The sequence below is a fragment of the Phaseolus vulgaris genome, chromosome 3 (assembly GCF_051622355.1).
Source record: "Phaseolus vulgaris cultivar YP4 chromosome 3, ASM5162235v1, whole genome shotgun sequence".
In the NCBI taxonomy this organism is placed as follows: Eukaryota; Viridiplantae; Streptophyta; class Magnoliopsida; order Fabales; family Fabaceae; genus Phaseolus; species Phaseolus vulgaris.
This window is the reverse complement of record NC_143500.1, coordinates 37,857,705-37,929,793: the sequence shown is the minus strand read 5'-3', so window position 1 is coordinate 37,929,793 and position 72,089 is coordinate 37,857,705. Positions and strand designations below refer to the sequence as shown.

Below are 72,089 nucleotides of genomic sequence, written 5' to 3'. Positions count from 1 at the left end.
TCAACACATTTCAATCACCGTTGCAGATAATAGAACTGATGGAAGGAAATATATGAAAGATAAGAAACTATTTTTCTACGTGTCATACGTGTACTGTTAAGTCTTAGCAAAAAAAAAAAATAGGAAGTATAAGTATTATTTTGTCATTCTAATGTTGTATTTCCTGCTTTTGAAAAAGTTCATCAGTCAAATCAAACTTAATGTGATCATGTTATTATTCTTATTTTATGTTAAATAACATTAAAATATTTTATATTTTATATTTCAATTCATTTTAAAAATTAGTTCTTAGTTCTTATATAAATAGTGATAATAATATTATTATATTATTATACTTGACCTTTTTTCATTTAAAAAAATAACACACATTTTATGTCTCTTTTGAAAGTTACATTTATTTAATGGTATTTGACATTTATAAATTTTGAATTAACTTTTATTAAACTAAAATAAGTATGATAGTCCAAACAGTGAAAAAATTATAAAATAACAAATTGAAATAAAGAATACAAAATAACATTCCATAATAACATTTAACATAAAAATTACATAACTTTAACATGTATGTAAACGAAACTTCATAACTAAACTAAAATGTAGGTAAACAAAACTTCATAAATAAACTAAAGTAAAAAAGATTATATATCTCCACAGAGTTATATTTATCCACTATTTAAATAAATGTTCCCAAAAAATAATTGAATTATATTGATCTCCTAGTGGGCATGTATGTCTAGTATATCATATGAAGATTTAATATATCTTGTAATACTTCCTGCAATATAATTTTATAATATCAATGTAAAATCAATAATATTAACTTAAAAGTAAAACTAAATACATTAAATTGAATTAATAAAAATGTATGTTTCTTTTCAGAGAGGTGATTTCGGTGAATGACACATTAAATTACACCACGACTTTTCTCATCAAAGGTAAAAAAAAAAAATATAATATATGATAATATAAAAATATTATTATGAATTTTTGTGTTCTAAAATAAAATAAAACTCATAAATATAAATATAAAAAACAATATGAATCAAACGTTCTCTACCAATGTTACAGTATAAAAACAATCAAAACAAATATAAAAATTTACAGTAAATATCAATTATAAAATAAAACAAATAAAATATAAATTGTTATGGTTTACGGAAAAACAAAACATTACATTACCTCAAAGTCTAACAAACATAAATCTTTTATATTTTAATTCATTTTCAAAGATAATATTCTTATATAAATAGTGTTAATAATATTATTATATTATTATATTGGAATTTTTTTTATTTAAAAAAATAACACACATTTTATGTTTTTTATAAAGTTCTTACATATTTATTTTATGATATTTTACATTTATAAATTTTAAATTACTTTTTATTAAATTAAACAAATTATAATAGCTCATACAATGCAAAACTTATAAAGTAACAGATAGAAATAAAAAATACAAAATAATATTTCATAATAACATCTAACATGAAATTACATATTTTTACCATGTAGGTAAACAAAACTTTAAAACTAAACTAAACTGAACCTACTTAATTTTGTCCAGTGGAGATAACAACAATTACAAAATGTCTCATGTACTATTTAATTAAATGTTCTAAAAAAACAATAGATTAAAATAACTCATCATTTTAAAGATCTACCGTATATTTTTCTCATTATGTATTGTATACTTAGATTAAATATCTATATTATAATTAAATTAGACACTATTCCAACTTTACATTATTCAGACAATGTTAGAAATGAATTTAAATTTCTATATTATTAATATGCTTAAATTAAATTAAACACATAACATAACATGTAAGGAAACAAAACAAAACTTGTAATATTAAAATAAGCAAAACAAATACATATTAAATTTTGAATAATTAGGAATTTTATTAATTTTCTATTTTTATTTAAGAATAACATTATAAATTTTTGGATTTTTATTTTATTTCAGATTTTGAATAATTTAGAAATTTATTTTATTTTATATTTTCATTTAAGTAGAACATTAAATTATTTAATTTAGTATTTATTTTAGATTATTATTTAAGTAGAAATGTTAAAAAATTATGAATTTATATTTATTTAAGATTTTGAAAATTTTATAAATTTTATTTATTTAATATTTTTAAATTAAAAATAAAGTAATTTAAGATTTTTATTTATTTAAAATTTTGAAAAACTTATAAATTTTATTTATTATACGATTGTGACAGTATTTGCTAACAAATTATTATTTTATTATTACTATTATTAATATTTTATTATTATTTTTATTGTTATTTTTTATTTTACATTGCACTGTAATTAATTTACCTATACCTATACTTATATCTTTATTTTACAATTTTTTCTGAATACCGATACACATATATACACATATACATAAACATTACATATACCAATACACATCATAACCATAAAAATTGTCATTTCAATCAATTTCATTCAAATGTGGATTCTAACCTACTTATTTAATATTTCATATTTAATTTAATATTTAATCTAATTGATTTTAATTATTTAATATTTATATTTAAATCCATCTTTATATCTTGATATTTATTTATTTTATATCTTTATCTTTATATTTAATATTCATTTAATTTAAAATTTATTTGTTTATTTTATTTATTATTAGATGATTGTGCAAATTTCTTTTATTTATTATACGATTGTGATAAGATAGTATGTAGTAAGAGATTATTATTTTTATTATTACTATTATTAATATTTTACTATTATTATTATTACTATTATTATTATTCTACATAAAAGAAATAAAAGAAAGATTTTACATAAAAAATAGTTGACATAATAATCATTCACAAATATTTGACATTTATAAATTTTGAATTATTTTTTATTAAATTAAACAAATTATAATAATTCATACAATACAACAATTATAAAGTATCATATTGAAATAAAAAATACAAAATAACATTTCATAATAACATTTAACATGAAATTACATAACTTTAGGTAAACAAAACTTCATAACTAAATCAAAGTAAACAGAATTAATTTTCTTTAGTGAAGATTACAATAATTTCAAAATGTCTCATGTATTATTTAATTAAATGTTTCCAAAAAATAATAGAATTATATTCGTTTCTTAGCAGGCAAGTATGTTCAGTACATTATATGAGAGTTTAATATATCTCGTAGTACTTCCTGCAATATAATCTTATAATGTTAGTGTAAATAAATAATATTAATGTAAAAGTAAAATTAAATACATTAAATTAAATTGAATGAAAAAAAATGTAGGTTTCTTTTTTTATGAACCTTATTTCAGATTTTTATTTAACTAAAACATTAAATCATTTAGATTTTATATTTATTTTTCATTTTTATTTAAGTAGGGAATAAAATAAATTAGGATTTTTATTTGCTTAAAATTTGGAAAACTTAGAAATTTAATTAATTTATATTTTTAGTTAATAATAACATTAAATAATTTAGGATATGTATTTAGTTAAAATTTGAATAATGTAGAAATTTGATTGATTTTTGTATTTTTATTTAAGAATTACATTATAATTTTTTTGATTTTTTTTATTTCATATTTTGAATAATTTAGAAATTTAATTTATTTCATATTTTTATTTAAGTAAAATTTAGATTTGGTATTTATTTTAGATTATTATTTAAGTAGGAATGTTAAAAAATTATGGATTTATATTTATTTAAGATTTTGAAAATTTTATAAATTTTATTTATTTAATATTTTTTAAATTAAAAATAAATTAATTTAAGATTTTTATTTATTTAAAATTTTGAAAAACCTTTAAATTTTATATATTTAAAATTTTATTTATTATACGATTGTGACAGTATGTGCTAACAGATTAATATTTTATTATCACTATTATTAATATTTTATTATTATTATTTTTTATTTTACACTGCACTCTAATTAATTTACCTATACCTATATTATAGCTTTATTTTACAAATTTTTTTAATACCAATACACATATACATAAACATTACACATACCAATACACATCATAACCTTAACAATGGTCATTTCAATAATTTCAATTTCAATGTCAATTCATACCCTGCTTATTTAATATTTCATATTTAATTTAATATTTAATCTAATTGATTTTAATTATTTAATTATTTAATATTTATATTTAAATTTATCTATATATCTTGATATTTATTTATTTCTTTTATATCTTTATCTTTATATTTAATATTTATTTAATTTCAAATTTATTTGTTTATTTTATTTATTATTATATGATTGTGCAAATTTCTTTTATTTATTATACGATTGTGATAAGATAGTATGTAGTAAGAGATTATTATTTTTATTATTATCATTATTAATATTTTATTATTATTATTATTACTATTATTATTATTTTACATTAAAGAAATAAAAGAAAGAGTTTATGTAAAAAATAGTTGACATAATAATCATTCACAAATATTTGACATTTATAATTTTTGAATTATTTTTTATTAAATTAAGCAAATTATAATAGTCCATATAATACAACTATTATAAAATAACATATTGAAATAAAAAATATAAAATAATATTTCATAATAACATTTAACATGAAATTACATGTAGGTAAACAAAACTTCATAAGTAAACCAAAGTAAATCGAATTAATTTTCTCCAGTGAAGATTACAATAATTTCCAAATGTTCCATGTACTATTTAATTAAATGTTCCCAAAAACTAATAGAATTATATTCATCTCTTAGCAAGCAAGTATGTCCAGTACATTATATGAGAGTTTAATATATCTCGTAGTACTTCCTGCAATATAATCTTATAATCTTAGTGTAAAATAAATAATATTAATGAAAAAATAAAATTAAATACATTAAATTAAATTGAATGAATAAAAATGTAGGTTTCTTTTTGTATGAACCTTATTTCAAATTTTTATTTAAGTAAAACATTAAATCATTTAGATTTTATATTTATTTTACATTTTTATTTAAGTAGGGAATAAAATAAATTAGGATTTTTATTTGTTTAAAAAATTGAAAAACTTAGAAATTTAATTAATTTTTATTTTTAGTTAATAATGACATCAAATAATTTAAGATATGTATTTAGTTTTTTTTTTTTTTTTTTTTTTTTATAAAGTTTTCGTGTTAGGCATCACTATGCAAATTGACATCTCAGCTAAGCTGACTATTGTTTTATATTTTGAATGATTCATTTCTAATTCCAATATAATCTATAATTATGTGTAATGATGATTTCTGATTTTTACTCTTTTATGTCATATCACTCCATTTTAATTTAATGTATTAATATTTTAAATTTTAATATATGTGTATTTGTAATTTATTTATTTAATATTTTTTAAATTAAAAATAAAGTAATTTAAGATTTTTTATTTATTTAAAATTTTGAAAAACTTAAAAGTTTTATTTATTTAAAATTTTATTTATTATACGATTGTGCTAGTATGTGTAAGAAGATTATTATTTTTAATATTACTATTATTAATATTTATTATTATTATTATTATTATTACTATTGTTATTTTTTTATTATTTTATCTTTACCTATACGTATAACTTTATTTTACAATTTTTTCTAAATACCAATACACATAATACACATAAACATTACTTATATCAATACACATCATAATCAGTGTCATTTCAATCAATTCCAATTCAAATATCCATTCATACCCTGCTTATTTAATATTTAATCTAATTTATTTTAATTATTTAATTGATTTAATTATTTAATATTTATATTTAAATTTATTTTTATATCTTGATATTTAATATTTATTTATTTATTTTAAAATTTATTTTTTTCTTTTATTTATTATTGTTTTATTTATTGTGCAAAAAGATCTTAGAAAATCCTCCGCTATAAAAAAAATAAAAAGATTGCAAATGTTTACTATTGTAATTAAATTTGTTTCAATGCACAAAACCTAAACGCATACATAAAAAATTATATTATCAGTACTTTCAGAAAGAAGACAAATGACGAAGTAATTACCTTACCCAACTATAAGAATCAAAAATTAATTATTACATTATTTTAACGTAAACATTAAATTATAATTTCATATTATTATAAGTATAATTTCTGTACATGTATTTTAAAAATATAGATTATTAACAAGTGTATTTCTATTTTTTTTATTACTATCATATATGTGTATTTTTATTTGTATTTTTTAAAGTCTAAATCCTAAACTAAAATACATAATACACAAATTAATTTTATCATTTCTTTAGTTCTATTCAAAAATTGATTTTTTTTAGTGTGTTTACATGGAGCTGAAAAAAACACAATAAAGAAGTACAGGAAAATCCCAATTAGTAAACTATTCATAAGTTGACAAATCTAAATGATTGAAAACTTCATTTATTTAATGGTATTTGATATTTATAAATTTTCAATTAACTTTTATAAACTAAAATAACTTTTATTTGTGTAAAACATTAAATCATTTAATTTTTGTATTTATTTAAGAATTTGAATGAAATGCTAAATAATAGTAATCTTGAACATTTTATATGAATCAGAAAGGTAATTAATGTTGTTAAAATTTTAAAATTTGAAATTCTGAAAAATTAAATATTTTGAACATTTGTAATAATAATAATAATCTTGGAATTGGAAATAGTGTGTAGCGGAAGAAGTCAGAAAAAAAAGATATGAATCAGAAAGGTAATTAATGTTGTTGAAATTTTAAAATTTGAAAATTTGAAAAATTAAATATTTGAAGATTATTAGTAATAATAATAATATTGGAATTATAAGTGTGCAGAAAAAGTCAGAAGATATGAATCAAAAGGTAATTAATGATCTTGGAATTGTAAAATTTAAAAATATGAAAAATTAAATATTTGAAGATTAATAATAATAATAATCTGGAAATTGGAAATAATATCTGCTAATATGCTTAAATTAAATAAACTTGAAAAATTTAAATTAAGTAGAAAATTTTATTTACAATTTTTTTTTAAAATTATTATTTAAGTAGAAAATAAAATAATTTAGGATTCGTATTTGTTTAGAATTTTGAAAAACTTAGAAATCTTATTAATTTTAGATTTTTATCCAAGAGAAATTAAATAATTTAGAATATGGATATATTTAGAATTTTGAAATTTATTTAATATACATTTTTATTTAAAAATGACATTAAATAATTTAAATTTTTTATTAATTTTCAATTTTTATTTAAGAATGACATTAAATTTTTGGGACTTATATTTATTTAGGATTTTAAAAACTTATAAATTTTATTTAGCTTAGATTTTATTTAAGTAGAAAATAAAATAATTTAAAATTTTATATTTATTTCATATTTTTAACTTTAATTACCATTAATATTTTATTTTATTGATTAATTTGCCAATATTATAATTTATAATGTGTTCATAAAATCAAATGGAAAGAAAATCAAAGATATTAATGATTTGGCAGTCTTTACTCTATTCCATGATATCTGTTTATACATTCCTATAAAATCAAATTAACTTCCCGTGTTATGGTTTGAAAATCTTGATTTATGATTTAAATTTAAATTATGGTTTAAGTGAATATTTGTTGTACTGTATTAACAAAAACATACTATCGAGTAGTTACTAAAAATTGTATGAAGAAAACAACATTGTATACATGGTAAAAATCAGTATAATTCACTATAATTCAGTACAAATTATGTGGAACTGGACACAACAAATTAGGTAAACTACAATTTAAAATTTAAATTAAAAAATATAATTATATTACATATTACATTGAAATTACATGAGATTTATCTTATACAACATATCAATTATACATGAATAAATAAATAAATCAAAAAATTCTTAAAAAAAACTTAATCTCATTCCTACATCAGCTTACCTGCGAATTGAAATAATATGTGTATCTATGTGGAAATAGGATTATGGAATTAGGTACCAACTACTGAATTAAAATAATAAAATATAACTACATAAAAAATAATAAATTATTAAATGTTGAATACATGATTTTCACATAAAATTATGCCAAATACTCCATTAAATCAACTATAATGATAAAGAGCTCAACAAAAATAATATAATACATATTATTATTCAAATTAGAACCTGAATTCTTGAACTCAATAGAAAAATATAATAATACACCTTACTATTCAAATTCTCTAACAGAAAAATGTATACAAATATTATTAATGCAATAAATATCTTGTTAAAATTTACTCTAGTGGCAAAAAATATATATAAATGCATAAAAAACAAACATAAATGAAAAAAAATATCACAAAAATGATATATATTACTAATTACTATTTACTAATTACTAACATTACTAATTACCGATATATATATATATATATATTACTAATTAAATTTAATTACTAATTAAATTAAATATATTAATATTATTGAGATATTAAAATATATGAAATATTTAAATATATTAAATATTTAAATATATTAAATATTTAAATATGTTAACTTAAAATATATTAACAAAATAAATTACAAATACACATATATTAAAATTTAAAATATTAATACATTAAATTAAAATGGAGTGATATGACATAAAAGAGTAAGAATCAGAAATCATCATTACACATAATTATAGATTATATTGGAATTAGAAATTAATCATTCAAAATATAAAACAATAATAACATGTTATAATGACATTCAGAATATATAATGGAGTGATATGACATAAAAGAGTAAGGATCAGAAATCATCATTACACATAATTATAGATTATATTGGAATTAGAAATGAACCATTAAAAATATAAAACAATAATAACATGTTATAATGACATTCATAATATATAATGGAGTGATATGACATAAAAGAGTAAGAATCAGAAATCATCATTAATTATAGATTATATTGGAATTAGAAATGAACCATTGAAAATATAAAACATTAATAACATGTTATAAGGACATTCAGATCATATAATGTAAAAAGGTAATTATGCTGCTCATATTAAATAATAATAACAATAATAGTTAAATAATATAAATGGGTGGAAACAAAAATACATTTTTTAAAGTTGGATCAAATGCAAAAATTAGATGAAGAAAAAAAAAATGACAAAGTCAACAATAAACCCTAAATGAGATGAACAGAATGCATCAAAAAAACTTTGAACAAACAGAAAATCTTGAACAGAAAACACTACAAAACTCCATCAGAAACTTCGATTAAAAAAAACCTAGAAAAGTCAAAAACTTTGAACAGAAAACGAAGAATGTAAAAAAGAATGGAGGAAAGAAACTAGAGAAAACAAACCAAAGCATCTGCCAAAAAGATAAAAGACAATACAAAACTCCATCAGAAACTTTGAACAAAAAAGTCTGAAAATTTGAACATAAAATGAAGAATGTCAAAAATAGTGGAGAAAACAAACCATAAAACAGATAAAGAGTATCGTTCAAAAAGATAATAGACAAAAAATATCAAAACACAACATAAATGTGAGAAGGAGAAAACAAACCAATAAACAGCATCCGCCAAAAAGATAAAAGACAATACAAAACTCCATCAAAAACTTCGATCTGAAAAACCTAGAAAAGTCTGAAACTTTGAACAGAAAAGCCTGAAACTTTGAACAGAAAAGCCTGAAACTTTAAACAGAAAACAAAGAATGTCAAAAATAGTGGAGAAAACAAACCATAAAACACATAAAGAGTATCGTTCGAAAAGATAATAGACAAAAAATATCAAAACACAACAGAAATGTGAGAAGGAGAAAACAAACCAATAAACAGCATCCGCCAAAAAAGATAAAAGACTATACAAAACTCCATCAGAAACTTCGATCGGAAAAACCTAAAAAAGCCAGTAACTTTGAACAGAAAAGCTTGAAACTTTGAACAGAAAACGAAGAATGTCAAAAATAGTGGAGAAAACAAACCATAAAACACAGAAAGAGTATCGTCCAAAAAGATAATAGACAAAAAATATCAAAACACAACAGAAATGTGAGAAAGAGAAAACAAACCAATAAACAACATCCGCCAAAAAAGATAAAAGACTATACAAAACTCCATTAGAAACTTCGATCGGAAAAACCTAGAAAAGCCAGTAACTTTGACCAGAAAAACCTGAAACTTTTAACAGAAAACGAAGAATGTCAAAAATAATGAAGAAAACAAACCATAAAATAGATGAAGAGTATCGTTCGAAAAGATAATAGACAAAAAATATCAAAGCACAACAAAAATGTGAGAAGGAGATGAACAAAGGATAGAATAGATTACCTGAATCATGGACAATGAAAAGAAGAAAAACGAAGAAATAAAAAATGGCTCGAACATAGCTCGAACATAAATAAAAAATGGAGATTAAGGATGAGCTAAAATGTTGAACATAAAACAATACAAAACTCCATCAGAAACTTCGATCAGGAAAACCTAGAAAAGCCAGAAACTTTAAAACCTGAAACTTTGAACAAAGAACAAAGAATGTTAAAAAAATTTTAGAAAAAAAACCATAAAACAGATCAAGAGTATCGGTCGAAAAGATAAAAGCAAGCAACTTTAATAAGAAAATCTCAAAAAATGCAAAAACGTAACAAACAAAGTACAAAAAATATAAAAAATGCACCAGAAATGTGAGATTGAGATGAACAAAGATATAAAAGATTACCTGCTCCATGGATAATGAAAAGAAGAAAACTGAACAAAAATGAAAAATTGATCTATACAACAAATATATATAGTAAAAAAACAATCGTCATTTCCATTTCAAATTTCAAAAGAAGGCGCCATTTCTACAGATGTCTAAGGGTGATTTTAGGCAAAAATGCTTTCCAATACAGCATCTCTGTAGTTGCCGAAATGGTGAAAAAGAGTACAGGAAAAAATGAGAGAAGGGGGCAAAAGATTGAGATGTGATTAGGGTTTGAGAAAAAAAACAGGATGAGAGAGGAAAAGGGTTTTAAAGAAAGAGGACTGAGAAAGCAAAATGAGAGAGAATGGGGAAATTAAACGGGATGAGAGAGAAAAAAAAGTGAGTTTGAAAATGTGCTACGTGACACGTTCTGGTTGGCCCGGATGTGTTGTGTTGATTGGTGGAAGTTTTTCTACTTTTGGTATTAAATGTTTTTGATTTTTTTTTCTAAATTTTGTGGAGAGGACACGTGTTTAAACTTACCCTGAGAGTTCTCTCCATTTGTATTATGTATAGATAGATTAGTTTTGGGTATATTTTAAAAGAGGTTGATCCTACTACATGAAGAGATAGACTTAACTAGTATTAGATTAATATATCTTCCTCTCTTAACCCACCAATGTGTCTTTTAAGAATAAAATCATGACGGAACTCCAAGCTCGAAAGCGGAAAATACCTCAAATGCGAAAAATACCTGGAATCCGGTGATTGACCCTGATGATTTTATCTCAATGGACTTGAGGTCAAAATAATGACCTCGAATGTGAGGATAAAATGAGGTTCCAAAGACGAACCCTCATTCCCTTAGCCTTCAACAAGTAGGGAGAATTCGTTTCCCTTAGATCTCGACTAAAGAGTTTGTTCTGGTATGCCCAATATTGGTATTTCTCAAACTTGCATTCTAAAAAAAACATAATTACAATTTTATAAATTAATCAATTTTATGTTTTATTTAATTTAATATAAAAATTATATTTTATTACTTTTCTATAAACTCTTTTATAATTTTTAAATAAAATATTTGAGTCTTGTTTATCTTTTAATAATTTTTTTTATAAATTTGAAAACTTTAAATTATTGTATTTGGAATCAAATAATTTATAAACTTTTATGTTGATTTGATTATAATTAGCTTAATATTAAAGATTATTACCTTCTTTTATTAATGGAATATATTTGATAATTCAGGGTTTAAGGGTTTAAAAGTTCAATAAATTACATATTAATGAGAAAAAAAAAAGATATTGCATGTGTAAAATGGATCAGGAAGATGGGTTGGTCTACAATTCAAATACCATTGTTATACAATTTAAACTATTTATAGGGCTTAAGAATCAAAGTTTGGATATTTTCTAAATATATGTGTTAATTTTTATTTTAAACATCCTCTGTTTATTTTATATAAAACAAATCATAAAAATATTTATTCTAAAAAGTTATCTATTTATAAGATTGAATAGTCCAAAAATAAAATTTGTCAATTTATTTTATGTAGTATTGTAATGATTCGTTTCTTATAGTCCCTTGATTGGTTATTCACTGTATTGATTCACAACCTTCCAAAGCATTAGGAGGTGTGCAAGGGTTTCTGTATGAGTTAATCTCTTGGCTAATTTATATCTGTTAGATTAGATCAAACCCTCCGAACACTAAGATTATGAGGTGTAATTGCTTTGACATTAATTTGATTGATACTTCCAATCAATTAGTCTAAATTTATAGAATTTATAGGTTAAGTATTAAGGACAATATTATAAATTAGAAGTGTCCTATATCAATATGATTGATGGGTTGATGAGTAAACTAGTGAACTATTCATTTAACCATATGAAATAATTTTTAAAATTTTATATTACATGTATTATATGTATATTTAATTCATTGCATTTTTATTCAAGTATTAACATGGAGATCTGATATGCATTTTCTGATGGGTTTGAATTCTATATCACATTAAAATAAACATTTTTTATAACTTAAATCTATCATCCACAAGTTTCCAATTTGAACGTGAATTGAATATTTATAACTTAAATATACCATGCAAAAATGTTCAATTTGAAAAATATTAAGCATTATAGATGTAAGACGTAAAAAATAATTTTTAGAGTAAAAGTGATATATTTTAAATGATATTTAAATATTTTATTATTAAGGTAAAAATAATATATAAATAAAAAAAATCAGTTTTCAGGTTTCATTTTAAAGGAATCAATATCTCTCTAAACTTATTATTTTTCCTTCATCTGCCTTCTCTCTAACTTTCTTTTACATCAGAATGACAACCAGAGTCAATCATTGGATTCCTAACAGCGAATACTACAAAATTGTCCGATCAAAGTTTTAGATAAAGTAAGTTCATTTTTGCTCATTTTTCTTCTAAGTCAATTTTGATCTAGTTAAGTTTGCCTTTAGTATAGGTCCTTGCATGTGACTCTTTTAGCTTCTGGATTAGTCTCTGTTAGCTCAGAGTCCTAGTGATGTAGTTAGATTTTTTTATCAGGACTTTGTGGTGCAGGTTAAGCTACCCTTGAGCTTTTGGTAGGTTTTGGAATTTTTAGTGAGCACATACTCAAACTCAAGTAGGGAAGCTAGTTTTAATTTCATATAGAACCATAAGTTAGAAGATCTGGATGTGGGGGTGATGTGATCACCAGTTCCAAATTTTTTGTGCATGATTGATTGTTTCTGAGTAATGTAGAGTATTCTTTGAAATCAAATGTGAATATATTGATTTTGATATGGATGAGTGAGTTATAGTAGATGTTTTTGTTTGAATCTAGCTTAGGCGAAGCCTGGAATAAAATTATGGGTGCTCTTGGATTCAATCTTGCTTAAGCAAGAGAATTTTTGCTTTGGGTGAGACTCATTCTCGGTTAAGCGAGATGATTTTCACTCAAAGTTAGACTTTAAAAAAACTTAAAATTGAAATTTTTATCTTTGCTTTTAAAAGGTTGAGTTATTTCTATTTTATAGTTTTTAATTATAAATTATGTAACAAAAATATTTTATTTATTTAATTTAAAAATCTTTTAATTAAATATTTATGTGATTCTTGGATGAATTTTTGTGTGTTTTGAAATTTTAAGCTTTATTTTGATTTAATTGTGTGATTTTGGATATTATGAGATGGGGAATATAAATTTTGATTAAGACATAATATTTTCAGGAAAGAAAATACGTGTGAAGATTGTTTAGGATGTGCGTTGTAGGGATTCGTCTAGACGGAGATATCCTGACTCTCCTGATATAATGGAATCATATAAATGAAGTTATACAGGTGATGAGAGTTGGAGGAGGTTCATGTGAATGGGTAAGTTGTTTGAAAGATAACTAACTTGACATGTTATATATGTTAATCCTATCATATTAGGAGAGATGATATTGAGATTATTTATCACAGATGTGTGGATTTCACAGTGAAATAGTATGACATGTGCAAATATTTGAGTCTAAGTCAATGCACGAGTCTTCCGGAGGAGAGTAAAGTGTTTGGATATGTTGGTCAGTAAAAATTTGACATGAGTAATGTGAATGATGAGTTATGATAGACACTTGATGATTTTGAGAAAAAATGTATGAGAGTTGATGACTTTATGTTTCTTAATTGAAATTGGAATTATATAGCAAAAAAATTATAGATAGCTTACCATGCTTTCTTTATATGTAATGATAGTGTATTTTACACGGGAGCAGATGAGGTTGCAGGTGAGAGACCTCCCTAGTAAGCAAATAAATAAATATATATATATATATATATATATATATATTTTTTTTTTTCATGTTTGTAGATATTATTTTCCCTTGAAGAGAGATGTATTTTGAACCATTATATAGATGTAAATATTTATGTTGAAAATTCATTTATATTATAATATTAAATGTGGAAAAAATATAAAAATGTTACAATAGAGTAATGAAGTATTAATAGATAGGAGAATCTCACAATTTATTATTAGATTATTATTACAATTTTTTATATTATATTATAAAATTAAAACTTATTTTTTATAAAAAATTCAGCAAAATATGATATAATATAAAAAAATAAGGTCTATAATTTTTTAATAAAATCTTAAATTATAAAAACAAAAATAATTTTTTATTTTAAAAATATATATTATTAAAAAATAAACTTAAAATCTAACTCAATATTTATTTATATACTATAAAAGTCTTATCTTTAGTTAATGTGTAATTTTTAATATAATTTTTTATTAATAATTACATACAGTATCAATAAGAGCATAATTTTTATAAGATCATTATAAATTTAAAATAAAAGTTACAAATAATAGAAAAATAAATTAAATTATAAGTTATGTGGGAAGAAGCCACCAATTATAACGACATAAACATCATGGCAAAGTATAGGAGAGGATTAATCATAACCAGTAGGTGTGGTCCAAGTTTAATAATAACAGTGTTGCAGAAGGATTTTTGGTGGGAAAAAAAAAAGTGTGTTTGCGTTATTTATATATAAAATGATTTTTAGATAACCTGGGTTAAAATACAACTTGCTTACGTGACAGGGATGATTTTGTAAAATGAGAAGACATAGGAAAATAGGTAATTTGAAAAGAGAAAACTTACCTCTTGGTTTTAATTTCGGTTTAAATATTTTGCTTTGATTTTCATCATTTAAATTTTAAAATAATTATTCTCAGTCACTAATATTTTATTTATAAAATAAATGAATAATATTTATTAAAATAAAATATGTGTATATTATATTACAACACTGGTATTTATTGCCTGCAATTATTTAACACATAAATAGTTCATTCTTGTTATATAATATTAGAAAACTTATCGTTTTCAATTTTAGAGGAATAGTGAGCAAAATAAAAATTCACATTTTAGGATATACTTCCTTGTATAACATTTGATTTTTATTTCAATTTTAATTTCTACTATTATCTTCCACATTGAAAAAATTAGGGTCAAACAAAACTTTACTTAATATATTACCCTGTTTAAAAAAATCAAATATCGAATTTATTTTAAATTTTTAAAAGTTTAACACACTTAAAAACCTAATATATATGAAGGGGTCTAACTGAATTGATTGAAGGAGTGAGTTATTGTAAATCCTATACACGTGTTCAATTTTTACTGGCAAAAAAAATCTTAAAAAAGCTAATTCATTTTAAAATTTTCAGCTAAGTTTATGTTATTTCTTAATAGGCTAATAAAGTACCCTAAATAATCCAATTAGTTGATTGCTCAAAACAAACTATAAATAATGGAAACTAAAATTATAAAACTAGAGATAAGAATGAAAATGAGTAAGCTACGCTCCATAAGACTCGAGTTTAATCACTTTATTATACTATATAAAATGTAACCTTCATAATATTTTACTTCGTATTTGTGCTGACGTTTTAGTTTTAAGTTTCTAAATTTTAAAATCTCATGTTATGAATTTTAGAATATAAAAAAAATGTCAGGTTCTTCACATTAAATTATGAGATAATTTTAGAGAGAGGATAAAAAACATACAAAGAAAACATTTAGATTACTTACGAGCTTCTCCATACTAAATTCTATTATGACATGATTGAGGTTTAATTATTTAGGTTTAATTTCTACTATAAATTGTGCAAATCCTATATTTCATTCAACAAATTGCAACCTCAATTAGACATGAATTTAATGGACATAGTGTGTTATATAATATATCAGGATAAAAGGTTGAGAATAAATTTAAGTTTTAGTCTACAATGACAACTTAAACATAATTTATCGGTAAAATAAAAGTTTTGATATTGTATAATTTTGTCCAAATAGGTAAGTTTTTAATTTTTACAAAAATAAATAAATTCACTTTACACACACCTCATACATCACTCCACCCAAAAACAACATTTAGGTCAAAATTTTAAAAATTTGTTTAGTGTACAAAAGTTGATAGTAAGTCACCATGTATTCAAATAAAGGTCACCACTTCCTGTAACTAACTACATTCACACTAAGATTAGAGAACTTGATCTTGGTGTCCTTCACTAAGGTCACTTTATACCCACCTCATTTACCACCCACCAAAGAACAACAATTAGCTTAAAATTTTGAAAATTTGTTCAATGTGTAAAAAGTTGGTAGCAAGTCACCACTTATTCTTACATGGGTCACCACTTACTGTGACTAACTACACTGACACTAAAATTAGAAAAGTTTACCTTGGCAACGTCCATTGAGGTTACTTTACACACACGTCATGCACCACCCACCAAAGAACAACAATTAACTCAAAATTTTGAAATTTTGTTCAATGTGCAAAAAGCTGGTAACAAGTCACCACTTATTCCTATGTGGATCACCACTTACTATGTATGACTAACTATATTGGCACTAAAATTAGAAAAGTTTACCTTGGTGACCTCTATTGAGGTCACTTTACAGACACCTCATGCACCACTCACCAAAGAACAACAATTAACTCAATTTTGAAAAGTTGTTCAATGTGCAAAAATTTGGTAGCAAGTCACTTATTCCTACATGGATCACCACTTACTATGACTAATTACACTGACACTGACATTGATATTTGGAAATTTGGAAATTTGTTTAGTGTAGAGAAAGTTGGTTGGAGGTCACCACGTATTCCAACAACGATCACCACTTTCTGTGACTAACTACATTCACATTGAGATTAAAGTTCTATAATACCATTGTTAATGTAGTTAGTTAATCGCAGTCACATTAAGTGGTGACTTGTGTAGGAATAAATTGTGACCGGCTACCAAGTTTATGCACAGTTAAGTAATTTTAGAAAGTTTTAGCTTTGTGTTGTTCTTGTGTGGAGTGGTGCATGAGGTGTGTGCAAATTGACTTTAGTGGAGGACACCAAGGTACAATTATCTAATCTCAATGTCAATGGAGTAAGTTAGACTAAGTGGTGATCTACTATTAAATTTGTGCATAGTTAAGTAATTTTAGAATTTTTGAGTTTTGTATTATTCTTGGTTGAGAGTGGTATAGTGCATGAGGTGTGTGTAAAGTCATCCCAATGGAGGACACGAAAGTCAAGTTTTATAATATCACTATTAATGTAGTTAATTAGTTGCAATCACATTAAGTGGTAACCTTCATAAAAATAAGTAGTGACCTGCTATCAACTTTCTGCACAGTTAAGTAATTTGAAATTTTTATAGTTATGGTGTTCATGTCTCGTGTAGTGTATGAGATATATGTAAAGTGATCATAGTGGAGGACACGAAGGTCAAATTCTCTAGTCTGACTATTAAGGTAATAGTTATAGTCACATTAAGTGGTTACTAGTGTTTTTTTTTTCAATTTTCAATTTATTTTTCCAAAAAAATATAAATTTGATAAATGATATGTATATATATAACTAATTTTGCATAAACATTTTTTAATATATATAACTAATTTTACATAAAAAAAAATTAAGTAATAGAAACATCCAAAAAAAGAGTTGATATTATTGTTATATAACTTATTCAACCACTTACAACCACAATTTATCCAGAAACAAACTACGAATTAGTGACCTAAATTACCCTCTTAATACAAGTTACTCTCAACAACTACATCATTCAAATACACAAATGTTAAAACCAAAAATTTAAGTAATAGAAACATATCGAACTTTGTTGATGAGTTCAAATGTCTCAACAGTGACCACACTATTTTCTCTAATTACCTGCAAAAAATTGAGTAAAATTCCCAATTTAAAATCAAAGATCATAATCTACTAACTACAATACCATGACCACTGATGTTTAAAAGAAAATGCAAAAGAACTCACTATCATCTCTATGTTAATTTTCTCATTGTAAATCACTACCACATTGTTGTCAACAACTAAATTCATAAAGGGGTCAAAATCAAGAAGAATAACAAAAATTCATATGCACAATTTTAGAAAAAAAAACACAAAAACTATAAGACACAAAGCAAGAGAAGCAACAAATAGAGAATTACAAACATAATATCTTCTTTTGTATATAACTAGTTAAAACAAAAACATCTACATTTTTATAATTAAGAGGTATTTATTATAACAATTATCAAAATAAAAAATAGTCATTAAAAATTATTTTAAAACTGTAAAATAATATATACATAAAGAAAGTAATTCAAAAAATAATCTATTTTATTAATTATTATAATTACAGTGATTATTATCTAATTCAAAAAATAATCTATTTTATTAATTATTATAATTACAGTGATTATTATCTTTCATCGTGGTAATTATTATGGGTATAACTTCTTAAAGATTATTAAAGGAAAAAAAGTTGATTGTATCGATAAAAATAAAAGTAATAAAAATATAAAAAAAGGTAGTTATAAAAATCAATCTACATTTATTAATTATTATATATTATAAAATACTTAATAGATAGATTTAGTTAAAATTTATTAAAATATATACAATATTGAGTGAAATCTGAAGTCTCAGACGTTCACTTTAAGACACTTAGCAACTAGACCCCACAATTCAATACTCTATCATTTCATTGCATCAGTTTCTTTAGTTGTCAAATAATCAGTATTCTATTTATATTTAAGGTTATTTATATTGAGATATTTCAATTAGTGTCTTATTTGCATATACGATCAAATAAGCTCCTAAAAAAGTTTACTGGTGTCTTTTTTTTCCTCTCAAAACAAGTAAAGATATTTTGAAATTACAACTTAATTAATTATTTTATTTTTCTTTTCTATTTCATTCTAGTTAAATTTTCATAATTCATTCCAACCAATTATCCAGCTAATTAAGGTAAATCTATCATAACCATATATATTAAAATAAAATTACATAGACATTTACTCATTACTAAAGTTTGTGAAAGTATAATTAAAATCTAACAAAATCTATGACAATTTAAAAAATCTTTTCATACAAATTAAACACACATTGTTGTGGGACACTTTAGTACATAGATATAGTTTAAATAACATTATCTTTACATCCATATAATAGTTTGCTCATTCTTTATTAAAACAGGATGCATGCGAAATTTAAACTTTCTAAAAAACTTGCTTATATTAATATAAATATGTTTTACAATTTTGAAATTTATTTTAATTTTAATTTATAGTTTAAAAAAAATTCACTGATCTTAAACTATCCTATGACATATGAGATATTAACTGACAAAAAAAAAAGTGTAAAATTGGCATTTTTGTATTCTGAACAAGAAAAGGAGTTTTTTGGAAAATCAAGCACAAATTAATTGGGCCTGCTACCTAGGCCTTAGTTTGTGACTTAAAAAGCCAAATTTTTCCAGCACCATATCAATTTTTTAAATTTCCAAAACTATCCTCCTGCAACATATCAATTTTAACCTCCACCATATCAATTTTTTAAATTTCCAAAACTACCCTTATTCTAAATTAAAAAATCCAAAATAATAATTATAATTGAGAAATAAAAAGGTACATGCTGAAAAAAAAATCTGAACACAAAACTAAAAATACATTCTGGATAAAAAATTTCAGAATTCAAAAATATGTTCCGAAAATTGAAATCTAAAATATTTCACATAAAAAATTCAAAAATAAATTTTCCCATTTTTGTGTAAGGTTATTTTCGTCATTTAGGAGGGGTATTTTTGTCATTTTCTAGAACTGATTGGGTGCATGCTGAAATTGATATGGTGGAAGGAGAAATTGCCCTTAAAAAATTATATCAAAATTGATTATTCACAATCATGGCCACAGAGAGAGAGAGAGGGTGACCCTTCAAAAATTAAAAAGAAAAACCAAAAACATGAGAACTTAAACATTAACTTCCACACGGTTATGATTATGGGCCTTTCTCCCTAAAAACTGCCTACTCCATATGCATTGAATTCTTATGATAGTTAAAAATACAATCCTCTATAATACTTCAATAATAGTAAAATGAAAGTATAGATTATAGTTTTTTTGCACTATTCCATTTTTTTTCACACGCTAGAGAATAAAGAACAATAGTCACGTTTATTATAAAAAACAGTACTTAAATATTATTTCAATAAATTATAGAATTGCTAAATTTGTAATTATTAACTTATATTCAACAATGAATAATATGTTTTATCTTTTTAACTTACGCTCTCAAATTTTTTAAAAAAATCTCTCACAAAATCTTATTTTGTTTCGGTAACAAAAAGTTTGAGAAAAATTAATTGTAAAGAGAAAATATCGTAAAAATTAAGGAAAATTTTTATTTAAAAAATAATTAATTAAAATTTATAATGGTATATATAGAAAGATATGAGAGAAATAATTTTAGAAAATATTAGTTTTATTTATATTTTTTTAGTATTTTTTTTTCATGCCTAAGTGAGACACAAAACATTTGAGGGTGTTTGAATAACAAATAAAAGCGTTTGGCTAAGATTAAAGCATTAGGTAAATTAGAGTATATATTCTAAATAGATTTTTTTTATTCATTACCACTTTGAATATTGCGCTATTTATTTTTAAGGAATTCTTTCTTTAATATTATTTTTACTCTTACTTTAGATTTTACTTCAAATATCTATCTATTTTATCACCATTATTATTGCTACCTAAACGCATATTTTTATTTATAAAAATATGTAAAAAAATTATTTCATTTATATCTTTACTTACTTTAAAAATTAATTTCATAGAATATTTTTAGCTGAGAATTAAGATTATAAAATTTACTATAATCAATTATAATTAATATAATCTATTACGGTAAATTAAAAAAAAAATCTCCTCTCCCCTCCTTTACTTTACTTTATTCTCCACCCACACTTTTTATATAGTCTTTTCCTTTCTTTCATTGTCATATCCCTTTCAAAAATAAAATAATAATATATAAAAATTTATAATAGAATATATCAACATTTGATGTCCATATTTTTTGTATTTAATTATATTTTAAAGCTATAAAAAATAAAAGAGAACAAATACAGACTGCTGATATACTAAAAATAGTTATACACTATAAATAATGCACTGGTATTTTAATATATATATTTTCTTTTAAATATAGAGACATAGACAACTTCTTCGAAATTATATTAAAATGTATTTAATATATGCATTGAGTCTCTCTTAAATATCATACATTAAATACATTTTTAGAAATTATTTGTATTAATGTTTAAAACATTTTTTTAGTGATTTTTATTATAAGACTAAAAATATAGATGAGAATTTTAATATTCTATAATTAAAAATTTAGTTAACTGTATAATTAATGTTTAAATTTTAGAGTCACAAAATAATATATTTAAATTTAGAAAGATAAAAATAATAAGAGCTTTTTTTTACATATTTAATATTTTAAGAATTTTATTGGGACGCAAAATGCATTTGAATTAAAAAAATTCAAATTTTAAACAGTATTAAAATTATTTTATTTAAACCAAAACCTTTTATTTATTTTTCTATTTTTTTGAGAAATTATTAATTAATTTATTTCCCTGGCAAACACCCCTTACCTTTGTTTTCAATTATTTTTGTAAAGTACATAGGTAACATTTTCTACTGCACCGCAGGTGTGTCTATTTTACTATTTTTAAAAGAAACAAAAGTGATGTGATGGGAGGGAGTTGACTTCCCTTCCCATTTGGATGCACCTGCTTGTCTCATTTCTCCATTTTCTCAAAACCTCTATTTTTCTAACCCTTTTTCTTTCTGTACATTGTAGCTCCACCTTATCCTTGAATTATGAATACGATTCTTCTTCTTATTATTATTCATTGGAGCTCGTGCATGGTAGTGTTTGTTTGTTTTCACAGACTTGGTTCTTTTGACTCAATTTGGTTTTCCATGTGGCAACTCCTAACATTTGACAAATACACACATGGGACAACAAAGTGGTTAATAATTAGGAGCAAGCTTCACCAAATTAGTTAGTTCAAGGATCTTACATCTCTGTCTCCAATCCAAATATTGTTGTTTTTTATTCAACCATTCCAAACTTTTTTTCATGCCTTAGGAACTACGATCATGACTTTTACCTTTTCATCACTGATGCCGCAGTCTTCTCATGGAGTTGGAAAAATTTCTTAGCCTAAAATACTGTAACAGTTGGATTGTAACATATGAACATAACATAATGATGTAGTTAATTCCACTTTTAAATCACAAAAGTACTCATGTTCGGTCACATGTCAGCACAATATATTTTCAATTTTCCATCATCACATTAACGTCATTAACTGAATATAACCAAATGCGTTGAGCCAACTAGTGCTTACAATGACACAGTGTACTGTGTTGTGTAGTAATAATAAATACTGTGAAAATAACCATATGAAGTGACCTGTGACCATAATCTCGGATTGTCTTATATATCTGTGTCATAGTCTACAAAACTATTCTTCATCTGTCTGCTTCAGTCTTTGTCCAACAACAAAGGAAGATAATTAATTTAGATTAAATCACACCCTAACTTCAATTGTATAGTTAACGAATAAGCTTAATTATGTTGATTGGAATACACTAACGCATTGCATTCCACAGCTTTAAAACTCTGGACCATAGATGAAACTGGATATAGATTATTGCTCTTAATTACTAACAAAAATTGTACTTTTCCATTTTCTTGACCTTAATTCTTTAGGCAGTGTGGTTTTATGCTTCTAAATATTAAAAATATCTTAAAAGCCTATTAGTTTATTTTATATGAAAAATAATCTTTGACTGTAACCCACGTCATTATTTTTTTTATTTCAACTGATAAACTTTTTAGTAATGAAGTAACTAAAAAGTACAAAGCTAAATTTTAAATTTTAACCATAAGTTGATGTTCACTTAATTAACTTAAGTACTTTGTAAAATTATTACCATATCCGCTAAAAAATATAAAAAAACATAGTAAATTATGTATTTACCATTTTATATATAAATATAATTTTTGGTAACAATAAAGAGAATAAAAAATTTATTAATGGAGAAATGTTTTGTTAAAAGTAATTAAAATAAACAGTTAGAATTTTTATTTGAAAGAATGATACAACATTAAAGAGACAGTAAATGAATTGAGAATTTATTATTATTATTATTATAATTATTATTATTATAATAATAATACGTTATAAATTTAAGCACAACCTTGAATAGTATAAAACTTGATAAGATAGAGGAATAAATATTATTTATTTATATTTATCAAAAAAAAAAATTATAGCTAATTAATTAAGTTATGTTGTTTAGGATATAAAAACAAATTATGAAATAAGTTAATTAATTTTATTTCATAACACCAATTAAGAATAATTTTTTTCTTTATTGAAACTTAGATAAAATTTATTGAAAATAAAACTTAACTAAATAAATAATATTTTATGAACAAGTTCATTAAAAATAAAAATGAATTAAAAAAATATATTTATATTTCCTGAAGTTTTTATATTTATATTTAAGACAAAAATATATAAGTTAAATAAAATAACTTCTCAAACAGAATTTAATTTTAAAATAAAATCTTGTATAACAAATGGAATAAAAAAAGAGTAAAGAGAATCTAAAGGTTGCATTGTTTTATCCAGAAGTTAATTTGGAGAAGACGTGCTTAAACGTCCCAATTCTATTAGATAAATTTATTTTTTCAAATTAAAAGTAGTAATTAAAAATTGATTTTTAACTTTTTTAATTGAAATTGAGTTTGGAAGTATAACTTTTTTTTTTCAATTTTATTATTATATTATTAAATATTTATTTAAATTACAGAAATAATTAATTAATTATTTAAACTTATTAAATATTTGTTTAAATTATAATAATATATCATCTAAATTATATTCAATTAAATACACAATTTTAAAAGTTAATTATTGAAATTAATTAAATCTTTGTTTAAATTACAATAATAAATTTTATAAATTATATTTAATTAAAAATAATTAAATACACAATTTTAACAATAAATAACATAAAAAAAATATAATTATGTTATTTCACAAATTATTTATGAACAATAAATAAATAAAAATCGTGCTTCAAGAATACTTTAAATAAATAAAAAATAGGAATTCGTTTCTTGAGATACAAGTTCTGATTTAAAAATAAAAGATTTCACTTTTTTAAATTAAAATCCTATTTTTTTTAAATTTTTTTAAAATTTATCTAGTAAAAAAATTACACCATATCTGAAAATTTTCCTCATATTTTGTGATATTGGGTTGAATAGTTGATTGTGTTATCAAGAGAAGATAGTAACGGTTAGAAAGGATAGAACTTTCTTCTATAGAGAAGAGTGTTTGGTTGAAGTAGTAGTTCCTCTTTATGCAGCACGGAAACTGGGTATGAAAAATTCCCATAAAGACAAATTGAAACCATAAAATAAAAAAGAGAACATTTTCCCAGATTATGGATTCCGGAAAGCTCACCCCTTATCTATTCATTTGTTTTATTTACTTTACTCTATCCTATGTCTCCCACTTCTATTCTTTCCACATGTCTCATGCCTCTCTCTCTCTCTATTCTATAGCCTTTGCTACTTTCATCTTTTCATCTTTTTTTGTTTTGACTTCCACCCTTGGATTTCATAATGGAAAAGGAATAGAAGAACCCAAAAAGAATGTGAATCGGTCATAACAAATGTTTTATAAGAGATAACAGATTATTGGGTTCACATTTTCAAATCAAAGCAAATGCCTACAAGTATTATTTTCTTCTGACATACATTAATTTAATTAGTAGTAGTATCTTAATTAGGGGGCATTAATTGGGCATTGGGGTTGATGCAGGGGAAGGCTCCTCATAGAAGTCAACTAGCAGGTAGAGTTTACTATTGCAGATCTTTGGTTCACAGGTTAAAGTTCTATCTATGTGTTTCTTGGTGTTTTACTGTATTTGAGAAAATAGAATATAAAATATTAATTATGTCCTGATAGAATTTGTATTTGTTAACATTTATATTAAATGTTTAATTAAATATATAATCATGTTTTATCTATGTAAGTATTGACTGCATTTAATAGTTTTATTTATGATATTAAAAGTTTATTAATTTTTATTTTACAAGCAGTTTTGCAAGTCCATTGATTTGAAAATTTTAGAAGAAAGTCCAACAGGAAGCAAGGCGCTAGTTGTGCAGGAGAGTGAGTTTTGTTGAATGGTCCAACCTAATCTCATTAAATTTCACAGGGTGACAGATTTGCGTGTCATTATCACTCAAAAATTGTTCATCAAGACTTGCAAATCATTATGATATTCTTTGTTGAGAACTCCTTTAAAATCCAGGCTCAAGAACTCATGCTCCCACCTCTTCTTTTTTGACTTCCAGACTCAAATCTAAAGCAAAACAAAAACAAAAAACAAAAGTGAGGGAAACATTTGTCTCCAGCAAAAGCACTGCTCTTGCAAGGTGTCTTCCCCTGCCACTTCTTTTCTTTTTCATCCAACCGGAAAAACAGTACTCTCACTTTCACTTCCCCATGGCACCAAATGATGTCATAAAACTGTGGGATCCTATTTGCAGTTGAAAAAAGTTGCTACCTTTTGTGAGTTTTCTCTGACTCCGCAAAATGGGTAGGGGTGATGTCTTTGTGTCTCCACCAGAACAGCCACCATATTTTCTCTCACAGCCAAACTCACCTTTTCCTCCCACTGCTCGATCTGATAGTTTCAGTTTGAACGATAGGGCGTTGAAGGTTAGTCCAAGCATACTTTTGATCATTATAATTCTGGCTATTGTTTTCTTCATTTCTGGTCTGCTACACCTGCTGGTTAGATTTCTGTGGAGACCCCAAACTAGAGAGCCTGATGATTTAGACAATGCCACTGCTCTTCAAGGCCAATTGCAGCAACTCTTTCACCTCCATGATGCTGGGGTCGACCAGTCATTCATTGACACCCTCCCTGTGTTCCTCTACAAGGCCATCATAGGACTCAAAAACCCCTTTGACTGTGCCGTTTGTTTGTGTGAATTTGAACCTGAGGACAAGCTCAGGTTGCTTCCCAAATGTAGCCACGCTTTTCACATGGAGTGTATTGACACCTGGCTCTTGTCTCACTCTACTTGCCCTCTTTGTAGAGCCAGTTTGCTCCCTGAATTCTCTGCAAACAACTCATGTTCTCCTTATGTTCTTGTCCTAGAATCTGGGAGTGAGAGTTCTAGGGAGATTGTTCCTGAAAGAGAGGCTGCGGTTGGAAGGTCTAGTTCGGTTATGACCTCAAATTCTCGCCTTGGATGCCGTGGAGATAGTGAATTTGGATCAACCCGTGTGGATTTGAAATCAGGTGAGTTATTAAGTGAAACTCCTGATCCAACAGTACCAAATGGTGTGGAAAAAGTGGTTACTGTTAAGCTGGGGAAGTTTAAAAGTGTGGATGGTGGAGGTGATGGTGGGGCAGAGAGTAGTACTACAAACAATGTGGATTCTAGAAGGTGTTTTTCCATGGGGTCATTTGCTTATGTTATGGACGAGAGTTCCTCACTGCAAGTGCCCATTCGAACCCCAATCAAGAAGCAATCGAGTAAGAAGAAGTCTGGTTTGCCTTTGACTCCAGGACACAGGCCTGCAATGTCAGAATGTGACTGTGAGTCTAGAAGGGATTTCAAGTTTACAGCCTTTGGTGCAACTGTGGTTGAGGATGATGTTGCTAGTACTGGGACTGCAACTACAACTTGTAATGGGAATAGTGCTGCAATTGGAAGAATCAGAAAGGAAAGTTTTTCCATATCAAAGATTTGGCTCAGGGGGAAAAAGGATAAGCCAAATGCTGTGGCAGATTCATCTAGAAGGGCTGTTTCATTTCGCTTCCCGGCGAAGTCTAGTGCTGTTGCTGCTTCTGGTAGTGGTGATGATGATGATTTGAAAGGCAAGAATTCCAAGTTTGATACAAGCAGTACCATTTCTGAGATGGATATTGGAAAGTGGGAGAATGGAGGAGGAAGTCAGTTCGATTTAGATGAAGAAAACCAGAGTTGTTATAGTATGGATTCTTCTCAAGCTAGGGCGCCATCCTTTGCTAGAAGGACTTTGCTTTGGCTCACTGGAGGAAGACAGAACAAGGTTGTTCACTCCGTTTCCAACCTCTAGTTGTTTACATACTTATCTCCTTATTTTAGAACCATTTTTTTGCTTCGATCTTATAGTTCTGGAATCTAAATTTGTTTAAAATAGAATGTTAGTGGTAGAAAGGTTCAAGAGAAATGGAAAAAGTGAAATGAGTTGGGAGATCCAAGTACAGTATTTCTGCTTTGAGTTTGTTGATGTTCCATTGATTATTAGTCCAACTCCCTTGAGGGTAAACAATGTAGAAGAAAGATTCTCTGGCTTTCCCCTTGGTTGATTTCTCAGTCAAACATCTTACATTTCAGCTTTCGATTGATACTGCAATCTTGTAAATTTTCTCCGATTTCTCTTATTGATACTACCACAAGTTATGTTCTTGCAATAATGTGCATCTTTGGGAGTAAAACCTCTTTCTGTTGTTGAATTCTAATGTAAGGACACTAACCATTTTTAGTGATACATGACATGGACAATTCAAAAGTCAAACATAAAAGCTCCAAGAACTGGATTTTTGTAGACGGTGCCAACTGTAAATAACTAATATAATTTCTTTGAACATATTTGGTCCTTCTTCCTTCTGAGTTGATTCCAAAATTACTCACTGAAAATTCACTCTACATTTTCACATGTTCGGCCAAGAAAATGTTACCAATTAATTGTTAGCAAGTAGGAAACTGTGTGTCACTTACCCTCGAGGATACTCTTGGAAAGAAAATGACGTGAGGAAATAATGTGAACCTTTAATAAAGCCATGAAGGTATCTTTATGGAAAAGCAGTGAACAGTGGTTTAGGTCCTGTATTGAATGCATATCTGGGACCTTATTTATGTAACCTTCATAATGGGTGAAATGAAAATTCAAATTCAAATGGGAATGGTTCTTCCTTTCTCGGTGGTGTTGATTTGGAAAAGATAGAGGAGATTGGGAGGCAAGGGACTCGTGGATGCATGAAAGGGTTTGCATTAAATAGAAGGAGTGAGTATTGAATGGAAAAGAGTCAGTGACTGGTCTAATTGCAATTCATTGATGGGTGGTGTTAATAAGGTCTCGAGAACGGTTGGATACCGCTGTCTGCTGTAATTTTTACACCTAACCCTTCTCCCCACGTACCATCCTCTTTAATTCAAACTTCAAATTTCTCAGATCATATGGAAGAAACACAAAGATTAGACAAACTTCAAATTCATACACTAATTGTTCCCACAATTATATTACTGTGATTTATGAACCATCTTGTCCCAAAGGAACAAAAACTTTTTAGAACTAAACAATACTTCACCCAGGTGTTTTAAAACAATAGTTCAAACAACTCTCAAAACACCTGTGTAGAAAACATAAAAAGATAAAGATCTAATAAAAAAAACTAAAAAATTAAATGCATAATTTTGATATAATTTAATATATAATTCTGTTTTATGTAAGTTTTAGTCCTTGTGGACATTCATCAAATAGTTATACTTTGGACATCATACTCTCTTTTGGCATCTTTCTATACCACGGTGTGAAAGCTATTTTTAAAAAAGTATATATATATATATATATATATATATATATATATATATATAAACTTTTAAAATACAGAAATCCAAGTCAAATTAAATTATAAGAATAAATTTATGTTTAAATCCAAGAAAAGACAAGTTCATAATAAGAGTTCCACACTCTTAAATAGTTATACGTGTCTCTCTCTTCACTTTCATTAATTGTGATGCATGTTTATCAATTATTTTTGCACTGTAATGGTGCATGATTGATTTTAACTTTAGTTTTGGTAGATAAAGGGATATTATACGAAAGTGCAAGAGCATTATCCGCAACCACAAACGTTGAAAGAAAGGATGGAGAGATTATTAAGGAACATAAGCAGATGGTGGCATTAAGTTGGATTGGACCGGCACTTGCTGAGAGTCACAAATGGTGGTGTCGTACTCATAATCATATTTTTGTCCTTTCTTATTTATTTGATTCTTGTGTTATATAAAATCGGAGCATTCCTTACCAGCAAAAACACATAACTCAAAAGATGTTTGGTTGTTTTCCCAACCATGAATTGTTGTAATCTAGCACAAGAATTAAACTCTACTATGTGATTATTATGATTCAATGAGATCCGTATCACACGTTCAGGGTTCTTTAATTAAGATTTTTAAGAAACAAAAGTACCTTTTTTTTTAACAAAAATTATAATAATTATGTAATTTAAAAACATACACCAGCCTAAAAAAAATGTGTTTTTGTAACATAGGTAAAGTTGTTGAAAATATTGTGTTGCATTTTGAAAAGAAAATGTTATAAAATTTTGTTCGGCAAAACTTTTGTATAATAATTAAGATTTGAATCTATATTATTCATATCATTACGTTTCAATGTACTTTGGTATATTTTATTTTGAATGCATTCTTATAAAGTTCTGATCTTGAAAAAATATAGCATCTTATCTATTTTAATCTACTCCCAATCTGGTCAGTCTATAAATTAACAATTTTGAATGGTAAAGAACTTGGGTACACTTTGTCACTTTTAGTATCAGAGTGAGTATGGTGGATCAACATTCCAGAAGTATTTAAATTTTTGTTGTCAATGATTATCTAAATTAAAAATGTCTTCAGTTGTAACATTTTAATAATCAAACATGATGAAAAAATTGTAAGTTTAATTACTCCTATAGTTAAAAAATATTTTGTTTCTGTACTAAAAAAAAATATTCCCTTTTCTTTTACAAAAGTAATTTTTATTTTTATTTTACTTTTTTGCAATAGTTAAAAAATTAAGATGATATATATATATATATATATATATTAAAAATAGTATTTGTAAATAATAATAAAAAAAGTGTTTTTAGAAGTACATAAACTAATAAATACAAGTTTTGTGATCATAGGAACTAAATAAACAGTTAAATTATTTATTAATATTTAAAATTTTAGATAAACTTTTGGTTTCAAATAAAATTTGATTTGATGTTTTTTCTATTATAATAAAAGAACATATATGAACAAAATCGAATAGAGATAGAAAATAAATATTATAATAAAAGAATATATATGAACAAAATGGAATAGAGATGAAAAAAAAATAAACTAAATGATATGAGAAAAAATATTTCTTTAAATTTTGTATTGAAATTAAAAGAGAGGGGTATAATATACATCACAATAAAAAGACAAACAACTAAAAATTAGAAAAGACAAAATTATATTAACTTTCTACTAAAAGATTTATATTCATATCCTTTGATATTTTTGTTATTATATTTTTTTTTCAAAAATTGTCACTGACCATTCCAAACATATTAAGTTCAGTCTCAAAGTTGGTTAAAAAAATATTTATTTGATAACATTATAATCACATTAACATGTCTCACATTCATTCATATGCATAAATAATATAATAGAGATTTATAATATATCATGTGTTAATGAAAATCACTAATACAATTATGACAATTCATCTTATATTCGATAGGAACTAATCACGTTACTTACAACTCGACCTTAATTGTCAAGTAACTACTAAGTCACTTTAATGATAGGACACACTTAAGGAAAAACAACATAGTCTAGACAATTACGATAAAGTAGTCATTTCGTTGGGCATCTACTTAAGCTCATGAGTTTATAAATCGTTTTGGACAAAGCTTCCTAGGGGCCCTGATCTCACGAGTTCTTCAATCAAGTCACAAACCTTACAACACTCTTTTGTTGTGTGTCCTTGATTTTGGTGGTAGTTGCAACGTTTCATGGCATCGACATATGGGGGAAGGAGTTGGTTGAGGTTTTTTTTATCTAGGTTGCATGCTTCCTTAGACAATGTCCCGAGTAGCATTTAGGGGAGTATAATTTTCAAACCTAGTAGTCCACCTCTTTTTGAAACCTTGTTGTGGGATAAAGGGTAGAGCATTAGGTTGTTCCACCATTCGTCTTCTCGCTTATAAATTTTCTTCATACTAATATATTGAACAAACCTTGTCGAAGCTCGTCTATGTTTAAAGGTGAATCTGCATATAAGGAATCTGAGAATGGGTCGGTTTAACTCCTGCCTTGATGGATTGCATCGCTACAGCTGGATGCAAGTCGAGTATCGTCATTAGGACTTTGGAAAACCGAGTCATATATTGGCATAGCGACTCATTCTCCCGTTGTCTAACATGCAGAAGCGAGACCAGGTCTATAGAGATCTTCAATCGGTGAACTGAGTTATGAACCTCTTGCATAGAGTATCAAATGAATCTATGGAAAGGTATGGTAATCAGTGATACCATTGAGAGACGTTGCCTTTAAGGTTGTTGTAAAAATACGACAATGTATTGCTAGGTCATCAGATACCAAAGTGGTCTGGATAAGGTAAACTTTCACGTGAGTTTGTGGGGTTGGAAGTGTTGGGAATCCCTCCTTAATTGATTGGGAAATTATGACCAATGAATATTGGTAACATTATTGTGGGGGAACTGAATTATTGATACCCTCAATTATTAAGGGGGGGAATGGTTGAGAATCCCTCTTTAATTTAATGGGAGATTATGACCCATTAATATTGGTAATCAATCCATTCGATATATTTAATGATGACCATTAAAATTTTTTTTGGAAATTGTAACTCTCTCTAAAATGTAATGAGCATTAATCTCTTTATGAAGAATCTTTGCTCTCTTTCTTTTTATAAAGAGAACTTTTGAGGAAGAGAAGAATGAAGCATGAAGCAATGAAACACTGAGAACATAAAGAGAAAAAAGAAGAAGTAGATATTCACCATAATGGTGAGATTAGAAATCCTAGTGAGATGCTAGAGAGACTTTGTAATCCCACTTTCATAGAGAAGACGTTTTCACCATAATGGTGATATTAGAGATCCTGACATGCTAGAGAGACTTTGTATTCCATCCTTGTTGGATGAGATTGAGTGTTATCCTCACAGAGTGAGAGAAACAAATATACTACTTTCATAGTGGAGGTGTTTTCACCATAATGGTGAGATTAGAAATCCTAGTGAGATGTTGTATTATCCTTGTTGGATGAGATTGAGTATTATCCTCACAGACACTACACTAGTGCAAAATGTATAAACAAGTGCTATTTATTTAGTGCGGTTTTGCGCTCAAACGCTTTCGTTAAAAACACGGTGGCATTTTTGTAATTAAGTTTATTTACAAGTGCGGCTATTAGGAAAGTTGCACTTGTAAATCAAGCGTTTGGATTTACAAGGGTGACGCTTGATGTACAAGTGCGGCTTTAAAAATAGCCGCCTTCTTAAAACCTTTTTAACCCTAACTCAGAAACGCGCCACTTACATTTTGATACTCTCCTTTCTCTCGTGCTTTGTTTCTCTTATGTGCTTCCTCCATTAACTGCGCTTCCTTTTTTCTTCCTCTTTTCTTTGCATTGTCTTCGTGTCATCGGTAAACATTGTCTTCCTCTCTTCTTCTTCACCATTGATTTTTGTATGTTTTGCATTTCTCTTATGTTTTGTCTAATGCCATTACTAAGGTCAAGCTTCATTGGGAAGGTTTTTGTTTGCTTTCTATTGTGCCTTCCTCATCGTTGTTGCCGCCTTGCTCCGTCATATATTTGTGTTTCATTGGGAAATTTTTATTTGCATATTTTGGACTTTCATTGTGATGAAATACGAAGAGGTATGATATGGATGCATCAAGAGATCAAAAGAAATGCTAAAATAATGACCATGTTCTTCGCAAAAGATCAAAGTTGAGAACTTTGATTAGAAACCCAATCAACAAAGAAAAAGAAAAGAAACCCTAAACGCCTCTTGTAAATTACATAGTCGCATTTATAAATCGAATTTACGAATGTGGCTATATAGTCGCCTTCTTATCTTTTCGATTTACAAATGTGTGCTCATCAAATACGGTTATATAGCCGCCCTTATAAATGTAAAATAACCGCACTCGTTTTGCTTTTCTGCACCGGTGAGAGTGAGAAGAAACAAATATTGTAATCATACTTTCATAGTGGAGGAATTTTTTGGACTAGGTCCCGTGGGTTTTACTTCTCAAGTTGGGGAAGGTTTTCCCACGTTAAAAATTCTGTCTCATTATTCTATTTGCTCTATTTTCTATTATTTGCTTATTGCTTTCGAAAGTGCTCATGTTGTATCTACTTCAAAGAGGAAAAATTAATTCTGAATTTTCCCAACAGGAGGCACCATCATATTGTAAAAAATCGATCACTTCCAATTGTCAGTTGTAAATGGGTGAAAGCGAGATTATGCTCTAACACATTGGTTTGTTCGAGGTGAAAGTACTATTTTGAAAGGAATTTGTTGGTGACATGCAGTTCAGACTGGAGGTGCAACACTTTGTTCATTGGTTATCTCTTTGTATCGATCACCACCCTCCTTTCTTTTCTATTGCTTTCTCAATTCACTGTTTCACTTAGGTGTGATTCACCTTCATGCTCATCTTGTTGTGGTTGGACAAATCTTTCCAAATGTTCAGTTTGTAAGGAAACATGGTTGCAGATGACATGTATATCAATACGGTATTGATCCTGAAGAGTTTGAATGATGTTGGGTTCACATACTCTGTATTTTTACCTAACTGATTTCAAATATCAAGCACAACTAAATAGATATGGGCTTTAAGTGTATCTATAAGAGATGGATACATGTTTGCTTGTGATGTTGATGTTGTTGTTTGGTTTCTTGTAAGAACCATATGACAATGTGGTCTTGAGAAAAAGTTTTATCAGAGTCACAACCAAATGCTTTTACCAACGATGAGTTGTCCTTCTTCTGTAAGGTGAGTATTGTAAATTCTCCAAGTTGCTCCATTGATTGGTGATGCACCTGCAGAAGATTATTCAACGTTCAAGTCAGTAAGTGTACAAATGATTTTGTAAGTGAGTAAATGAATAATAAGACAGGTCTACTTCCTAAGAGAATTAAGGTATTTTTAGATTCATGGGCTTAAATAGAGACCCAATAAAGTAACTACTTTATCGTAACCGTTTAGACCACGTTATTCCTTGTGTGTACCTTAATATTAAGGTGACTTGATAGTTACTTGACAGTTAAGGCTAAACTGTGAGTAATGTCGATAATCATTGTCGAGTTATAAGATGAATTACAGTAATTGTATTAGTTGTCTTCATTCATTAACTCATTATGTATTATAAATCCTATTATGATATGTTTATATGGAAATTAGTAAAAATAATTTTAAAAATTTGCCTAATTCTTTTAACATGTTTGACAAAACTGTTTAAAAAATGTTTCATTAATTAAAAACCATAAAGCTTTGTATGTTAATTCTCTCAAGAATATGGTGGTGGGTCAATTTATTAGACGAGAAGTTATTTTTTGCAGTGATATAGAGAAAAATTATAAAGAAATTTTATCAAGTCAAAAAAATGCAATATAACCTTTTAGGTAAACTTTTAGTTCCGTGGATCACATTTGTTACTCTTAAATTGCCATATTATTTTGTTTACAAAACTTGGTATCTTGAACTAAGTTTCATACTCAAACTTCTTTGAATTAGCTTTTCAAAAACATTTGTCATTTTGTAAAACGCTATTGATAAAAATAAATAAATAAATACGTTATCATGTTAAAATCACATTATCATAAGGTGCGAGGAGAATAAAAATAATATTTAGTGTAATTTGTTAGACTCATTAATATTTTAATAACAAAATTTAAAATAAATTGAAAATAAAATTATAAATAGATGTTAAATTTTTATTTCTTAATTAATTTTAATTTTTGTTCTTAACTTTTTTTAATACAATAAACAAGTTTCTAACCATCAAATCTTTGCTAAATTAAATTCTTGAGAAGTTAGTGAAGTATATATTAATTTGGACCAATTAGAATTAGGTTCTAGTAGGTGTATTTAATCTCATTCATGTTTCCATCCTCTATTCCTTTTCTCACTCAATCTTAGTGTATTAAATTGAGTCAATGAGTAGGTTAAGAAGAGAGATTGTTAGTGTAACATTGATACATCTAGTTTATTATGACAAGTCGATTACAATTGTGATAATAAATCATTATAAAATCATAATTTTGTATTTGTAGTTTTTGAAATTGTGATTCATTGTTACCTTTTGTCTTTAGACTAAAATCTAAAAAAAAATAAATTTATAATATCACTGGTAACATCCTTATATTTTTCTTATATCTAATATTATAATATATGTTAATTTTCAACATAAATATTTACATATATATATTATTTGTATCGTAGTTCAAATTATCTCTCTTCATAGAAAAATATAATATACAAAAACATCAATAAAATAATAAAAACATATATATATATATATATATATATATATATATATATATATTTCATTTGTTCACTAGAAAGTTTTCTCATCCTACAGTCTCATTTGTTCTCATGTAAAATATACAAACATCACATATAAAGAAAACAAAACACAACAAAAACAGGTAAGCTAGCTATAAAAACTATAAATTAGAAATAACCCAACCTTTTAAAAGCAAAGATAAAATTTCAGTTTTAAATTTTTTTCTTTTTTTTTAAATCTAGTTTGAGTGAACATCCTTTTACTTGAGCGAGAATTGGTCTTGCTCAAGAGAGAATTATCTTGCTTGTGTGAGACCGAACCCGAGAGCACCCCAGAATTTACTCTATCTTTGCTTGAGCAAGATCCCCTATGGCTTGAGTGAAAATGGACTTGAGAGCACCCCATATTTTCATTCTATTCTCTCTCTTCTCGTCTGAGCGATATATGCAGAAAACAGTTTGTAAAATCTCATCTATTTCACATTTTCACCTAAAAATTTTCATTCAATATATTATGCTATCAAATATACTAAACCAAAGTAACAAATTCCCTACTAGAGTTGGATAATTACTCTAATATAGCTATTTTATAAATCTACAATACCATGTATCCAATATCTCTAAATCAAAATCAAACAAGCAATAATCAACAAACATTACCCTTTAAGTGATTTATCAAACTATTCAAATACATTTGTTTACTTATTCAAATAAAAAATAATATAATTCTACAACATCTACCATATCTACAATTTCACATTTTAATCTCAATCAAATTCTAATATACTATAAAACAAGCAATCCTGCAAAAAAAATTGAGATTGGTGACCACGTCACCCCCACATCTAGATCTTCTAGTCTAGTGTTCTATATGGGAATTTAAACTAGCTTGAGTAGGTGTTTGCTATGAGTTCCAAACCTACCAAAAGTTCAAGGGTAGCTTAACCTGCACCACATAATCTTGATAAAAAAAATCTAACTACATCACTAAGACTTTAAGCTAACAGAGACTAATCTTGAAGCTAAAAGAGTCACATGCAAGAGCCTATACTAAATGCAAACCCAACTATATCAAAACTGACTCAAAAGAAAAAGGAGCAAAAGTGAACTTACTTTGTCTAAAACTCTGATCGGACAGTCTTGTAGTATTCGATATCAAGAATTCAATGACGGACTTTGATCGTCATTCTGATGATAGAGATGTTCAGAAAGTTAGAAAGAAGGCAGAGGAAAGAAATAGAAAAAATTTAGAGAAATGGTGATTATTTTAAAATGAAACCTGAATAACTGAATTTTCTATTTATACACTATTTTTACTTTAATAATAAAAAATTTAAATATCATTTAAAATATATCATTTTTACTCTAAAATTATTTTCTAAGTCTTTAGATGACTCATTGAATGGTAATATTAATACATGTATTGTATTTAAACGATATATTAAAACCAACAAAAAGTGCTCAAATTTAAAAATTTAGATGATATTTACTGTTTCGTGTTTTTTTTTTTAATTTGGGTAATGTAAACACCAAAGTGATGCTGAATTATGTTTTCAACTGAATTCGGCATATGCTGCAAAAATATAACGTTTAAATGTGATGGAGCATAATAAAACCTATTTAATTTTTTTGGAGTGAATTATTTAAATAAACACCATTTCAAGTTTTATTAGGAAAAAAGTGTATTTATAAGGCAGAGTATAGCTGTGGAGTATGAACAAATGGAATAGTGGATTATGAGTTTTCAGATCAAATTCAGTTATTGGGGTTTTGGATTTTTCAAGGACACTGCTGACAGATTGAGGAAACCACTCGCATAAAAGTAACTGGATTGGGCCTTAGGTTAAGTAGGCTCGAATATATAAACAAAACGGGCCATTATTTGTTTGTATCTTTAAATAAAATATATATAATTAAAATATTAATATTTATTGGGGTGTATGGTGGAGCATGAGATATAAAAAAATCCTTTTTAATATATATTAAACTGCTATCTTTTTTAACTAAATAATTGACCTATCCAATGCTAGCATCAATTAGAAATTTCTGACAATGTAAGATTAAAAAAATTAAATGTAAAATTAAAACACAATTAAAAAACTTTAATGATATTATACTAACTCAAAAATAAATTAAATATAATTTCACTATTTTAAAATTTTAAAAATAATTCTTATAAACAGTATTTGAAGTCATATTGTACACTATCATTCTCTTATTTGTTATTAGTATCTTTAAATAAATACATGAAAATAAATAACAATGTATACTTTAATTGCCTGTGTGAAAAAAATATAAATAAAGGAAGATCTGATTAAACCTGTTGCACTTGTTTCCAATCAATATTCTTAAATATTTTTGTTGACTTGCTTGATAAAAATAAAAAATGAAAAAAACTACTATAACATAAAAAAAATTAAAAGATTCATACAAATTTACAAGAATAGGAGGAAAATTAATATCACTTTATAATTTCAACGTTTTGATACTAACTTTGTATTTTCGTAAAAAGTTTATAATATCTATAATAAGATAAAAACTATAAAGAGAACTCGTTGAATTTGAAAAATATTTTTTTTAAGTCCAAGGTGATCAGATCACACCCAGGAGGGTCTTCTAGTGGGAAGGCCAAGGTACAACATCAACAACATAAGCCTTATGCTAGATCTCCACAGCATAGGACAAGAACATCTTCACCACAGTTTCAGCAACAACAACCATGGAGACACACATGTTATCACTGTGTTGGACCCCATTTGAAGAAAGATTGTCCTCAACTTTCATCGGAGAGAAAGTGTTATAATTGTTAGAAAGAAGGACATCTATCAAAAGATTGCCCTAATAGGAGGAGGATAACTCCTGGAGGTAACTTGCAGTCAGGAAGAGGAGGGGGTGGCAGACCCCAAGCAACTGGAAGGGTGTTTGCTATGTCAGGAGCTGAAGCATCTCAGTCAGGTAACTTGGTACAAGGTGTATGTTATATAGCTGGTAGATATGTGAAAGCTTTATTTGATTCTGGAGCGACACACTCTTTTGTGTCAAGTTTATGTGTAGCGGAGTTGGGTATTCTAGTAAAGGAGTTGTTGTTTGAATTGTTGGTCTCTACACCAGCATCAGGAAAAGTTTTGACCTCTACAGTTTGCTCTGAATGTCCAGTAATAGTAGAGGGACGCAGGTTCAAAATAAATTTGATCTGTCTACCTCTTCAGGACCTAGATGTTATCCTACAAATGGATTGGCTATCTGCCAATCACATTCTCATAGATTGTGGTCAACAGAAAATAGTGTTTTCAGATTCCAAGAAGTCAGATGTGATGTCAACTCAGCATGTGTGGTCAAAATTGAAAGAAGGATCAAGGTGTTTTGTAATCTTAACTCATATGGAAGTTAAGAATGAAGAAGAAATGAGTAGTATACATGTGGTGAAGGATTTCATGGATGTATTTCGAGAAGAAATACCTGGATTACCTCCTAAGAGAGAAGTAGAATTCTCTATTGATTTGGTACCTGAAGCTGGACCAGTGTCAATGGGACCTTACAGAATTACTCCAGCCGAGTTGATTGAACTAAAGAAGCAAGTTGAAGATTTGTTGGAGAAACAATTCATCAGGCCAAGTGTATCTCCATGGGGAGCTCTGGTGCTTCTAGTTAAAAAGAAAGATGGAGGGTCTTGTTTGTGTGTAGATTACAGGCAGTTGAATAAATTAACCATCAAGAACAAGTATCCTTTGCCTAGAATTGATGATTTGATGGATCAGTTATATGGAGCCTTAGTGTTCTCAAAGATTGACTTGAGATCTAGATACCACCAAATTTTGGTAAAGGCTGAAGATGTTCAAAAGACAACATTTATATCTCGTTGTGGTCACTATGAGTATGTGGTGATGCCGTTTGGAGTAACAAATGCTCCAGCTCTATTCATGGATTACATGAATAGAATTTTTCGTCCTTTCTTGGATAAGTTTGTTATAGTCTTTATAGACGACATACTTATTTATTCAAGGACTAAGGGAGAACATGAAGAGCATCTGAAGACAGTGTTGGAGATTTTGAGGGAGAAGCAATTATATGCTAAATTCTCTAAGTGTGAGTTTTGGCTTAAGGAAGTCAACTTCTTAGGGCATGTAATATCAACTCAGGGGATCTAACCAAAGTGGAGGCAGTGCTTCAATGGGAATGTCCAAAGACAGTGACTGAGATAAGGAGTTTTGTGGGTCTAACTGGCTACTATCGGAGGTTCATTGAAGATTTTTCCAGGGTAATAGCTCTTTTGACACAGTTAACTCGCAAAGATCAACATTTTGCTTGGACTGACAAATGTGAGCAAAGTTTCATAGAGTTGAAGAAAATGTTAACTAGTGCTCTGGTGTTAGTGATTCCTGATACAGGAAAACCTTTTGAGGTTTACTGTGATGCTTTACTTCAGGTATTAGGTTGTGTCTTGATGCAAGAAAAACGAGCAGTTGCATATGCTTCAAGGCAGCTCAAAGTTCATGAGAGAAACTATCCGATTCATGACTTAGAGTTGGCAGTTGTGGTGTTTGCTTTGAATATTTGGAGGCATTATTTGTATGGAGGTCAATTTCAGGTGTCCAGTGACCATAAAAGTCTGAAATACTTATTTTATAAAAAAGAGTTGAATATGAGACAAAAAAGATGGATGGAGTTTTTGAAGGATTATGATTTTCAACTGATGTATCATCCAGGGAAGGCTAATGTCGTTGCAGATGCTTTGAGTAGAAAGTCAATACAAGTGTCAGCCATGATGATTGAAGAACAAAAGTTGATTGAGCAATTCAGAGATCTAAATTTGGGAGTGAAATTTCATGTTGATCATATTAGTTGTAGTAAGTTAACTATAACTAATGATTTTCTTAGAATGATAAAGAAAAAGCAGTTAGAGGATCCTAGTTTGAAGCGTACTGTGGATTTACTAGGTACAAATCAGGCTAAAGACTTTGTGATGGGAGAAGATGAGATCTTAGGATTTAATGGAAGAATTTGCATACCTGCAAATGAAGAACTGAAGAGAATGATCCTAGAAGAGGGTCACAAGAGTTATCTTAGTTTACATCCCGGTATGAATAAGATGTACCAAGATTTGAAGGAGTCCTTTTGGTGGTCAAGCATGAAGAAAGAAATAGCTCAATATGTTGCTACATGTTTGACATGTCAGAAGGAAAAGGTAGAGCATCTGAGACCTGGTGGTTTGTTACAACAATTAGATATTCCTGAGTGGAAATGGGATAACATTGTTATGGATTTCGTTACTCATTTACCAAGATTAGTAAGGGGTCATGATGCAGTCTGGGTAATAGTTGATTGACTGACGAAGAACGCTCATTTTCTTCCAGTTAATTTGAGAATATCTATGACTAAGTTGGCACAATTATACACCAGAGAGATTGTGAGATTACATGGAGTGCCTTCTAGTATTGTTTCAGATAGAGATCTCAGGTTTACTTCACGGTTTTGGCAGACTCTACAAGATTCATTGGAAACTAGATTGAGAATGAGCTCTGCATATCATCCTCAAACAGATGGGCAGTCTGAGAGAATGATCCAATCCTTAGAAGATTTATTGAGGACATGTGTATTGGATCATCTGGGAGGTTGAGATGAGATGTTGCCTCTGGTGGAGTTCACTTATTATAATAGTTATCATGCCAGTATTGGAATGACACCATATGAAGCTTTGTATGGGAGGAAATGCATAACTCCTTTATGTTGGTATCAGGATGGTGAGACAGTATTGGTTGGACCAGAGTTACTTCAACATACTACTGAGAAGGTGAGGCAGATACAAGACAAAATGAAAGCTTCTCAGAGTAGGCAGAAATCATATGCAGATCAAAGGAAAAAGCCTTTGGAGTTTGCAGTTGGAGGCCATGTGTGCATGAGAGTGACACCAATCAAGGGTGTATGACGAGCTATCAGATCAAGGAAGTTATCTCCTAAGTTTGTTGGACCATATCAAATCATAAGAAAGATAGGTCCAGTGGCTTATGAGATTGCTCTACCTCCTCAGTTAGCAAACCTGTATAACGTCTTTCATGTATCACAGCTAAGGAAGTATATCCCAAACCCTAGTCACGTATTGGAAGTGGATAATGTGCAAATCAAGGATAACTTGTCTTTTGAAGCAAAACCAATTAGGATTGAAGACCATCAGAGTAAACACCTCGGAGGCAAGACCGTCAATATGGTAAAGGTGGTGTGGGATGATAGATTTGGTGATTCAACTTGGGAATTAGAAGAAATCATTAGAGAAACCTATCCCTTCTTTCTCTTTTCTGGTAAGTCAATTTTCGGGGACGAAATTTTTTGTTGTTAGGGAGAATGTAAGGATCTAGAAAATAACCTTAGAGTAGAAGTGGTACATTTTAAATGACACCTGAATATTTTATTATTAAAATGAAAATAGAGCATATAAATAGAAAATTCAATTATTCAAGTTTCATTTTAAAAGAATCACCATCTCTCTAAAAGTTTTCTTTTCCCTTTCCTCTCTCATCTCTCTAAGATTCTGACCTCCTTGTTCATCAGTTTGACGATCAGAGTATGCCATTAGACTTCTGGCAGCGAAGACTACAAGACTGCCCGATCAAAATTTCCGATCGAGTAAGTTTATTTTTGTCCCCTTTTCCTTTCCTCTCTTTCTCTCTATGATTTTGACATCCTCAGTTATCAGTTTGACGATCAGAGTCTGCCATTGGACTCCTGTCAATGAACTCTACAATATTGCCCGATCAAAATCTTAAACAGAGTAAGTTCATTGTTGCCCTTTTCTTTGAGTCAAATTTTGAACTTGATAGGGTTGTCTCTGCATGAGTTTTACATGTGACTCTTTTAGCTTTAGGGTTAATCTCTGTTAACTCAAGGTCCTAGTTATATAGTTAGATTTTGATTAGGACTTTGTGGTGCAGGTTAATTACCTTTAAGCTTTTGGGTAGATTTGGAGCTCTTAGTCAGCATCAGCTAAAATTCAGGTAAGGGAAGCTACTCTTATTCTTTTCAATAAAACCCTAGGTTAGAAGACTTTGGATGTAGGGTGACGTGGTCACCACCAATTCCAATTGTTTTTGCTTGAAGGATTGTCTCTTTTGAGTAGTAAAGTAATAGATTGACTGAAATAGTTGATTTTAAATATTTTATATTGATTTTAAGGTGAATAAGTTGTTGAAGGTGTTTGTGATTGAGAATTGAAAGTGTTTGAATGATAATATAAATGAGTTGAATTGTTTTAGAATATTTTGTTGAATTAATTAAATGAGGATGAGAAGTGGTTGTTTGATTTTAGATAATGATTTAAAAAGTATATATTTGGAACTTAGTTATGTGTTTAAGTGAATTTGAGATATATTTGGATTGTTTAGAAAGTTTAAAATATGATGTGATTGAATGATGGATTGATGTGTTAAATAATGTATGTAATGAGGTGAAAGTGTGATCAAGACATAGTATTTTGAAGACATAGTATTTTGAGGAAAGAAAATATCGTGTTGAGATTGTTATTAGAGTGTATTAATTTGTGAGTGTCCTGTGAATGAGACGATCCTGACTCTACTGATATAATGGAATCACATAGATGAAGTTATTCAGTTGGTGAGAGTCGGAGGAGATTCATTTGGCTGAGTCTGAGGTTTGAAAGAACTCATGAGAGCAAATCAAATGGATTTACCCTGTCATATGAGATGATGAGATATTGAGATTGATTATGCGCATGACTGTGTGTGGATCACAGTGAGTAGTATGACGGATGTAGGTCTCTGGATGCTAATTTAAATACATGAGTCTTCCGGAAGTAGAGTCAAGCATGGTAGTTAGAATCGTACGATTCGTACGATACGAATCGCGATTCGATTCAAAATAGGGGGTTATCGATTCAAATCGGACTATGAATCGTTTTTGGCATGAATCGATCTTTGAATCGTATGAATCGTGAGAATCGTGAGAATCGCGGATTCTCGATTCTATTTCCGATTCGGTTCGGATATTTTCGAATCAATGATATTCTGGAAAATATTCTGGAAAATTCGAAAAAGGAAACAAAAGATAGTGAAAATCTGAAAAAAAAAAGATAGTGAAAATCCGAAAAAGGAGATGAAAGATTTAATTTTTTCCAAAAATCTTAATAAAAAAAACAAAACGAACAGCCAGAAAGACCATGAATTAGTCTATAAAAGTCAAGAACGCAGAGGGGAAGAATGTAGTGGGGAGAATAGAAGAGAAGAAGAAGAAAAGTGAGGAACTAGAAAAATTGAAATTTACCAGCGACAGAGGTGAGAAGAAGAGTAGTGCAAGAAGAAGAAAAGTGAGGAACGGATTAAGGAGTTCCATCACCGGAGAAGTGAGGCACCGGAGAAGAAGAATGGAGAAGATCAGAAAAAAATTATTTGGTAAAGTTTCTGAACCAATCTCTAAACAACCGCCTCTTTAAAAAAGTGAAAAGCTGAACCACTGAGCCACTTTCTGAACTTCTCAGAAAAGCTGATTTTTTAGAAAACATCAAGAACTTTCAAAAAAGCTAACTTGAACCATATTTTTAAGTTTCTATTTTATTTTATTTTATTATATTTTATTAAAAACATTGTATTATAAAATAAAAACAGTTTATATTATTTTTAATTTCTTATAAATAATTATTTAAATTTCTGTTTTTTATTTTACTATATATTTTTTAAAGACTGTATTTTAAAATAAAATTTGTTTTATGTTATTTTGAACTTTTTATTAATAATTATTTAAATTTCTGTTTCTTTTATTTTATTATATTTTTTAAAAACTGTATTTTAAAATAAAAATTGTTTATTTATGCTATTTTTTATAAATAATTATTTAAGTTTCTTTTCTTTTATTTTAAATAAATTCTTATATTTGTTTATATTTGTTTATTTATGTTACTTTTGATTTTGTTAGTAGAGAAAGACGATGAGTCAAACAAAGCAAAAGAAAGAAACAGATCTTACTTGGAATCATTGTGAGAGTGTTCCCCCTCATAGACTTCTAGTTAAATGTAAATATTGTTCACATACTTGTTGGGGTGGTATTGCAAGAATGAAGCATCATCTTGCTGGTACAAAGGAGAATGTCATTGCGTGTATATCAGTGTCAGATGATGTTAAAGACATGTTTATGAAGTTATTAGAAGATAAAGAAAAAGTCAAAGAAGCTAATCGTCAAGATTATTTTGAAGAGGTGGATATCAAAGATAAGAAAGGGAGGTTGGAGTCATTTTCCAGGAAAGAAAAACAAAAAACCATGAATGAAATGTTTAAAGATAGAGAGTTGGTGATTACAGACCATGGTTATAGAATCGAGATTCGAATCGTGAATCGTTTTTCGATTTTTTTGAATCGTGAATCGAATCTTATTATGAATCGTAAGATACATCATAGATAAAATATGATATATTTTTAAATCAAAAATCAAAATATGAAGTTAAAAGGTTCAATCCACACAATCACAAAACATAAATACTTTCTATTCTATATTTAAATCCTACATCCTAATCATCATTTCCGAGATCAAGGTCACTTAGATCATCTTCTTCCTCTAGTATAACATTCTCTTGGAGCTCATTTTCATCCTCTTCCTCCACATCTTCAACTATATCTTCAATCTCATTATCATTTGCATTTACAATAGATTTTCCCTTTTTATCAACTTTAGTAGTTAAATTTCTTGGACCTCTCTTCCTTTTGTTGCTTGGAGCTCCCTCTTCAAGAGTAAAAGATTCATGTATATCCATCCATGAAACATCATTTGGTAGGCAAGGATCTTCCTTTTCAGTAATCCACTCATCATCTGATTCCATATCAGATAAACATATAGGATCATATGTATCTCCTTTTTCCTCTCTAACCTTTTGTCTCATCTCAAGTTGAAGATTATACTTAACAAAGACAAGAGCATTTAATCTTTGTTGTTCTAAGCTATTCCTTCTTTTAGTATGCACTTGATCAAATATGCTCCAATTTCTTTCGCACCCAGTAGCACTACAAGTTAGACTTAAAACTCTTATTGCTAGATTTTGTAACTCTTTACCCTCTCCACCATAACTTTCCCACCAAAGAGCTGCAATTTCGAACAAAAAGCTAACATTAATAAATCGTGATCCAAATTGTTATGCTTTTTATGAAACTATTTAGGATTAATTAAATGCTTTATCAGGATGCTTCTTATCCCTGGTATCTATTGTCATGCTTCTTCCAAATAATCCTTGTGCTCTTTTGAATTTGTCAAGTTGTTGATCAAGTTGAAATCTAATCCTTCTATCCGGGATCATTTTTTCAATGGTCTCGTATAAACCATATAAAACTTCACTATTCGCATTGAAATTTTTGTCATAATGAAATCTGATTAAAAGAAACAAAAAAGATTGAAATAAAAATCATTATTAATTTGCAATAATGATTAAGGTAATAATAAATTAATAATAGTAGTAGTTACTTACTTAGGATTAAGGTAGTAAGCAGCAGCATGAAGAGGCCTATGTAATTGCAAATTCCAACGAGTATCAATTATTTTCCTCACCTTTTTGTATCGAGAGTCTTCATTCTTGAAATTTGAGGCTATTTGTTCTTTAGCTCTATCCATAGCTTCATATATATATGGCATAGCAGGTTTTGAGTCTCCATCTACAAGCCTTAATACTTTCACAAGTGGAGTTACACACTTCAAACAATATTGGATGGATTTCCAAAATCTATCATCACTTAAACAAATGTTCACAACATGTTTACCTTCATTTTTACTAGCATGATTACTTGTTGTCCATTCTTGTGAAACAAACATACCTCGAATAGCATTTTTCTGTTGTGCTATGGATTGTAGGGTAAGAAAAGCAGTTGCAAATCTTGTGACTGCTGGTCGAGCTAATTCTTTTCCTTTGGAATACTTCCTATATAAGTTTAGGACTCATGTGTGCCTATAAATGAAAGTTGTAATCTTTTTTGCATTTGCAATGGTATTATGAAATACTGGGAGCTGACCAATGTCTTCAAGAATCAAATAAAGGCAATGAGCTGCACAAGGAGACCAAAATAATTTTGTTCTCTTTTCCTCTAACATTTTTCCTGCTGCCACAAAATTAGAAGCACCATCAGTCACAACTTGCACAACATTATCCTCCCCAATTTCTTCTACCACAGAATCTAATAGCTCAAACATTTGTTTGGCATCCTTGACCACATTACTAGTATCAATAGATTTTAAGAAAACTGTTCCACTTGGACTATTCACCAAAAAATTGGTAAGAGACCTTCCTTTTCCATCGGTCCAACCATCACACATCAAGGTACACCCACATTTCTTCCATTCAACCCTATATTTCTCTAAACTAACTTGGATTTTGTCAACTGACTTCTTCAAATAAGACACCCTAACTTCATGATAAGTAGGAGGCTTTAGACCCTTTTCATATTCAGCAACAGATTTTAACATTTGAACAAATAAGGAACTTCTTACCAAATTAAATGGTAAAGCATTACCATATATGCATTTGCAAATGTCTGTAATCACCAACTCTCTATCTTTAAACATGTCATTCATGGTTTTTTGTTTTTCTTTCCTGGAAAATGACTCCAACCTCCCTTTCTTATCTTTGATATCCACCTCTTCAAAATAATCTTGACGATTAGCTTCTTTGACTTTTTCTTTATCTTCTAATAACTTCATAAACATGTCTTTAACATCATCTGGCACTGATATACACGCAATGACATTCTCCTTTGTACCAGCAAGATGATGCTTCATTCTTGCAATACCACCCCAACAAGTATGTGAACAATATTTACATTTAACTAGAAGTCTATGAGGGGGAACACTCTCACAATGATTCCAAGTAAGATCTGTTTCTTTCTTTCGCTTTGTTTGACTCATCGTCTTTCTCTACTAACAAAATCAAAAGTAACATAAATAAACAAATATAAACAAATATAAGAATTTATTTAAAATAAAAGAAAAGAAACTTAAATAATTATTTATAAAAAATAGCATAAATAAACAATTTTTATTTTAAAATACAGTTTTTAAAAAATATAATAAAATAAAAGAAACAGAAATTTAAATAATTATTAATAAAAAGTTCAAAATAACATAAAACAAATTTTATTTTAAAATACAGTCTTTAAAAAATATATAATAAAATAAAAAACAGAAATTTAAATAATTATTTGTAAGAAATTAAAAATAATATAAACTGTTTTTATTTTATAATACAATTTTTTTAATAAAATATAATAAAATAAAAAAAATAGAAACTTAAAAATATGGTTCAGGTTAGCTTTTTTGAAAGTTCTTGATGTTTTCTAAAAAATCAGCTTTTCTGAGAAGTTCAGAAAGTGGCTCAGTGGTTCAGCTTTTCACTTTTTTAAAGAGGCGGTTGTTTAGAGATTGGTTCAGAAACTTTACCAAATAATTTTTTTCTGATCTTCTCCATTCTTCTTCTCCGATGCCTCACTTCTCCGGTGATGGAACTCCTTAATCCGTTCCTCACTTTTCTTCTTCTTGCACGACTCTTCTTCTCACCTCTGTCGCTGGTAAATTTCAATTTTTCTAGTTCCTCACTTTTCTTCTTCTTCTCTTCTATTCTCCCCACTACATTCTTCCCCTCTGCGTTCTTGACTTTTATAGACTAATTCATGGTCTTTCTGGCTGTTCGTTTTTTTTTTTTATTAAGATTTTTGGAAAAAATTAAATCTTTCATCTCCTTTTTCGGATTTTCACTATCTTTCTTTTTTTTTTCGGATTTTCACTATCTTTTGTTTCCTTTTTCGAATTTTCCAGAATATTTTCCAGAATACCATTGATTCGAAAATATCCGAACCGAATCGGAAATAGAATCGAGAATCCGCGATTCTCACGATTCATACGATTCAAAGATCGATTCATGCCAAAAACGATTCATAGTCCGATTTGAATCGATAACCCCCTATTTTGAATCGAATCGCGATTCGTATCGTACGAATCATACGATTCTAACTACCATGTTACAGACATTTGCAAATGCATATATGGTAATGCTTTACCATTTAATTTGGTAAGAAGTTCCTTATTTGTTCAAATGTTAAAATCTGTTGCTGAATATGAAAAGGGTCTAAAGCCTCCTCCTACTTATCATGAAGTTAGGGTATCTTATTTGAAGAAGTCAGTTGACAAAATCCAAGTTAGTTTAGAGAAATATAGGGTTGAATGGAAGAAATGTGGGTGTACCTTTATGTGTGATGGTTGGACCGATGGAAAAGGAAGGTCTCTTACCAATTTTTTGGTGAATAGTCCAAGTGGAACAGTTTTCTTAAAATCTATTGATACTAGTAATGTGGTCAAGGATGCCAAACAAATGTTTGAGCTATTAGATTCTGTGGTAGAAGAAATTGGGGAGGATAATGTTGTGCAAGTTGTGACTGATGGTGCTTCTAATTTTGTGGCAGCAGGAAAAATGTTAGAGGAAAAGAGAACAAAATTATTTTGGTCTCCTTGTGCAGCTCATTGCCTTGATTTGATTCTTGAAGACATTGGTCAGCTCCCAGTATTTCATAATACCATTGCAAATGCAAAAAAGATCACAACTTTCATTTATAGGCACACATGGGTCCTAAACTTATATAGGAAGTATTCCAAAGGAAAAGAATTAGCTCGACCAGCAGTCACAAGATTTGCAACTGCTTTTCTTACCCTACAATCCATAGCACAACAGAAAAATGCTATTCGAGGTATGTTTGTTTCACAAGAATGGACAACAAGTAATCATGCTAGTAAAAATGAAGGTAAACATGTTGTGAACATTTGTTTAAGTGATGATAGATTTTGGAAATCCATCCAATATTGTTTGAAGTGTGTAACTCCACTTGTGAAAGTATTAAGGCTTGTAGATGGAGACTCAAAACCTGCTATGCCATATATATATGAAGCTATGGATAGAGCTAAAGAACAAATAGCCTCAAATTTCAAGAATGAAGACTCTCGATACAAAAAGGTGTGGAAAATAATTGATACTCGTTGGAATTTGCAATTACATAGGCCTCTTCATGCTGCTGCTTACTACCTTAATCCTAAGTAAGTAACTATTACTATTATTAATTTATTATTACCTTAATCATTATTGCAAATTAATAATGATTTTTATTTTAATCTTTTTTGTTTCTTTTAATCAGATTTCATTATGACAAAAATTTCAATGCGAATAGTGAAGTTTTATATGGTTTATACGAGACCATTGAAAAAATGATCCCGGATAGAAGGATTAGATTTCAACTTGATCAACAACTTGACAAATTCAAAAGAGCACAAGGATTATTTGGAAGAAGCATGGCAATAGATACCAGGGATAAGAAGCATCCTGATAAAGCATTTAATTAATCCTAAATAGTTTCATAAAAAGCATAACAATTTGGATCACGATTTATTAATGTTAGCTTTTTGTTCGAAATTGCAGCTCTTTGGTGGGAAAGTTATGGTGGAGAGGGTAAAGAGTTACAAAATCTAGCAATAAGAGTTTTAAGTCTAACTTGTAGTGCTACTGGGTGCGAAAGAAATTGGAGCATATTTGATCAAGTGCATACTAAAAGAAGGAATAGCTTAGAACAACAAAGATTAAATGCTCTTGTCTTTGTTAAGTATAATCTTCAACTTGAGATGAGACAAAAGGTTAGAGAGGAAAAAGGAGATACATATGATCCTATATGTTTATCTGATATGGAATCAGATGATGAGTGGATTACTGAAAAGGAAGATCCTTGCCTACCAAATGATGTTTCATGGATGGATATACATGAATCTTTTACTCTTGAAGAGGGAACTCCAAGCAACAAAAGGAAGAGAGGTCCAAGAAATTTAACTACTAAAGTTGATAAAAAGGGAAAATCTATTGTAAATGCAAAATGATAATGAGATTGAAGATATAGTTGAAGATGTGGAGGAAGAGGATGAAAATGAGCTCCAAGAGAATGTTATACTAGAGGAAGAAGATGATCTAAGTGACCTTGATCTCGGAAATGATGATTAGGATGTAGGATTTAAATATAGAATAGAAAGTATTTATGTTTTGTGATTGTGTGGATTGAACCTTTTAACTTCATATTTTGATTTTTGATTTAAAAATATATCATATTTTATCTATGATGTATCTTACGATTCATAATAAGATTCGATTCACGATTCAAAAAAATCGAAAAACGATTTACGATTCGAATCTCGATTCTATAACCATGGAGTCAAGTGTTTGAGTATGTGAGTCAATAGAAATATGACAGGAGTAATGTGGATGATGAACGTGATAGAACCTTGATGAACTTGTGAAAATGTGTGAATATTGATATTTAAAGTTTTATATTTGAAATTTTAAAAATAGCTAGCTTACCATGTGCTTCGTCTTGTGTTTGTTTTTTATAATCTGTGATGATCGTGTTAATTTATACGCGAACAGATGAACATATGTTTTATGTTGAATATTTTGTTTGTAAACTTTTGTGTAAATATTAAAATCTCTATAAAGAGGAATATCTTTTTGAGATACAATTATGAAATAGTTGTATATTTCATATATATTTATATGTTAGTTAAATATTTTTTATTTTAGTGTTATTTTATTATATACGGGTAAAATTAGGGATGTTAAACAAAATAAAAATTTGGAGGATATATAAATATACACAGAGTAATATTTTAAAAAATAGTTAACATAATATAGTATATTAGATAATATTAAAAAAATTAAACTTATTTGCTTACAAAATGTATTTAAATGTTACCATTTTTAATTATTTTACTTTAAATTATTTAAAATTTTAAATAATAAAAAATAATTTATTTATTTTATATATATTTATTGAAATAATTAAAATTTTGGAAAAATCGTTTACCCTATTTCTATTGGTTTATTCAAAACTTTAAAGGTCCGCAGTTGAAAACTGAGTGGCCACAGATTAGAATTTGGGACGCCCACGGTCTTGTTCTCTCTCTACCGATGTGGGATTGGATCCCATAAAATCCCATTCTATTCCAAAACTCACCATCTTTCACGCTCCTTCTCTCTTCCAACCTTTCTTCTTCCTCCTCATCTTCTTCTTCCCTCCCACGCCTCAACTCCAATCACCATGCCTCTTGCCACACACCACCCCCAATTCCAACCCCAACCCCAACCAAAACCTAATCCAAACCTCCTCTCTCTCTTCCTCAAACCCATCATTATGCTCCTTCTCACCTCCCTCTTCTTCCTCTTCATAGGCTTCGCCGCCTTCCTCCTCCTCAACCTCTTTCTCCTTGGCGGCGCCTTCCACCGCCTTCGCTTCCGCCCCTCCGCCGTCACTGCCACCGCTTCCAACGCCCTCCTCCCTCGCGAAATCAACAAGCTCCCTCGCTTCCGCCTCTCCCGGGGATCCCACATCCTAGCCGACTTCCCCTGCGTTGTCTGTTTAGACACCTTCCGCAACGGCCAGTGGTGCCGGAAACTCGCCGCCTGCGGTCACGTCTTTCACCGCAGGTGCGTCGACACGTGGCTCCTCAAAGTCGCCGCATGCCCCACGTGTCGTACACCCGTGCGATTAAACGCCGAAACTCCGGTACGTGACCCAACACTAGGTTCTGCTTTTGCCCAATTTCAAACCTGCGAAACTGACTCCAATGCTCTCGCCCTTTTATAGCTTGTAAGTTGTCGGTTTTATGCATTTTGGACTAAAACCAGGTTATTTTTATTTTCTTTTTTACTCTATGTATAGTTTCTATCTTGTACATGAACTGTAGCAATAGTTTTATTTAGTTTTCTCATTTTGAAAGTATTTGGAAGAAGTGAGGAAAATTAGGGAAATGTCTTGAATTGTAACTCTGTTGCTCTGATCATCCTCACCTATTTGCCAAATGATTTTTCCACGGAATGTTTCACAGTTGTAAATTAGTACTTTCATGAGTCTGGCTATGTCTTCATATACGTAATTGCGAATTTGAATTTGATAGTAGATCGTTTTCCTTGTTTACTCCGACCTGTGGACGTAATATCATCTTCAATAAAATTGGGGGCAGTAAACTTTTTTCAGTTCATGAACGTGATTCAAGTGAGATATTAACAAATAGTTAGCATTAATGGAGAGTGCGAAACTGTTTTCATATTATCACTCCACCAAAGATGATTGCCATGGATGGAGAATTTAAATTGCTGTTTGTAAATTTTTATGAAGGTGTTGAGGTATGTCTAGTTCTATTGTCCAGCGACCGAAGATCGGCGATTTGTGTGGGTTTAGGGTCTGAATATGTAATTTTCATCGTATATCACTAGTTAATTAATTTATAAAGGTTTTATTAAACTCTAATAAATTAATAAAAATCTATAATTAAGTATAAATATTTTATTATATTTAGAATTGATTCTCAAACCCAATAAGACAAATAATTATAATACCCGCTAAAAATGACTAAAAAATCAATTATTAATAGAATGTAAAAATTTAAATGAATTATCAAATCGTGATTAAAACAAATGTAAGTGTATATATTCGACTGTTATTATTTAAATCCTAATATTTAAAAATGTATTCTGTAAAAAATATTTTTCTTAAACAATTAACTTTGAAAATATTTTTCAGTCAACAAATTTTATATTGTGAAATGTAAACGAGTACACGTGTCAACTATTTTAAAAAGTTAAATTGTAATTTCAGGAGTTAAAATTATTTTATATAATAATATATAGATTTTTTAAAACTATTTACAACCTAACTAATTATAAATTTCGTAACAAATAATCAACTTTTCGTGCATTTCTCTTATGTGTGTGTGGATTTTCTTTTTAAACAGAATTATTCTTCTTTGGCGATTTTTATCTTCTCTTCCAAAGTAAGCAGGTGTCGTTCACCCATCTTCTATTTTTGGTTGTCGGTGCACTCATCTTCTATCCTTCGTTGTCGGTGCTTTTCGCATGTAACGAAAGAATTTGTTACATTGAGTTTGTTGACACGACTTCTGTAGTCACGAAACCAATATTTGCTTTGCAAAACAACCCTTCCCACGTATATATTGACTGACATGAAAAGAATAATAATGACTTTGTGTTGTCTGAAATGTCTAATGAAATCAGTAAAATTACCGATCTCCACAAGTCAAATTATCTAACTAATCAACTGAAGAGTTACAACTTGAATGCTGACTTCCCAGGCCACATTAGTTTGATTAGTCAAAATTAGATTACAAAAGTGTCCGGCAAGCTACATGTGCAAAGTCCTGGACGACATGGAATCGAGGGATTAGGTAAGTGAGTATAAAGGAGAGCGGAAATAGGAAATAGGTAAACAGGAGAGGTTGAGAGAAGAATAAAGGATAGAAAATTGGGATTTCCCGAAGAATAAATCGGCGAGAACATTTGACACTCACAATAGGATAGGTAAAATTGATCCTCCGAACCACAAAGAAACTAATCACAAGTATCTACCGAATAATAGAGAGGGATAGTGTGGTGTGGTAAGGGGAAAATCAAAGAAATTCGATAAAAGAAGAAGCGTGATTTGATTAGGGTATCCATCAAAGTTGGATGAATTGAGAGAGAGGAATGAGGATGTTGAAAGGAAGCGCATAGGCATTGTTAATGATATTGTGGGTGTGGAAATTGGCGGCACGGGAAGAGGATGAATGCGAGAATCGATAGATCCACATAAGGAGGTTACCGTCGAGGTTGAATCTGGATCTGTTGGGAAACTCTCCGGAGTATCTGTTGTTAGACAACCTATGTCCCTACCTCGAAAACCATGGTATGGGAAAAAAACCCATAACCGCTCGCACAATTGGTACTAAAGAGACTCTTCCATGTCGAAACTCATCTTCCACCGTCAGATGCTGGAGTACCCGTGCCTCATGCAAGATCCCTTGCTTGCAAAGGCTAGAGGACATGCCAATGGAGTCGTCTGGTAAGCTATACTGCACAGACACTGATACGACATGGACACAAAAATATGTGTAATCTCTAAAATGTAGGACACGGGGACACATATCTAAATATTATATAATTATGAATTATATAAATTGACAATAAAGATTTATGTGTTCTAAGTATGTTTCAATTATTTTAGCAGAAAGATGTTTCATGGCTGGTTCAAAAGGATTTGTTCCTTATTTTTATAATTATAATAAAAATTTATACAATAAGTTTGAGTTTTTAGAAAATTAATGTATTTCTCCTTTTTAAATTTGTGTTAGACCCGTGGCAAAATTGTCACAAATTCAACAAATATTTTTTGAATTAAACACTTCACCGAAAGGTGTCCTACAAGTGTCATATGAATATCTGTGTCTGATACGTCTATCCGACACGGACACGCCATTTAAGAGAAGTGTCTGAGCTTCATATGTGATAAGTCCAAAACGAACTATTATTTTGCCTTTTGGTAAAGGGTATCGTGTCCTTTTCACAATAACCACAAACAACATTGTCTCTTTGTTCTCCTAATTACCCAACCTATTATTAAATCCACTACCCATGTTTTTGTACAATATGAAAATTAGTTTTATTTTATTTTTAAATACACTGTGAAATAAAATTTCAAGTTTGTTCCTTCATAAAAATATTTATTTGATTATAATGCATTTCCGGAATGTTATGTAATTCTTGTAATCCAAAAAAGCAGTGGAATGAATATAGTATATAGAATTTTTTGTGTCCCATCAAAATGCTTTTTGTAAGCTTGTTAATTTTTTTCCACAACTTTTTCTTTGGTCACCCTAAATTTTCCTTTGTTGAGCAATTGTTCACTGCAATTTATTTTTTCTTTTTTTATAATATCTAAAGAGGTGTGAATGGATTATTTTGACGACAAAAAAGTAAAATTTGTTTATAGATAAACAATATCAATTCTCCTAGTGATCCTTTTAATGCATTTCCATTCTTTAACAATATCTCCTCTTTATTTTTGATTTGATTTGTTATTTGTTACCATATTGAGAATTAATAGTAAAGATTGGGGTCCAAAAATAATTTTGGTTATGTCTAAGTGGAAACATGGACAAGAGGGAATAGTTGGAAAGTTTATGATGGGTTGCCCATAGGACATTTTTACCCAAATGTACGGAGGATCCTAACGTTATGCTAAAATGGTTTCACATCAAACAAATATGAAACTTCGTTATTGTCATTATGGCATGTCATATGTAAAGCTAGTTATTCAACATTTCTACAAAAATGTCACTCGCCAAACTCAATGACCGGGTCGAGTTGGTCGTACGACATTTTTACAAAAACGTCACTCATTGAACTTAATGATCAGGTCTAGTTGGTCATACGACATTTCTCCAGAAATGCCACTCGTCGAACTCAATGATTAGGCTGAGTTGGTCGTACGACATTTCTATGGAAACGCCACTCGTCGAACCCAATGATCGAGCCAAGTTAGTCGTACGACCTTTCTAAGAAAACGCCACTAGTTGAACCCAATGATCGGACCGAGTTGGTCGTACGATATTTCTACGGAAACGCTCCTCGTCGAACCCAATGATCGGACCGAGTTGTTTGTACGACATTTCTACGGAAATGCCACACTGAAAAAAAAAATCTTATGCGGGCTGGCCCGCGGGTTACTTCTTAAGTGGGGCGGGACAGTGAAATGAGGTCGCACTCCTAATGCGGGGCGGACCAGCCTGCATTGTCACCCCTACTTTTCTCCCTACAACTCTTCCATTCCTCAATCCCGCTCTCAAGTACGCTTTATCTTTGCCCTCCATTCTCTAGTCTTGTCTTGTTGTGTTTGCTTTCACCAACCATCCACTGTCTTAGATGGATTATCATGTTTTGTACCCCTAGGCTAAGCCTAATATTCTTCACGAAGTATTTGTATTTACCTCTATTAAACACATTTGTAAGTTTCACCATGCCCAGACACTTAGTCAAACTGGCTCTGAAAAAGATATTGTTGTAGTTCCCTGTAAATCTGATGAACCCATATGCAAAGACTGTGTTGCCGAAACTCCCTTTAGCTTTTTCTATGAAACCTTGCTTACCAAGCTCAGAATTCGTCTCCCATTAAATTCCTTTGAAAAGGCATCCTTACTACCATGAATATCACCCCCGCTCAGCTCCACCCCAATAGCTGGGTCTTTGTGCGAGCGTTTCATATCCTATGTTGTTATTTCCATTTCGATCCAAACACCAACATGTTTTTTTACTTCTTTGAGTATAGAGCTTCCAGACGAACCTCATGGGCTTCAGTAAGTGGGGTTAAAGGTTGAGGCATTGATGAGCATATATTTATTCACACTCAATAGCCTTAATCATAGATTATTGGACTATAATAATAAATAAATCCATTGTTTTAATTAATATTCTTATAATTGGGTTTATTTGGGCCTTATATATTATTATTGTTAATTTTGTGTTTTTAGGGTAAATGATCTGAAGCATCTACCCTTGTGAATGGGCCAAATATGCAAAAGTCCAAGTTGCTTCTTTGAATCAAAACAGAAAACAAATTCTGAGGAGAAGAAAGAGAAAATAAAAGCTACAAGATTCCAGAAACAGAATTGGAAGCAAATCTTCTGCAAAATAAAAAGAATTATGGAAAGTGGAAACTGTTTACAAAATCTAAACTGCAATATTTTCCCAAGATCCTTGGAGCAGAAAAACCTTATAAAAGGACACAAGCATCAAGTAGAAAGGGAGAGAGCTTCATAGGGTTTTCTTAGTTTCTTTTCTTATTTGTAATTCTTTTGCCTCCGCATGGAAAGCTAAACCTTTTGGTTGATTCCTTTGTGATTCCCCATTGAGTTCTGAGGTTTTGATCAATAAAAGTTTCTATTTTTAATTCTCTATAGCAGTTGTTTTTATTGTCTAATGTTCTGGAAAACTAGTTTTTGTGAGAGGTTGTACTTGAACGCATGATTGAGAGTCTTCCTTATCTTAAACTTTGGTTTCTTAGTTAGTTCGTATTGTTCTAATTAATTTCTTGGGCGCATGATTCAAGAGAGAGGAGATAAGCATTCCCATGGAGTATACGCATGGAATAAAGTGGGTATTGATTAAACCAGTAGACGCATGCTTTACTGGTGAGCTTCAGTTGAATTAGGTTTGGCGCATGTTCAATCTAGTTTAGCTATGCTGAGGATTGAGAAAAGAATAATCTTTAGAGAGCCTGTGAAGAATTCATTGGTGGAAGAACTTGGGAGTCAATCTGCATTCTTTATTGATTCAAATCATCATTTATATTTTCTTGATAAACGATCACAACCCCTGTTTCTTTACCATTATTGCTAATTTTCATTGTTTGCAGATAGGTTTTGAATTCTATTCACTGAAATTACTATTGGATTCGTTGGGAGACGACTTGGGGACATTTGTCCACAATTATACTATCATCTCTCTAGTGTTAGACAAGTCTATGCTAGAATCATATTAATTTGACAGCAAAACGACAGCTATCAGGCATACTGAGCCTCTTTCAGTCTTCTTACAAGTCTTTTAAAGGTAAATTCATAAAAGTTCAGAAATTTGATTGCAACCCTCACCTCTTAAAGGGTTTTCTGATGTACTGGTCACCCCACACTCACTGCCAAACTTCTCGTCCTGATGACCTTAAGACTAACAAACTAAGTGTCTGCCAAACACTTGACAACCTTGGGAATTTGTTTGATACTCCAACTCTCTTAAAGCTTGAATGCCGACCGAATGATCTTAAAGTTTACATCGGTACACCTCTTTACCTTAGATGTTTGTCATCTACACTCTTTATATATCTCATTGCCCTCATTTCTTTTTTCAGAAAACACCATGTTGCCAAAACCTAAAATGGCTCGTCATGCTAAAGGCACTCAAGTGAAAACCAACATTGCCTCCAAAAATGTTGATTCTGAACAAACTGCTACTTTTCTATCAAGAGAAAACACCTTTCCCTCAACTAGCCTACTACCAACCATATTAACTTGGAACAGGAAAACTCTTCACCCCACCAAGATTCATCCACCAATTGATCCTTCCCCAAGAAAAACAAAGTTGCTACCGCTTCTGCCTCTTGGACTAACGTTCTTTCCACCATTGATCGTATAATACAAAATCAAGCCAAGATGGACACTGAAAAGCTTCAGAAGTCCCTTACATCACTTGAAGATGCTAACGTTCGTATTTTCAAACTGGATAACAAGCTTTCTGAAGTGGCCTGAGATTTCAATGACGCCCTTGGTAAGCTTCAACGAACTTTGGAGGATTACACTCGCTATCGAGATGAACATCAAGTTGTCGTTCAAACCTGGAAGTCCACCGAAACTATGCTACAAAACAAGATAGCCATATTAGATAGTGCTTTGGAGACTTCCAAAGATGAGATCTCCCGTAGCTTCGTAGAAGGCTTTAACATAGTTGTAGAGCAAATCAAAACTATAAATCCCAACATTGACACATCGCCACTTGATCCATTCAAAGGCGTTGTTGATGGTCAGATCATGATGACGAATAGACTCACGGCTGAGATCTGTGTCTTTTTGAAAAAATCTTAAACAAAATACGTACTATAATTGTCTTAACTTATGTTCGCTACTACTTTAATTATGTATCAATGTTGCTTGTTACTATCAATTGTTTTATCGTGCTTCAATTTATACACACTTTATCCTTGCTCCTTTAACTATTTATTAACACGGTCTTGCTCGTAAATAAAGTAACCTTATCTAATATTATCCACAACTTCTAATCTTGTTGCCTACGCTTTCTCTGACTATTCAAACGTGAAAGTGTTATTAACAAACTACACAATTCTATATTCAGGCACTAAACATTAAGGTGAATATGTATGCTTGCTCAACCTCAATTCTTTTCCGAACATGATAAAATTCAAAATAATAACGAATGTACCTTTATTTAGCAACTGAAGTACGTATTCTGCTACACGAAGGGTTTATTCTTCCCTGGTGTTATCTTTAAATGGACCGAATGTACGCTTGCCACCATGACAGGTTAATCCCCTTGTATGATTTTTGATCGAGTATGCTCGGTAGCATGGAGGGTTAGTACCCTTCCATGGTTTTTAACCGAGTGTGCTCAATACCATGGATGGTCAATACCCTTCCATAGTTTTTAACCGAGTGTTCTCGGTACCATGGAGGATCAATACCCTTCCATGGTTTTTAACCGAGTGTGCTCGGTACCATGGAGGGTCAATACCCTTCCATGGATTTTAACCGAGTGTTCTCGAACCATGGAGGGTCAATACCCTTCCATGGTGTTTCCTTCAAATGGTTGAGAAATGAATCCTCCCCTTTAAGAATTTCCTGTACGCTAAACAATCCATACACAAATCAAATATCTTTCAACCATTTTATTGAATTTGAAATAACTCAACTATAAAACATATGCAATAAAATATTCTTATCGAAAACAAATTGACCACCCCTCATTAACAATAATGAAAGCTTAACTATAATAGAAATGTAGATTCGCCACATTCCATGTCCTCGGTATAACACCTCCATCCAAAGTTTCTAACCTATAAGCCCCTTTTCCGACAACTTCTTTGACTCGATATGGTCCTATCCATTTTGGCTCTAACTTACTGACCAGTTCTTTAAAAAGTGTTTCCTTAGTAGTTGATTGTTCCGTGGTATGATAAGACCATATAACTTCAGGAAGAACGTCTGTCCACTTTGTTTTCGCCACTCCTAACTTCTTTTTTAATCCCTTCAATATAATCTTATTTGTTGCTTCCACTTGTCCGTTTGTCTAAGGATGTTCTACAAATGAAAATATTTTGTCGAATTCTCAACTCTTCACATAATCGCCTTACTTCCCACTTTCAAACTACGTTCCATTATCAGATATTAGTTGTCTTGGTATTCCAAACCGGCACACTATCGACCTCTAAATAAACTTTGAAATTTTTTCAGCAGTAATTGTTGGTAGAGGTTTAGCTTCCACTCACTTCATAAAGTACTCAATCGCAACTACAATAAACTTGAATTGCCTTACTGAAATTGGAAACAAACCCAGCTTATCGATTCCCCACTTATTGAAAGGCCATGGGAAAACTAAAGAATACAATCGCTCGGTCGGTGACGTATTTATGCCTTTGACAACTGTCACATCTTCTTACATACGACAAATAATCTTCCCTTAACGATGGCCAATAAAAACCTACCCTTAACACCTTAAAAGCTAATGCTCGACCTCCAATATGACTATCGCAAATCCCCTCATGTAACTCCTGCATAACCCTGGCTTGTTGAAACTCTTCCACACAACACAACAAAGGTATTGAAAATCCCTTTCCATACAGTACTCCATCAATCATAACATACCTTGCAACATTCTTTCTTAACACCCCATGTTCTTCGCATCTAAAGGTTCCTCTCCTTCCTCAAACCATTTTACATACACATCCATCCATCCTGACCTCTTCTTTACCTCCAAAATCTCCACTGATACACATGGCAACTTCAAACTTTCTTGTATGACAGATTTGTGATTACCTATCCTCTTAGTACTTTGACAATAAGTTTGCACGAGAATTTTGACCCCGTGTAACATACACCAAACCAAACTCATCGAATACCAATGTCATTTCCCGAACCTTCGCTAGATACCTTGCCAGATGTGGATCCTAAGCCTGGAAGTTTCCTCCCACTTGTTCTCTTACTAGCTAATAATCGCTTCTTACCACCATCCTCTTGACCCCATATTTGTAGCCAAGTGCATCCCTGCAATCAATGCCTCATGCCCTGCTTGATTATTGCTCACCTTGAAGGTGAACCTCAACAATTGCTCGATCAATACTCCATTCGGTCCTTCCAATATGGCCTCGACCCCACTTCCTTGCAAATTAAAAGCACCATCCACATATAATATCCATCTTCTCGGCACATCCTCTGCATCATGTTCACCAGACGAAGATGTTAACTCAACCACAAAATCCACCAATGCCCGTGTTTTTACCGGCCATCTACTCTCATATTTGATTCCATACTCGGTTAACTCCATCACCCACTTCATCATCCTTCCCACCAAATCCAACTTTTGCAACACATTTGTCACAGGTAAATCAGTTTTGACTATAATCTGAAAATTCTGGAAATAATACCTCAATCGTTTAGTTATAACCACAATGGCAACGCTACCTTCTCCAACTTTTGATATCGCATCTCTGGCCCCTGGAGCGTTCTGCTCACGAAGTAGATAGGTTTATAATCTTTCTCCGATTCCCGCGTTATAACCATACTAACAATCCTTTATGTCACACTCAGATATAGATAAAGAGGCTCACCTCATCCTCCGTCACCGCTCTTCGAGTGCCTCTCATGATCACTATGTGTGTGGCACATGAGTATTTTACCTGGACTCCACGGTGGACGTTAAAATGTTCTGGACAAGAGTCGTGGCGACCTTAGACCTAGAACATTCAATATAGCCAATAATAAGTGTACTATTAGCTAGCGTGTGATCCACCCTCTTTCTTTGTCTTCTCCCATTCTCCCATATATATATATATATATATATATATATATATATATATATATATATATATATATATATATATATATATAGTCTTGCTCCTTCTGTTACCGCTGAATATGACATTGTTACCGGTCTTCTTATGTAGTAAATACTCTCCTTTAATACAAAGATCTGCACACGATCCTTCTACACACTACATGAGGCTCAACCCAAAACTCCACCGTTATAGATAAATAAAAATTGTTAGATAAAACTTATTACTCAATTAAAATCTATAATTAATAACTCCCTCTAAGTTCCACTAATACTAGTTGATTACTTTAATTCTATACTTGTTATTCGATCAAACAATAACTATAAATTATATTCAGTGTAAATCTTTATAATGAAACAATTGATATCAATCTTTACTTTAACTTACGACATGTTACACTTTTATACTCTGTTTGTATCTATGTATATAGTGTACATGCGGATGGAAAAAGACAGAAATTTTTTGTTTGTTTCTAGTCATTTAGACCGATGGAAAGGCGAAGAAAGATGAATGGGGATTATAAAGTATCTTCTCATGGTTGAGGAGAAAGTGGAACCCAACAGAGAAAGCCATGTAAGATTTTTTTTAGTTTCCGTTTTTGCCCCCAAATAAATGTGCTTTTGTCCAGTGTAATATTTGAATAGAAGACATTCTCAAAAATAATTTTTTTATATTAATAATAATAAAAATCATCATTAATATTGCTTTTCTTATATAAAAAAATATGTACTTAATATATATATATATAACATAATGTAATATAAATTAAATAACTATAACTATTTAGATTAATATATATATATATATATATATATAACATAATGTAATTTAGATTAATAAAATAAAAATAATATAATTTTATTTAAATTTTTAATTTTATTTCTTTATTTTAATTTTACATTTTTTTTATTTTTATTTATAATTATAATTTTATATTATTTTAATCAACTAAAATATACACAAAATTAATTATTATTATTTTTTTCTTTTTTATACACAAGGATAAATTTATAATTTTGTAATTTACACTATTGAAAATAATTCAAAATACTCTTACAACCATCACATCACTCACAAACTTCAATAAATTTTCTGCACAGATTCACTCTAACATATCTTAATCCAAACAATTTCACTTTCTTCACACTTTCCTCTTAAATCACTACAAATTCATTTCCCAATCCAAATACACCCTTAATATTTGGTTAATTTCTTTTTCATTATTTTTGTTTTAAGAACTTTTTTCTAATTCCTTTGCATTACCTAACAATCATAGTTTTGTTTCAAAGTATGAAAATTACACAAGAAGTTTATAATTTTGTTTCATTTTGATATTTTTTGAAAAAAAAATACAATAACCTAAAAAAAATATACAGAAACGGCATAGGATTAAAGTATAGTAATTTTTTGGTGGTGATCCAAATAATAAAAAACATTCATTTAATAATCCAATAAATAATATTTTAATTAAAATAATTTATTTTTAATTAAAATATTATTATAATAGATTGTTAAGTAGATGTGTTCTACTTTTTTTTCATGCAATTTAGTAAGATTTAGGAGGATATTGATGACGTAACTTTGAAGCAGAGATTGGGGAGGGCAGAGAAAAAATTGGAAGGGTTCGATTTGATGATGAAACAGCAGCAGTAGAGTAGAGTGACAGTGAGAGAAAAATGGAATCGGGTGGCGTGTGGTGGTGCGTTTCGGCAGTGAAGATGGTAGTGGAGTCCATAAAGATTATAGGCTGCAACAAACTGGTGTTCGCATCAATTCTGCTTCTCACCACCCTCCCTCTCTCCACGCTCCTAATCTCCCAATCCATCTCCACCCACTCCCTCACCTCGCAAATTCACCATCTCGAGGCCCTCGCACGCTACGCCCCCACACGCTTTGAGGCCCGACACGTCTGGCTCCAGTCCCGCCACGACGCCCTTTCCCTCCTCCGCATCAAGGCCCTTTTCTCCCTCCCCTCTTACCTCCTCTCCCTCGCCGCTGCCCTCTCCGCCGTCCACTCCACCCGCCTCGCCCTCCACGCCAACCCTACCTCGTCCCTCCTCGCCGCGGCCCTCCGCCTCTTCGCTACCACCATCTTCGTCTACGCCATCCTCTTCGCCTTCTCCCCCCTCCCGCGCTTCCTCGCTGCCCTCGCCTCCTCTTCCTCCGCCAGGCTCCTCCTCCTCGCCGCCGGGTCCGCCCTCGAGGTCTACCTCATGGCGGTCACGAGCGTCGCCCTTGTCGTCTCCGTCGCAGAAGAGAAATTCGGGTGGGATGCCATTCGGGTCGGATCCGCTCTGATGGAGGGGAGCCGGGCATGCGGTTGGGCCCTGTCGGGTCTGTTCGTACTGGGGTCGAGTCTGATCGGGTCGAAGGTGGAGCGGTTGATGGAGGCTGAGGATTGGATCAGGGTTGAGGATAAAGCCAATGTGATAGTTTGGTACGGTTTGTTAGTGCTGTGGAGTTACGTGATTATGACGGTCTTTTACTGCGATTGTAGAAAACGCCATCCAATTAGTTTACCTCAACCAGAGGAACTGCAACTATCTGTAACCTAATGTGAAGTAATCTAATCCAACCTCATTTTTTTTTCATGTACAATTCTGTACTACAGAGTAATATACAATTAATGTGAAGATTATGAATAGGGCTTTATGATGTGTAACCATTGTATTGTTATGTGATTTTCTTTACTTCTCCACTCTTGGAGGTTAAAAGACTATATGATTTGTTTGTATATGTAAAATATTACTTGATAAATATACTTAAACATGATGTTATGATGTTGTGACTATTTTTAAATAGTTTTGATTTATGATAAATTAGGGATTTTGATTTTAGTTATATAAATATGTTATTATATAATTCTTTAAAAGAGAAGACCTTATATATATGAATTGACTTTTAACAAGGCAAGTAGTATATATATATGAAGATGATTTATTTTTATAATTGTTTAGGTGTACACAAAAGAGAGTATACTCTCATCCTCACTCCTCCGTTCCCACATCAAATTTCATATATTAAATAAAACAACATTAATTTCTAATCTCACTCTCCACTCCATTTCAAACAACTCTATTCTTTGGTAGAATTGTACCTTACTGGATTTGGTTGGTCATATACCAATTGGTCCGACTTGCAAGATGGCCTGAAGCTAAGATCACCATGATTTTTGAGACTATTATTATAAACCCCTCATAATTATGTTAGTGTAATAATATTAATTTAGATAAATATATTATGAGATTCAATTTTATTAATGCACAATTAACGTGATTTTAATGCACAATATTCCGATCTATTTGAATGCGCTGATTAACTTGTTCAATATCCCTTATTATATTGCATTATTACATCTAATTATATTACAAAATACTCTGATTTTATATACGTGATATTCAGATTTTATAAACAGATACTATAATATGCCACATTAAAGCCGGGAGAAACCACGGTCAAAGTTCCAAGCCCATGAGAACTTATAAATAGATGACCACAAGGGTAGGGGACTCAAATTTTAGCACTATATTCATTATATACATGGAATTTTATGCTCTTACTGATTTGAGCGTCGAAGTGTTATCGCAAGAGCCCCTCGTTCTTTAAAGGCTGGTTCACTAAAGCTTGAATGGAGACCACCAGGAGCTCATTCCGATTCTGACCTACCTCGAGCTGGCGAAAACAAAAATCATCATTCTTTGTGTATCTACCATCAAGTGAATCCTAACCTTAGTTTGAATATCATCATACTCTCTTATTCCAAAACCACCAATGAAGAAAAGAGAAAGCTTGAAAAAGAGAAACTCAAACCATATGAGAAAAAAAGTTTGATTAATTAATTCGTCATTTTTACATATTATTTTTTGTTTTTTAATTTCAATTCATCCAAAATTATTTTTGTATGTAAGTTAAATTTCTATCATATGAAAGTTGAACAAAAGAAAGAAATAGGCGCTACATCGCATGTGTTTTCACTAGTTTTATATATATAACACATTATATTGACTTGACTGATTTGATGGGCAAAGTATTGCGAACAAGGAAAGTTTTTTTTATCTCATTTTAGATTTCGACAAATCCAGAAATTACAATTGCAATGTTTCTGACTTTTAGTTTGAAAAGTGTTGGAAATCTCTCCTTATTCTAATGAGACTATAACCAATAAATCTTGATAACCAATCCATTGAATATTTTCAGTGATGGTCACTCCAAAAGTCTTGGAATTGTAACTCTCTCTTGAGAATGTGATGAACATTAATTATCCACTATCTCTCTGGGATATGTCTTCCTCTCATTCTCTATATAAAGAGAACTTGTGAGAAAGAGAAAAACAAGCAAGTGATAAGAGCACCATAGACAGTAAAAAAAAGAGTTGATATCCACCATACATGAGATTAGAAATCTTAGTGAAAGGTTAGAGAAACATTGTATTTCATCATTCTTGGGTGAGATTGAGTGTTATCCTCATAGAGTGAGAAAAACAAATATTTAGGTCCTGTGGATTTTTATTTCTCAATAAGAGAAGGTTTTCTCAAGTTAAAAATTATCGATCTTATTATTTTATTTTGCTCTATTTTCTATTGTCCGCTTATTGATTTGATTCCGCAAATGTCCATTTTATATCTACACCAAAGAGAGAGAATTAGTTCTAATTTGAAATTCATTTATTCTATTTCTTTATTCATACTTTTATCTCTTTTAAGTAATTTTGAAAATTAATAAGTACATGGTGGTGGAAGGAATGAATAGTAAGGAGCAATCATCCACATGTCAAGGTACCATTTGAGAGTGACAATGTAGATAAAGTTTTTTAAAGGGTGGATAAATTGTTTTTATTTGTTGATAAGGTATTAGGTGGAAATATATCATGTTGTTTGACAGAGTTTACTTTTTTTTTAAAACATTGAGTATGTTGATTTATATAAAATGTATTTTTTGTGTTATTATTTATTAAATTTGTTATAATATATCAAAATTATATGTTGCTTTAATTTTTAAAAATATTTAGTATACTTACCTAAATAATCAAACATAAAAGATAACTTTATGTATTATTTAAAGGTCTTTTATAAAATAAGTTATTAATAAAAGTTAAATTAGATCTTAAAACAAATTGATATTAAATAAACATGTTAGACTTGACTTGTTAAAACATCGCCTAAACCAGTTTAAAAAAATTATTGTTGTCTTATCTTGAATAACAACATTTTTAGTTTCAAATAAATCAGTCAAATCTTAACATAAAATCGTAGCAAATCATACTTAAATTTTGAATTTTAAACACAATATGGCTATTTAAAGAGTGCATTGAGTTCTAATTATTTGCAAATGCATGGCCTCGAACCAAACGTAACTAGTCAACTTGAACTATATTTTGTTTCCAATCTAATAATCTACGTATAGCAGAGTCGAGCTGGACTAAACTTGCCCAAATGTGATCTTTAAGAATTTTATATTATCATGTTTAACTTGTAATTTAAGAATTGCTGTATAAAGAAAACTTATAATTTAAGATATATACTACTATCTTAAAATTACTTCCTAAAAGACACTTATCAAGTTATCACGAATTATAAAATCTTTCTATTTTGCTTCCTTAACTGTATTAATTTTCTTAATTAACAGTGCCAATTATGTCAAGTAAATGAAAAATTGGTTAGTTTCAATTGACTGCAAATAATTAGTTAATAAGTTGATGTTTGAAGGTATTTCCTGATTAGAAAATATCTTTCAATTAAAATGTATTTATTTAAAAAATTATATTGTAAAATTCGGAAGGTGTAAATAGAAAAAAAAAATCATTGTGAAATTTGAAATATATATATTTTTTTAAAAATGATATTTTTGCTGACTTATGGGAGTCTAAAAGAAATAAACGTTGTTTAAATGATTCTAATATTATAGGTTTAATTTTATTAAATATATATGAGTATATTTTGAATGTTTTATTAATGCTTGTTATTAAATATTTAGTGAAATTGATGTTTTAAAATGGAATGTATTAAATTGAGTTTAGTCTTTATTAAGTATTGGTTTCATTAATGAAAAAATATATAAATTTCACTAATCTCCAAATCACTTAGATGAAAATTTTACTTTTAAAATGTTGATGAAGGTTTTGAATGAAAACATTGTCCATAAACTATTCGGTGAGTGGATAAGTTCAAGACTTAAATATTAGTTTTTGATGGACATGTCCTATGAAAGTTTGAATTTAAATTTAAATTTTTAAATACATGAGTCAAATTTAAATTTTTAAAATTTTTAGGAGAATCTTGAATGGAGTTAGGAATATCATTGATAGATTGATTGATATTACTCTGTAATATTATGCGGTAACAAAGTTGATAGGAAGTTTATAAATATTATAAATTATATTAACTTCAAAATAATATTTGCTAAAAATATGTATTAGTAAGTGAACATATACCAATATAAATAATGATTTTTTCAGTGGATAATAATAAAATATCTTTTTATTGTGATGTTTTGAAATATTGGGAATATATATATATATATAATATATATATATATATATATTATATTTTGTTGTTTTTTAAGATTAATTTATTTATTATTATATAAGTATTCACTTCTTTTATATGTTAAATATGCAAACATGTCACAATGTTTTGTTTGAATTACAATAGTAGTGAAAAAAGAAAGAAATAGAATAAAAGATAAAGTTGTTTGAATTGAGAAAAAAAGAGACTGAAAATTGAGTTGAAAGTTTGTAGTAAATATATTTAATGTAATAGAATATTTTTTTAAAATATTTTAAAATGATTTTGTAAAAATAAATTGATATAATTTTTAAAAAATATATAAATGAGAATTAAAAGAAATTTCAGAATGAAACATTGTTATTAAATCTTAATAAATTAAAAAATTACATTTCAAAATAATAGTATATTAAAATAAATTTATTTATAAAATATGAAAATTCAAATTAATTAGTATTATTTATTATTATAATATTTTTATTTTAATTATTTATTTGTTACAATATATATTAATAAATATGAAAATATTTAACTGTATTTATTTTATTTATTATTTCAGTGTTTTTTTAATTTTTATTTTTTTATAATATAGTAAAGTTTATTAATAATTATTAAAATAATATATTATTTTATTTTATTTATTAAACTAATTAATTATTTTACTATAACATAAAACCTTATACAAATTAATATTAATAGTATAATTATTAAAATAATAGTGATAGAATACGTACACTTAAAAAATAATAAAATATTTATACACATAATTCATTATGATTTTAATATTATTGATTATGTATTACAATAATTAATTATGTTGAAATACATAATTAATTATAATTTTAATATAATAAATTATGTAAAAATCATATGTATATAAATTTGTAAATCTATTTTCAGTTATGTAGAAAGTTAAGGATAAAATTTTATCTTATTTTTTATTTATATTTTTCAATATGTTGTTTTTCGTTTTTTCATATTTTTATATTTTGTATGAAAAGATCGAAATACAATCTAAGTTGTAAGGAGTATAGGATCGAAATACAATCTAAGTTGTATATGAAAAGATCGAAATACAAGTAATTTTTTAATTGTTTTTTAATTTTAATCTTATTACAAGAATTAGAATGGTTTATCTTATTTTTCATTTCAAGAGTTTCCTCACATATATTTGAGAGAGAAAAAAGTGAAAAAAAGATTGAAAATGAATATATATGTTTTTATTTTATGAAATGTGTATATTAATTATTAAGTTGGCGAAATGCGAATAAAAGGTGGATAAAAAGAATGTGTAGCTAGGGGGTACAGGAGGGCAATGGCCACCATTCTACCGTCATCCAACCCTCACTTTCTCTCTTTTAACGCTCCCCACCGCTCTCCCACTTTTCTCAGGTAAGTTCGTTTCTTTTCCTCATTTTCTTTCCCGCAGCTTCCATGTTTACTCTCGCTGTAATCAAATTCGTTCACTGCACCTTCAATTGCAGTAGTTTATGCATTGACTTTATGTTTCTCGAACAACGATCTTACTTGCTTCTCGTTTATGCCTATTAGGTTATGAAAAAATTGTTTAATCGGATGGAAAGTATTAGGAATTAAGACTTTCCAAGTGTTTACTTTAGCAACAGTTGATTTATGAACAAAACTTATATTATACTCCATAGATGCTTTTGGTTTTGTACTCTATTCGGAATTGTATTTTCATCGTATTACATATCCATAATTTTATTTATCTATGATTTATTTGCACAAGTTTCATAACAAGAATCCACTTGTAAATGAAACTAACTATTTTATTGAGGTTCAAAGAAAATGAGGAGAATTCGCACTGATTGAAACTGAAAGTTGATTTAGAGATTTCATTAAGTTTATGCGTAACATAGCATTGATGTGATATGGTTAAAAAAATTATGCAGAGGAAGAGAGAATTTATCATCATGTAGGCTGAGATTGACCTATTCTAACAGGTAATTATTGGATTTTTACCATCTTGAAAGGGAATCTGGACAACAAACATATGCAGTAGGAACCTTGTTTTGCTATTGCTGTTTAACCACATTATACTCCTTGTTTTAGGTGGGGCCAGATTAAAGAGCAAGATGTAAGCATATTTTCCAATAGAACCGGAGGTCAAGCGGTTCGAGTCCTGGTAAATTCTAATTATGCATCAATTGAAGATTCCTTGTTCATTGTTGGTTGAAAATGACTTGTAAAACTGTTTATATGGGATGCTTCTTTTTTAATTTTGGATTTATGTAATATTGGTTGGAACTTTCAAGTTATAGGTATGGTCTTCCCAAATTGTTATTCATTTGTGTTGCTTTTTGTGCATTTCTTGTGTATACTGTTTTCAATGAATCCATCTTTTAGTCTAGACATGTACTGACGTAAAAATACAATTGCGGAAGTAGAAAATTGAAAATTCAACAGGCATGACGAGGAATGTAACAGGTAGAAAGTCATATCACTTTGAGGAATGACACATTTATGAAATCTGCGGGAGTTATAGGTATGACAAGTCTAATAGTGAAGGAAAACCTACATTTCATATACAAAATAATGCATGATGACTTCTTAGTAAACGAGATGACTTCCTTAGTATACCTGTTTTATGGCACATGTAGTCAGTCATGTTGAAGAATAGATAACAAAACATTATTCTTATATTGAAGACATTGCTATATCTTAATATGATGTATTTACTTCAGTTGACAATATCTGATGTTCTTTTTTATATACCTGTGTTTCAATGTTGTTTAATAGAAAAAATCATTACCAGTTACATGTGTATAATCGAATTCTTGCTTCATTGCTTTCTTTTGGCTCTCTGTGAGAAAATAAGGGATGGAATCTTCTCGTGACATGATACTCTTGAGCTTTATCCTGAACTCTTCATTGTGGAAATTACTTCATTATCTAAACTAGTGATTATAAATTGGGGATTTATGATTTTCAGTACACTTTTTTGGTTCTTTTATCCTTTTAATGCAATAAACTAACTATTATTAGTTAGATCCACTTCTTGCTAAACCCATGCTTCTTTTGAATATTTAGCTTAGGTTAATAAGTCATGTTTCCAGTTAGATTTTTTTTTCTACTTTTGTATCCCTTCTATATTTGACATTTCACTTTGTATCGATTTAATAAGGTATGCAAGTCATATAATATATAATGATAATTATACAGGTAGCTTCAGGAAAGGGTGATGCGGTCATGGTTGATCCTGTCGAAGCCAAGCGAT

The 72,089-nt window shown here is 29.2% G+C and overlaps 6 protein-coding genes across 8 annotated transcripts in view; 5 read left to right on the top strand and 1 right to left on the bottom strand.

The window, feature by feature from the left end:
* Positions 1 to 25,062: 25,062 nt before the first annotated feature.
* On the top strand, positions 25,063 to 27,957 carry LOC137807384 (RING/U-box superfamily protein). Its single transcript, XM_068608007.2, has one exon. It carries the CDS (start codon positions 26,148 to 26,150, stop codon positions 27,663 to 27,665), a length of 1,518 nt encoding a protein of 505 aa, XP_068464108.1. The 5' UTR covers positions 25,063 to 26,147; the 3' UTR covers positions 27,666 to 27,957.
* Positions 27,958 to 44,838: 16,881 nt separating this feature from the next.
* LOC150028832 (uncharacterized) lies at positions 44,839 to 50,914 on the top strand. Its single transcript, XM_090300144.1, has 5 exons — positions 44,839 to 45,214; positions 48,906 to 49,965; positions 50,064 to 50,248; positions 50,342 to 50,766; positions 50,804 to 50,914. The coding sequence occupies exons 1-5, from the start codon at positions 44,839 to 44,841 to the stop codon at positions 50,912 to 50,914; spliced, it is 2,157 nt and encodes a 718-aa protein (XP_090156270.1).
* On the bottom strand, positions 45,416 to 47,766 carry LOC150028833 (uncharacterized). The gene is made up of 3 exons (XM_090300442.1): positions 46,364 to 47,766; positions 46,081 to 46,265; positions 45,416 to 45,987 (listed from the first exon to the last, which is right to left on the bottom strand). Exons 1-3 carry the CDS (start codon positions 46,702 to 46,704, stop codon positions 45,416 to 45,418), a joined length of 1,098 nt encoding a protein of 365 aa, XP_090156568.1. The 5' UTR covers positions 46,705 to 47,766.
* A 907-nt stretch (positions 50,915 to 51,821) lies between the features above and the next one.
* Positions 51,822 to 52,880, top strand: LOC137807383 (RING-H2 finger protein ATL56). The gene has a single exon (XM_068608006.2). The coding sequence runs from the start codon at positions 52,005 to 52,007 to the stop codon at positions 52,548 to 52,550; it is 546 nt and encodes a 181-aa protein (XP_068464107.1). The 5' UTR covers positions 51,822 to 52,004; the 3' UTR covers positions 52,551 to 52,880.
* Positions 52,881 to 63,886: 11,006 nt separating this feature from the next.
* Positions 63,887 to 65,010, top strand: LOC137807382 (uncharacterized). Its single transcript, XM_068608005.2, has one exon. The coding sequence runs from the start codon at positions 64,025 to 64,027 to the stop codon at positions 64,901 to 64,903; it is 879 nt and encodes a 292-aa protein (XP_068464106.2). The 5' UTR covers positions 63,887 to 64,024; the 3' UTR covers positions 64,904 to 65,010.
* A 5,077-nt stretch (positions 65,011 to 70,087) lies between these two features.
* LOC137807381 (uncharacterized) overlaps positions 70,088 to 72,089 on the top strand; it is a 3,023-nt gene continuing 1,021 nt past the window's right edge. Inside the window, exons 1-5 of one of the 3 annotated variants that reach the window (XR_016519789.1) lie at positions 70,108 to 70,243; positions 70,765 to 70,815; positions 70,925 to 70,997; positions 71,260 to 71,357; positions 72,035 to 72,089. The exon at positions 72,035 to 72,089 is cut by the window's right edge and continues 47 nt beyond it. Coding sequence is in view for 2 of the 3 variants with exons in the window: in XM_068608002.1 (XP_068464103.1) it covers positions 70,167 to 70,243; positions 70,765 to 70,815; positions 70,925 to 70,997; positions 72,035 to 72,089 (256 nt within the window). In the remaining variant the exon portion in view is untranslated. Of the gene's footprint in view, positions 70,244 to 70,764; positions 70,816 to 70,924; positions 70,998 to 71,259; positions 71,358 to 72,034 lie in introns of all 3 variants that reach the window. The other 2 variants (XM_068608002.1, XM_068608003.1) reach the window with 2 other exon arrangements.

Coding starts and splice junctions, on each gene's coding strand:
- LOC150028832 (XM_090300144.1), top strand. CDS start 44,839: ATGAGTCAAACAAAGCAAAAGAAAGAAACAGATCTTACTTGGAATCAT. Junction 49,966..50,063: donor GCTTACTACCTTAATCCTAA/GTAAGTAACTAT, acceptor TCTTTTAATCAG/ATTTCATTATGACAAAAATT. Junction 50,767..50,803: donor CTACTAAAGTTGATAAAAAG/GGAAAATCTATT, acceptor GATAATGAGATT/GAAGATATAGTTGAAGATGT.
- LOC137807384 (XM_068608007.2), top strand. CDS start 26,148: ATGGGTAGGGGTGATGTCTTTGTGTCTCCACCAGAACAGCCACCATAT.
- LOC137807382 (XM_068608005.2), top strand. CDS start 64,025: ATGGAATCGGGTGGCGTGTGGTGGTGCGTTTCGGCAGTGAAGATGGTA.
- LOC137807383 (XM_068608006.2), top strand. CDS start 52,005: ATGCCTCTTGCCACACACCACCCCCAATTCCAACCCCAACCCCAACCA.
- LOC150028833 (XM_090300442.1), bottom strand. CDS start 46,704: ATGTTTGTTTCACAAGAATGGACAACAAGTAATCATGCTAGTAAAAAT. Junction 46,266..46,363: donor GCTTACTACCTTAATCCTAA/GTAAGTAACTAC, acceptor TCTTTTAATCAG/ATTTCATTATGACAAAAATT. Junction 45,988..46,080: donor TACCAGGGATAAGAAGCATC/CTGATAAAGCAT, acceptor TGTTCGAAATTG/CAGCTCTTTGGTGGGAAAGT.